Source organism: Chionomys nivalis, chromosome 16 (genome assembly GCF_950005125.1).
Source record: "Chionomys nivalis chromosome 16, mChiNiv1.1, whole genome shotgun sequence".
Lineage (NCBI taxonomy): Eukaryota > Metazoa > Chordata > Mammalia > Rodentia > Cricetidae > Chionomys > Chionomys nivalis.
The window spans coordinates 54,805,713-54,877,801 of record NC_080101.1 but is presented as its reverse complement, the minus strand read 5'-3'; the positions used below and the strand labels follow the sequence as shown (position 1 = coordinate 54,877,801).

Genomic DNA, 72,089 nt, shown 5'->3' with positions numbered 1-72,089 from the left:
TTAAATTCTAACCTTTTCCCTTTGCAGCTCTTAAAAATCTCTCTTTATGCTATATATTTCGTGTTTTGATTATGATATGGTGAGGGTGTTTTATTTTCTGGTCCAGTCTATTTGCTGTTCTGTCAGCTTCTTTAATCTTCATAGACATATTCTTCTTTAGGTTGTGAAATTTTTCTTCTGTGGTTTTGTTGAATATATTTTCTGTTCCTTTGATTTGGAGTTTTTCTTCTATCCCTGTTATTCTTAGGTTTAAACTTTTCATGATATTCCAGATTTCTTGGATTTGTTGGATTTAACATTTTCTTCGACTGATGAATCTATTTTTTATTGTATCTTCAACTCCTGAGAGTCTCTCTTCCATCTCTTATAATCTGTTGTTCTTGTTTACATCTGTAGTTCCTGTTCATTTACCCAGATTTTCTATTTCCAGAATTCCCTTGTTTTGTTTTCTTTATTGACCCTATATCAATTTTCAAGTCTTGAACTGTTTGAACTGTTTGCTTCATCTATTTAAATGGTTTTTTTCCCCTTGGTTATTTTTGCTTTCTTTAAGAGATTTGTTGATTTCTTAAAATTTTTGTCTTTCTTTTTGTCCATTTCTTAAAGGGAATTTTTATTTCATCTTTAAGGGTCTCTATCTTCTTCATAAAGTTATACTTAATGTCATTTTCTTCTGCTTCTTCTGGTTTTGGATGTTTATGTCTTCCTGTTGTGGTCATGGTGGTACCATATTGCTCTTTATGTTGTTATGTGTGTTCTTACACTGCTGTCTAACCATCTCTTCCTCCATACGTGCAAGTAGGTCCCATGCTTTAGGGGATCCCTCTTCCTCCAACTGATGAATGTGGGTCTTATGGCTTAGATGGTTAATCTTCCTCCAGGTACAGGCAGGTCTATTACTCTAGCGGACACTGATAAGATTTTGGGACTCCTTCAGGTGTAGGTGATGTCAAGGCTCTCTCCAGGTGCAGTCAGGGCTGATCTGGTGGTTACAGATGCTCTCTAGGGGCAGTCTCTTCAGAGGCAGTCTAGGTCAAGTCTTTGGTTGTCACAGATGTGTTGGGGGATGGCTATGAATGTGGGGAGGCTTCTATAGGGTCCCTGGCTTTGGTGAATATGGGTGGGGCATGGGATGTGCTTCCTAGGGCTAGGGCCCAGGGCCTAAAAAGTAGATCTCTCCCACTGTGAACCCAGATAGTCACCTCTCCAAGGGCAGTCAGGGCCAAGGCTCAGGTGGTCACAGATGTGGAAGGGGATTGTTTCATGTGTGTGGAGGTTGCTCTTGGGTCTCTGGGGTTTGGTAGTTAGGGATGGAACATGTGATGTGCCTCCTGGAGCTAGGGTCCAGGGTCCACAGAGCAGAACCCTCCAACTGGAAACCCAGGCACTCACCTCTCCAGTGGCTGTCAGGGCCAAGGCTGGTTGGTTACAGATGTAGTAGGGGATTGTTGCCACTGGTCCCCTTCCTAATCCCCTGCTCCACTGTACACTCCCTTTTCATTCCTGACCTTTTATCTCTTCCATCCTTCTCTTTCTTAGATAGTACTATCTGCCACTTCCTTCATTTCTAACATCTCCTGTTCTATAGAATGCAGCTTGCTTATATTCATTGACCTAAAAGTTAATATATAGACATGAGTAAATAAATATCATATTTGATTTTCTGGGTCTGGATTACCTCACTTGGAATGACTTTTTTGTAGTTGTATCCATTTGTCTATAAATTTCATGATGCCACTTTTTTAGCAGCTGAGTAATACTTCATTGTGTAAATATATCACATTTTTCCTTATTCATTATTCTACTAAGGTGCATCTGGATTGTTTACAATTTCTGTCTATTATTAGTAGCATAATAATTAACATGGATGAGCATGACCTTTGGGTATATGCCCAAGAATGGTATCACTAGATATTGAAGTGGATCAAATCCCATCTTCCTAAGAAACCACTACACTGATTACTGTAAAAATTTACAGTACAACCAGCAATGAATGAAAATTTCCCCTTATTCCACATCCATTTCAGCATGAGCTGACCCTTGTTTCATTGATGTTAACCATTCTGACTTGTGTAAGATGAAATTTCAAAGAAGTTTTGATTTTCATCTTTTCTATGGCCAAGAGAATTGAACATTTATTTGTGTTTTTCAGCCTTTTGAGTTTCCTTTTCTCAGAATTCTTTGTTGAGATCTGTCCTCCATTCTTAATTTGGTTGTTTGTTTTCTTGATATCTAGTTTATTTTAGCTCTTTTTATATTTTGGATAGTAGGCTCCTACTGGTGTATAGTTGGTAAAAGAAAATCTTTTCACAAGCTGTAGGCTGTCATTTTGTGCTCTTGGTTGTGTCATAAGATCAAAATTATCATTTGTTGTTCTGTGTTCTGCTCAGAAAACTTTTTCTGCATCAATTAGTTCAAAGTGATTCCTCACTCTTCTTCTATCAGGTTCAGTGGATCTGGCATTATGTTGTGATTCCTGAACAATTTAGTGTTATCTTGTTCAGGGTAATAAATATGACACCATTTTGATTCTTCTACATGCAGCCATCTTGTTTGAACAGTATCCTTTGTTGAAGTTGCTGTCTTTTTTCCACTGTGTTTCTGGCTTTCTTATAAAAATCAGGTACCAAAAGGTGTGCAGCTTTATATATGAGTCTCCAATTCTACTAGTCAATGTGTGGCTTTTTGTGACAATATCATGCTGTATTATTGTTAACTATGGTTGTGTAGTACAACTCTAAATAAAGGATAGTGATCCACCCCACAGTTCTTATATTATGCAGGAATGTTTTAGGTATCCTTTGGTGTGTGTGTGTGTTGTGTGTCCACATTTAATTGAAAATTATGTCTTCATGATCTATGGAAGCCTGGTGGTAGTAGCACATGCCTTTAATCCCAGCACTTGTTAGGCAGAGGCAGATGGATCTGAATGAGTTTGAAGTCAGCCTAATCTACAAAAATGAGTTCCAGTCCAGCCAGTTCTGTTACACAGAGAAACCTTTTCTCAAAAAACAAACAAAAAACAAACAGAAAAAGAACAGCAGCAACAACATCAACAAAAAAACAAGACCTATGGAGAATTGAGTTTGAATTTTGTCAGGGATTGTATTGAGTTTGTAGATTGCTATTGGTAGGATGGTTGTTTTAACTGTATTAATCCTATGTATTCATTACAATGTAAGATTGTTCCATCTTTTGATATCTTCTTCAATTTTTTCAGTTACATGCAATTTTATCACACAAGTCTTTCACTTGTTTGATTAGAATTACTCCAAGGTATCCTAAATTATCTTAACTTCAATGTCTGATATTCTTTTTTCCATTTCTTGTTATCTGTAAATGATGCATATGTGTCTATTTCTTCTTTGCTTGCCTAGATTCTTGTCTTCTAGAATTCCCTTTGTGTTTTCTTTGTTGCTTATTTTTTCCATTTTAAATCTTGAGCACTTTTATTTGTTTCCTTCAGCTGTTTCTTTTTTATGGTTTTCTTTATGGGATTCATTAATTTCCTCCAGTGTATGGTTTATCTTTTCCTCATTTTCTTTAAATGATTTATTCATTTCCTTTTAAGGACCTCAATTATCTTCATAAAGTTGGTTTTTAAAGTCTTTTTCTTGTGCATCAGCTGTGTTGGAATAGTCAAGTTTGGCTGTGGTAGGACAGCTGAGCTCTGGTGGTAACATATTACCCCGGTTGCTTGTGATTGTCTCCAGAAAGAATGGGTTCCAAAAAGCCAGAACCATGAGTAGGGATAAACCCTGGTCTCACTGCCAATGGCTTTATAGACTGTCCCAGCCATACAACTGTCACTCACATTCAGAGGGCCTAGTTGGTCCTATGCTGGTTCTTGATGTCTGGGCAGAGTTGGAAGGCTTCCTTTAGCTCAGGTAAGCTGTTTCAGTGGGTAACCCTTTCATGGTCTTAAAATCTTTGCTCATATTCTCACTCCTCCCTCTCTTTAACTAGACTTTGGGAGATCAATGCTCTACTGTGGTTCTCTACATCTGCTTTCATCAGCTGCTGGATGTTATGTTCTAGGAAGACATTTAAGATAGTCATCAATCTGATTACAGAGGAAGGCCAGTTCAGGCACCCTCTCCACTATTGCTTAGGGTCTCAGCTGGGGTCATCCTTATAGATTCCTGGGAATTTCTCTAGTGCTAGGTATCTTCTTAGCCCCATAATGACTCCCTATATCAAGATATCTCTTTCCTTGTTCTCTCTGTGTGTCCTTCCCCCATCTCAACCCCATTATTTCTCACCCTAATGCTTCCAGTTTTCTCAGATATTTTTCTATTTCCCTTTCCCAGGGGAATCAATGTATGTTTCTCTTAAGGTTCTCTTTATTACTTAGCTTCTCTGAGGACAGGGACTATAAGATCTTTATCCTTTATTTTACAACAAATATTCACCTATGAGTGGGTATATACCATGCTCGTCTTTCTGCATCTGGGTTGCCTCACTCAGAATGAATTTTTCTAGTTCCATACATTTGTATACAAACTTCAAGATAGCATTGTTTTATTTTACTGCTCAGTAGTACCCTGTTGTGTATATGTGCCACATTTTCTTTATCCATTATGCAGTTGAGGGGCATCTAGGTTGTTTCCAGGTTCTTGCTATTATGAATAATCCTGCTATGAACATAGTTGGACAAATGTAATTGTAGTATGATTGAGTATCCTTTGGGTATATGCCCAAGTTTGGTATTGCTGGGTCTTGAGGTAGGTTGATTCCCATTTTTCTTAGAAACCACCATACTGATTTCCAGAGGGGTTGTACAAGTTTGCATTCTCACCAGCAATGGAGGAGTGTTCCCCTTACTCCAAATCCTTTCTAGCATAAGCTATCATTGGTGTTTTTTATCTTAGCCATTCTTACAGGTGTAAGATGGTATCTCAGAGTCATTTTGATTTCCATTTCCTTGATGGCTAGGAATTTTGAACAATTCTTTAAGTGTCTTTCAGCCATTTGCAATTCTTCTGTTGAAAATTCTCTGTTAAGATCTGTTCCCCATTTCTAATTGAATTGTTTGATATTTTGATGTCTAATTTTTTTAGTTCTTTATATATTTGGATAACAGTCCTCTGTCTGATGTGGAGTTGGTGAAGATCTTTTCCTATTCAGTAAGCTGCCTTTCTGTCTTACTGATTATGTCCTTTGCTTTACAGAAGCTTTTCAGTTTCAGGAGGTGCCATTTATTTATTGTTGCTTTCAATGTCCGTGCTATTAATGTTATATAAAGGAAGTGCTCTCCTGTGCTTATGTATTGAAGGCTACTCCCCACTTTCTCTTCTATCGGGTTCATTGTGATCAGATTTATATTGAGTTCTTTAATCCATTTGGCTTGGAGTTTTGTGCATGGAGTTAAAGATGGATCTCTTTGCATTCTTCTACACGCTGACATTGAGTCGTGCCAGCACCATTTATTGAAGATGCTTTCTTTTTTCCATTGTATAATTTTAGTTTCTTTGTAAAAATTGGGTGTTCATAGGTGTTTGGATTAATGTCTGGGTTTTCGATTGGATTCTGTTGGTCAACTTCTCTGTTTTTATGCTATTAATAAACAGTTTTCATTAGTGTCGATCTATAATAAAGCTTTATGTCATGGATCACCATTTATTGAAGATGCTTTCTTTTTAACATTGTATAATTTTAGTTTCTTTGTAAAAATTGGGTGTTCATAGGTGTTTGGATTAATGTCTGGGTTTTCGATTGGATTCTGTTGGTCAACTTCTCTGTTTTTATGCTAATAATAAACAGTTTTCATTAGTGTCGATCTATAATAGAGCTTTATGCCAGTGATGTTTATACCTCCAGAAATTCCTTTTCTATACAGGATTGTTTTGGCTATCCTGGGCGTTTTGTTTTTCCATATGAAGTTGAGTGTGAATTTTTTTTCTTGTGGACTGTAAAGAATTGTGTTTGGATTTTGATGGGGATTGCATTGAATCTGGAGATTGCTTTTGGTAGGATTGACACTATTTATGATGTTGATCATACCTATCCAAGAACAAGGAATATCTCTCCATTTTCAAATAATTTCTTCAATTTCTTGCTTCAAAGACTTAAAGTTCTTGTCGAAGAGGTTTTTCACTTCTTTGGTTAGTGTTACCTTAAGATATTTTATGTTATTTGTGGCTATTGTGAATGATGATGTTTCTCTGATTTCTTTCTCAGCTTCTTTATCATTTGTATATAGGAGGGCTACTGATTTTTTTTTTTTGTATCCTGCCATATTACTAAAGGTGTTTATCAGCTGTAGGAGTTCCCTGATAGAATTCCTGGGGTCACATAGGTATACTATAATATGTTCTGTGAAGAGTGAAAGTTTAACTTTTTCCTTTCCAATTTGAATCCCCTTGATCTCTTTTTATTATACTATTGCTCTAGCTAGAACTTCAAGGACTATGTTAAATACATATGGAAAGATTTGAAGTCTTCTTGATTTTAGTGGAATTGTTTTGAGTTTCTTTCCATTTAATTTGATGTTGTCAGTGGGCTTGCTGTATATTGCTTTTATTATGATTACATGCTTTTCTTATATCCCTGATATCTCCAATAACTTCATCATGAAGGGGTATTGGATTTTGTCAAATGCTTTTTCAGCAGCAAATGAGATGATCATATGGTTTTTCATTTGTTTATTTATATAGTGGATTCCAATGATAGATTTTTATTTGCTGAACCATTCCTGCATCTCTGGAATGAAACCGGCTTGATCACAATCGATTTTTTTGGTGTGTTCTTGGATTCAGTTTGCCAGTATTTTGTCAAATGCTTTTTCAGCAGCTAATGAAATGATCATATGGTTTTTCATTTGTTTATTTATATAGTGGATTCCAATGAATCAGTTTGCCTCCATGTTAATGAGTAAAATTGGTCTGTAATTCTCTTTTTGGGTTGAGTCTTTGTGTGGTTTCAGTAACAAGATCCAGCAATACCACTCTTGGGCATGTACTCAAAAGATGTACAATCATACTACAAAAGTGTTTGTTCAACTATGTTCATAGAAGCATTATTTGTAATATCCAGAACTTGGAAAACACTTAGATGCCTCTCAGCAGAAGAATGGATAAAAAAAATGTTGCACATTTACACATTAGAATACTACTCAGCAGTAAAAAACAATGACATCTTGAATTTTGTATGCAAATGGATGGAATTAGAAAACACTATCCTGAGTGAGGTAAAACAGATCCAAAAAGATGAATATGGTATATACTCACCCATAAGTAGATACTAGCTATAAACAAAGGACATTGAGCCTATAGTTCATGATCATAGAGAAGCTAAGTATTAAGTTGAACATTATATATATATATATATATATATATTCACCTAGAAATTGGAAACAGACAAGATCACCTGAGAAAATTAGGAGTATAGGGGTAGGAGAAGAAGGGGGTGGAAGGAAAAGAGAAAGGGAGAAGGGGAGAGTTGAGGAAAACTTGAGGGAATGGAATTGTCAAGATGGAGGAAGGACAGAGATGAGAGCAAGGGAAGAGATGTCTTGATTGAGGTTGCCATATAGTGTTAGAAGCATGGCTCTTGAGAAATTCCCAAAAATCCATAAGGATGATCCCAGCTAAGATCCTAAGAAATAGAGGAGATGGGGCCAGATCTTCACTTGCCCTATATTCATACTGATGAATTTCTTAAATATCACGAATGAGCCTTCCTCCAGCAACTGGCAGAAACAGAGGCAGAGACCCACATCAGAGCACTGGACTGAGCTCCCAAAGTGCAGTTGAAGAGTTGGAGGAATGAGAATATGAGCAGAGAGGTCAAGACCATGATGGTAACACCCACTGAAACAGTCTACCTCAGCTAATGGGAGCTCACAAACTCCAGCTGAACTGGGAAGGAACAAGCATAAGACCAAACTAGTCCCACTGAATGTATTTGACAGATGCATGGCTGGGGCAGACTGAGGGGCCACTGGCAGTGGCACCAGGATTTATCCCTATTGCATATACTGGCTTTTTGGGATCCTATTCTCTTTGGATCTATACCTTGCTCGACCTAGATATTGTAGGGAGGGCCTTAGATCTTCACCAAAGCAATGTATCTTACCCTCTCTGAGGATTGGGTGGGGTGGGTTGGGAAGGTATGTGGAGGGAATAGGAGGAGAGGAGGGAGTGGGAACTTGGATTGGTATTTTTTATATCTAATAAATTTAGAAAAAGAAATAGAGAAAAGAAGTTTGGCAATGTTCCTCCTGTTTCTATTGTGTGGAACAGTCTGAGCAGTATATGTATTAGCTCTTCTTTAAAGTTCTGGTAGAATTCTGCACTAAAAATATTGGACCCTTTGTGTTTTTTGGTTGTAAGGCTTTTGATGAAAGCTTCTATTTCTTTGTAGGTTATAGGTCTATTTAAATTGTTCATGTGATCTCAATTTAATTTTAGTATGTGGTACCTATACAAAAAATTCCATTTCTTTTACATTTTTCAATTTTGTGGAGTACAGATATTATAGTATGTCCTACTGATTCTCTGGATTTCTCAGTATCTAATGTTGAACCTGTATGAATAATGAAGTCAATTCTGTATCATCTGGAACAAATTCAGTGGTTTCAATATGTGAAACAACTCTTTCTACAAATTGTGAATCAGTAACTATATTGAGAGGTTCTTTAAAATACCTTAGTACCATGAAAAGAGCATATACTTCTGCCTTTTGGACAGAATTATAAGGGCTTTGTTCCACCTTATTTTAGTCTTCTGATTTGTAGACTGCTTTTCCTGGGTTATTCACATTAGTTAGAATGTACAGGCTCTAGTTATTGGTGTGTAACCTACAATGCAGGAAAGAATCCAAGTATTCTTTTTATAAGGTTAATTCTATCACTTTTAGAATAATTGCTACTAATCTCTCCTAAAAAATTAACACAAGCTTTTTACCAGGGTTCATTGTCTTCCCATAATTAAATAATTTCATCAGTAGTAAAAGCCACTATAATTTTTGCTGAGTCTATTCCTGGTCGTTGACAAAGTCTCACATTTCCGTTTATAATTAATTCAGCAAACTTTTCCACATAAGTTTTTAATTTTTTACTCAGTTTATGTGCTATAAAGATCCATTCTAATATAATATTTTTCCTCTGAATTAAATTTTCTATAGGGGAAATTCTGGAAGGCAATATGACTAGAATACAAAAAAAAAAGATTTGGATCCACCTGATTCACATGTGCTTTTTGTAATTCCTCTTCATCCTAAGTTATTTCTTTCTTGGCTTCAGCTGTCAATTCCCTGGGGCTATTTAAGTCTTTGTCATCATCTAAGGTTTTGAATAAATGAACTATTAGATCAGGTGTTATTCCTTCATTGGGTCATAAAGCAAATGTCTCCTAGCAATCTTTGAAAGTCATTAAGAGTCCACAATCAGTCTCTACTAATTTGAGCTTTTTGTATTCTAAATTTCTGTAAACCAGCTTTGTAACCTAGGTAATTGGTCAAATCTCCTCTTTTTATTTTTTCAGGATCAATTTGTAAAGTCCATTTCTTTCAAACATCCTTTCTAAAGTATCTACCTTTGAATCAGATAGCAAAATATCCAAGTAATGGTAAATTATAGATGTAGGAAATTGTTTACATATTTTATCCAGTGATTGACTTACAAGATATGGCACAGGGTGAGGCTATTGAGCTTTCCCTGTGGGAATACAATCCATTGCTATCTTCTAATGGGCTGAGAAATATTATAATTAGGCACCGTGAAGGCAAATTTTTCTTTGTCCTTTTCTTGTAAAGGTATAGTGAAGAAACAACTTCTTAAATCAGTAACTATAAAAAGCCATCCTTTAGATAAAAGAAAAGAAAAAGAATTCAAGATTGTAGAGGACCCATAAATTAAATTACCTTGTTGTTTTCTTTGGCCTTGTTTGACCCTATTATATGATTCAGTTGTTTTTCCTATTCTTGAATCTTGTCCCAAGCATTTATAGCTGCTGTGTGTCATAGGGACAAGATGTGTTCATCATAAAGAGCTTGATCATGTGGCTCAGCATAAGTGCACTTGCCAGAATTTGATCTTGAGGTACCTCAAATCCTTTTGCTTTTCCCTGTTGTTCTAAATTTTTTGCCTCTTCTTAATAGTAGCATTTCCACTGCAGTTGCTGCCCATCTTCTAGGACCACTGAAACTGTCTGAAGCCAGTTGTGTGGGGTAGCCTTATTGCTGGAAGCCCATGTCCTTACCATCTCCCTAATTAATGGTGAATGCAAACCATAAGATACTACTGCTTCCTTCATTTCTTTTAGATCATTCATACCTATAGGTTCACATCTACATTATTTGGATCTTTTTGGGTATTTAGTACTTGATGGTTTGTCAGAGGTGTTTATGGTATAAGTACCTAAAATCTTGGTAAGTCATCTCTGACAAGTACTGGCATTTTAAAATCCTTTCCTTGTACCTTCTCAACCTGCTCATCAGTTCCAATAATTTCCTCAATCATTTCAAATCTTTTTACCACTGTCTTTTGTAAAGCCTAGATCTCTTAACCTATGAATATTTCTAATAATTTCATTGACTCACTTAACCTCTGGTCCTCATTCTACACATATGACTCCAAGGTATGAAATTTTTTCATTAAGGATAACTTTTCATCCTTGGACATTTTAAAGGTTACTGACTGAAGGAGTTCGTACAGCAGGTGGGTTTCTGGGCAGAATGGGCCTTGTAGCTTACAGTGTCCAACCTATGGTGGGTTGGAGCAGCCTACCTGCAGGAAGCTTGCCCACTCACTGGCTAGTAAAGCTGAGGCTGGTGGGGAAGGGGTTCCAGTATTTTGTTCAGGTACTGAGGGCCTAGACAGTAGGGTGCCAAGCTGGCTCTCTGCTCACTCACATTTTGGTTTACCTCATATTCTTTCTTAATTTCTTTCTTAATCTATTTTTTTCAGTAGTGAGTTGTTCAGTGTCCATGATTTTATAAGCTTTTTCTTGTATCTGTTTTTGTTGAAATATAACTTTATTTTATGTTGGTTAGATAGGATGCAGAAAGTTATTTCAATTTCTTGAATCTGTTAAGTCTTGTTTATGTCCAAGAATGTACTTAGTTTTTGAGACTGTCACATGAATTGCTGAGAAAAAGGTATATTCTTTTGTGTTTGGGTAAAATATCCTATAAATAACTGTTAGGTTCATTTGGTTTATAACTAAGCTGCAGCATTTCTCTGTTTAGCTTCTGTCTGGGCAACCTGTCTATTAGAAAGTGTAGGGTATTGAAGTCTTGCAATATCAGTGTTTGATGTCAATGGTATTTAAGCTGTAGTGGTACTTGTTTTATGAACTTGGGAACCCTTATGTCAGGTGCATCATATTTAAGAATTGTCACGTTCTTTTGGTGATGTTTTTTCTTTAATGGATATGTAAGGTCCTTCCCTATTTCTTGTAATTAATTTTTGTTTAAAGCCTATTTTGTCAGTTATTAAAATGGCTACACCATTTTTCTTAGTTCAATTTGGTTGGAAAATCTTTTTTCCATTTTTTTACCTTAAGGTGATGTCTATGCTTGGTGGTAAACTATTTTTCTAGGATATAGCAGAAAATGGATACTGTTTGTCATCCATTCTGTTAATCTGTGTCTTTTTGTTGGAGAATTGATACCATTGATATGGAGTTTCATCAATGAAGAGTGGTTGTTGATTTCCATAAGTTTTGTTGTATGGTGTGTGTGTGTGCTTCTATTCTTTTGATTTTCTTGTCTGGGATTATTTATTATTTGTGTTTTCTTGGGTGTGGTTAATCTCCTCAGGTTGAGGATTACCTTCTAGTGCCTTCTGTAGGACTGGGTTTGTAGCTAGATATTGCTTAACTTTGGTTTTAACATGGGATGTTTTATTTTCTTTACCTATTGTGATTGAAAGTTTTGTTGGTCATAGTAGTCTAAACTGGAATATGTAATCTCTTAAGAGTCTGTAGTACATCTTTCCAAGCCCTTCAGTTTTTAAGAGTCTCTATTGAGAAGTAATATGCAATTCTGATAGTTCTGACTTTTTCTGTTATGTGGTATTTTCCTCTTGCAGGTTTTAATATTCTTTCTTTTTGAATGAGCAAAAGTGAATATCTATAAAAAGAGAGATATTACCATGTGGAGGGTATATACATCTGTCCCAGGAAGGTATAGCAGGCTAGATTTAAGGGGCATTCTTATGGAGTAGACACCCTTCAAGTGGGAATATCGCTTGTTTAGAAAGCAGTTAAATTGAAGTAGACTCTAGTATTTGGAATCAAATTTGGTGGGAGGCAGAAGCCAGAGAAACAAATAATCTATCCATATTTAGGAGCATCAAATCAGCAATGTGGCTTGGAGCAACTGAGTTCCTTGGAAGGGAATTCATTTATGAGATTTGTATGGTTTTAGCATCAAGTAAATGAAAAAAAATGAGGACCTAACTGCCACTAGGTATGGGTGATGAGAAGGTTTATGGTAATACGAAGAATAGATGCTGCATCTGGAAGGGTCTAGACTGAACCAGGCCATGTGGTGAGGGACAGGAGAAGAGCAAGAAAAGAAAAGCAGACTGAAGTCTCACGATCCAAAGGAGGAGCAGAAGGAGAGTGAGCATGAGCAAGGAACTCAGGACTGCAAGGGGTGCACCCACACACTGAGGCAATGGGGATGTTCTATCGGGAACTCACCAAGGCCAGCTGGCCGGGGTCTGAAAAAGCATGGGACAAAACCGGTCTCGCTGAACATAATGGACAATGAGGACTACTGAGAACTGAAGAACAATGGCAATGGGTTCTTGATCCTATTGCACGTAATGGCTTTGTGGGAGCCCAGGTAGTTTGGATGCTCACCTTAATAGACCTGGATGGAGGTGGGTGGTCCTTGGACCTCCCACAGGGCAGAGAAACCTGCTTGCTCTTTGGGCTGAGGAGGAAGGAAGACTTGATTGGGGGAGGGGGAGGGAATGGGAGGTGGTGGCGGGGAAGAGGCAGAAATCTTTAATAATTAAATAAATTCATTAATAATAAATAAATAAATAAATAAATAAAAGAAAAGAAAAGCAGAGAAATGGAACAAAGAGAGTACTTGGGGATTCAGAGATCAAAAGGCCAAAGAGACTGAGTGACATAAATGGCTGGGTTATACAGGGTAGAGAAGCTTGGGGAAGGGAAGCCTCATGAGATGGAGTGTTTTGGGTAGGGGCAGGGTATGCTGACCATGACAATTCTGTAACATAGGCAGCGCTTTCACAGAGAACTCTCATTCTCAGTTCAAGTGTGTCCAGAGGATAACCTAACTTATGGAGTCTCTCTCAGGTGTGTCCAGAAGTTGACCTAATCCATGGAGTCTCTCTTAGATATGACCAGAGGTTGTCCTAACCCATGGAGTCTCTCTTGTGTGTCCAGAGGATGACTTAATCTATAGAGTCTCTCTCATGTGTGTCCAGAGGTTGACCTAATCCATGCTATCTCTCTCATGTGTGTCCAGAAGATGACCTAATCCACAGAGTCTCTCTCAGGTGTGACCAGAGGCTGACCTAATCCATGGAATCTCTCTCATGTGTGTCTAGAGGATGACCTAATCTATGGAGTCTCTCTCAGGTGTGACCAGAGGTCGATCTAATCCATGGTATCTCTCTCAGGTGTGCCCAGAGGATGACCTTATCCATGAAGTCTCTCAGGTATATCCAGAGATTTGCCTCTAGGTGATTCTAGGCATTGTGTATTTTACAATCAAAATTAACCGTCACATTGGTCATCAAAATTTATAAACTTCACACCCAAAATCTTTAAGGTGAAATGGTTTTAATTAGATGCCCATCCCCTCCCCCCATTGACTGGGGCTTTTGAATAACTGGTCCCTAGTTGGGGGGGACCATTTGGGTAGATTTTGGAAGGTGGCCTTGCTGGAGCAAGTATGTCTCTAGGTAGGATTTGGGTAGTCTTTAGTTTTGCTTATTCAGCTTCATGGTTGCAGTTCAAGATGCAGGTGTTCTACTACAGAGGTCATGCTTGCCACATGCCTGCTGCTTCCCTTACTGTCATGGTAATGGACTCTTATTGCTTTGGAACAAAAAGCACAAATGAACTATTTCTTCAATAAATTGCCGTGGTTTTTGTGATCCATCACAGAAACTGAAAAGACTAACACACTAGATTAGCAGTAGGGTATTTTGGTCATATTTGTCAATGACTGGTACCAAATTAGAAATCAAACCCAGGTATACAAATAGAGGTACATATACATATACAAATATATGTGTGTATGTATGTATATATGTGCTAAAAATCTATCTTTTCTGCCTAAAGACCACTCCATAGCAATATAACACACTGACAATACAAATGGCAATGTATTTCCAAAGTGATAAAAATAGTTTTAAATACTAATGAATCATCCCATTTTAGCTATATTTTCTCAGTTTTTATTTAGAAAGCTCAGTAAAATAGGTGTCACAGTTTAGAAATATTTTAATCTCACTGTAATTCAACATTTAAAAAGTTACTCATTTCTGATTTTCAACAATGAAATTTATAAAAATAATTTTGCATTTATAAAATGAATTGTTATCTCACAATAAATTATTTATATTTGTCACCTGAAAAAGTGTATTTTATAAAAGCAATGACTTTTCTTAACAATATCATGATAAGACATTGAAAACATCAGTTCTTCTTTGTCCACCATTTCTGGCAGCTTGATGTATAAAAATACTATATTACAAATTCCCTGACAATAGTTATCAAAACAAAGTTATTAGCAATAGTTTCTAAAACATAACTTTTTCATAAATTTTTATGAATACATTATTCACCAGAATATAAATTTTATATTCTGTGTTTTTAGATGATTTGCCATGGTCTGGATGCCCAAATTTCTCCTCACTTATGTTGCTACACAATCAAAAATATGATGCTATGCAGAGATGGGGATACTGGAAGGTGAAGAGGTCACGAGGGCTGAGCCTGCATGAGGAAGAATGGTATTCTTACAAAAGTGGTCCCTGAGAGTTGTTTCACAAATAACCGTCTATAGATCAGAGAGAGAATCTGACAATTCTTTGCTCATGGGCTTCCTAACATGGACAGCAATGAGAAATAAATTTCTGTCATTTACTTTTCCCAGTATATGGTATTTTCTTATAGTGGCCCAGGTAGACTAGTTTTTTATTTTAGGAGAATAACATTAAAGAAGGAAACAAAACCTACAAATGATATTTATACTCATGAGATTTAGTTACTTGCTTGTTTCATGGAACAAGAGTAAATTTTCAAAATATTAAGAATTAAGGAACCCCTCTTTCTCTTTGCCTTCCCCCTCACTCACTCAATGTTATATTTTAGTTTACAAGGGTGTTGCATTTGAAGAAATACAGTTGATTCTATGAAAGTGCTGATAGCTGTCAGACTACTTCACTTTTAGAGCCCAGTTAGTTCATATGAAAATGGTCTTTGTACCACTAGGTAGGTGGAAACAGTGACTCATAGTCTGAGAAGCTGGGAAGTTCCCTTGCAAAACCTTAACCCAAAATCTTACAACTTTGGATGCTTTTTAACTTTTGATATATATTCAATTTTATATACTTATATAATAATATTTATATTTATATATTCAACCATTTTCACTACTTCTGTAAATTCAAAAGGGAAAGAACAAGAAAGACTGGGAGAAGGAGAGCGAGTGCATACAGAGGTGGGGCTATTGTTGCTTCATAAGTGTCCTGTAGTTAATGCCTTGAAAATAAATTCAAGATGTAGGTAAACTCAACTAGTTGGGGCTACTTTTCAGTCAAGAATTAGATGTTCAGTATATTCCTTTGCTGCAAATTTCCCTAAGTCATCAGAACCAATCTTGTGTACTTTTATGTTCTTTAGTGTTATACGGAAAGATGTGAGGATTGCAAAAGGTACAAAACTTATCTCTTATCCACAGTGCAAATACTGTAAGCAGTTGTGTGCTTGTTACCTTCATTCATAAGCACTATGGCAAATAATATTCCATCGTCAGCCTGTGTATATTTTAAAAACGACACCCTTGCCCAATCTCATTAAAACCAACCAGATCTGGGTTTGCACAAATGTGTTCAAAGGCATGTTCTCCGGTGTCTTTTCTCCCAGAGCTGTATAACTTGAGCTGACACAGGTTTACATAGAAAGACTCTCCTGGTTTCCCAGAGAGCTGGTGTGGGGATGCGCCAAGGTCTAATGAATGAGTGACTTTCCGTATTTCCTAAGAGTGAGACATGAATTCCCTTTTATACTGAGCCATTGCTTGGCATTACTTTGTTTTACTTTGTCTTGTATCATCACTAAAAAAGCAACATGCCTTCCTTTAGCAGACCTCTTCAAATTTAGTCACATTGCAGAGAATATCCAGTCACTCTTAAAATGGCGTTAGTTCTCTGAAGTTAACACAGAAACATTTGCTGAAGGCAGCAGAAGGACCTAACTATTATCCTTTCGAGAAATGCTCTATTCGACAGCTACCGCTCACCTTCTCTAATCTTCAAGTTTACAATTTATTTTTTTAAAATAATTGGTTTATTTTTATATTACCTAGTGTTGCTGATCTTCTTTTAACCAATAGGAACATTTAATTCTGCACCACATTACAATAAAGCAATTATTTACAGATTTAAATTAATATTATGAAAAAAATGAAAGCCGTACATAAGATGCCAGTAGCTTGGGCACAGTGCAGGAATAGTTGGAAACAATACACTATAAAAACAAAAACCTTCAAATTCAAATATACAGAGGTTGCATGTGAAAGCTTTACTTTACAGCAACAATAAGCATAATGTGGTTACAAACAAGAAAATAGGATACCACCTTACAACAGCACCATGGAGAAGCAAGCCTTGACTAAAAGTTGGCAAAAGTACTATCCTGAGACATTTCAAGAGCAATGGGTTTCACATTTACACAGTACCATTCAGAAGCGAGCACCTTCTCACAACTGTTTTTGTTTAGAGAGGGACTGGTGTGAAATGACGGATGCTTGGTTTGCAGTGATTTTGTACTGTTCTTGACCAGAGCCCTGGGGTGGGGAAGGGAGTGGGGTTTCCGGGGTTGCTAAAAAGGAAACACAGAATAGTGTATGTTAGCCATCTCTCTGCCGCACTGCACAAGGTCCTACAGAATGTCACTAGGCATTAGTATATTTAGAGAAAAGGTCACATGTAAAGCATTGATGTTTAGAACGAATTATCAGGCCCCTGACACACTAATGGTGAGATGCTCATCCTCCCTTCCCACATAGAGTTAAACAATGAGAGACGATCATGCTAAGCAATCTGTTCTTACTTCAATATGATTCCTAGCTTTCATATGTTCTCCTACACACCCAGAAGAAAGAATTTACTAAAGACAATTATTAGAAGGTTGATTTATCCCAAATATTAGAAAGAGCAATCTTCATAACATCTCTAGTAAAGATATGTATAATATGAAAATATATGTGACTTGCATTCTATACATTTTAGATGATCTAAAAATTAAAGTTCAGTTGCTTTACAAGAGTTTTGAAATCTAAGCCGCAGCCCATAACCTCTGGAGCACGCTAGTTTGTTGCTATACAATTCTATTACAATTGAGCTGGCCTGTTCCTTCCCCTTCAATGCTAAGAGCAAACCTGCATAATCGAATAGAAAGTAATTGAATATAAAAAATTGAATTGAAAATTTTTTTGAAATGTAGTTTGAATACTTTATTGAGTAGCAATGTATTCCCTCCTATCATGGAATTTTAGTATATTGTAAAATAAAATCTATGATATCCTTTAACTGTAAAAAACAAAATATTTGATATAACTAGTATTAAATGTTTGCTCATATTACAAACGTCATAGATTTTTCAGTTTTTAAAGAATACATATAAAAACAAAAACAATCTCCTTATGGCTGCTATTCTTTAATACCTTATATTATTGCTAAGTATGGATTAGCAATTACTTCAAAAATCTTTCCCGAGACAGGTTTCTCTATAGCTTTGGAGCCTATCCTGAAACTAGCTCTTGTTGACCAGGCTGGCCTTGAACTCACAGAGATCCAACTGTCTCTGCCTCCCAAGTGCTAGGAATAAAGGCATGTGTCACCACCGCCCCGCAAAAAGCAGCACTTTTTTAAAATTTTTATTAAGCTCTACATTTTTCTCTGCTCCCCTCCCTCTCTCTCCCCTCCCCTTCAACCATCTCCTAAGGTCCTCATGCTCCCAATTTACTTTAGAGATCTTGTCTTTTTCTACTTCCCATGTAGATTAGATCTATGTATGTCTCTCTGTAATGTGGCTTGTTTGAATAGAAATACAGAAACTTTCTACTCAAATTATTTCTTGACAAATAAAGCAGTTTTAAATTTTAGGGATCTTCTATAAAGATCAAAAAACCACTGATTTCTTTTAGCTGATGTTTAACGTCTCGCTTTGCATAAAATACAAACAGTTCCAAGCAAGCACGAGCAAGCTCAAGCTTTCCTTTACAAGCCAGTCAAGTGGAACTCCAAAAATGTGAAATTACCATGGGCCATGTGGGTGCACCAAAATTATAAATAGTTATTAAAGACTATTTTATGTTCAGTTGGCAATGCAAATGTGCATAAAATTTTATCACTATAACAAAAGCCAGTGAAGTGCATTACCTGGTTTGATATCAAAAGAAAAGAGATGAAAAGTAAATTTTTGATTAATAGGTATAGATTCTTAAGCATTGTTTTATGTTTTAATATAAGGCATTTATCTCAGACCACATATGAATGGCTTAGCCTCAAATTGGTGGTGCCTTGGGAGTGGTGGAAACTTCAGCTGGATGTAGATCTTTGGGGAATGCCTCTGGAAAGTGGTTTGTGCATGCCCCATTCCTCTCTTTCATTCTCTGCTTCTTGGCTGCCTTGAAAGGAGAAGCTCCACTGCACTAAGCCCTGTCTAAAGTTGTCTGGTCATTCTCCCTGCAGTGGGGGGAATGTAGCAAGCACATCATGAAAGCACTGAAACCAGGTACCAAAACCAATATTTTCTGGTGAGCAGTCAGTCAGTCCCTCTTAGTTTCCGCCATAGTGATGAACATTGATTCACAGATGATTAACCAGTCAATCTAGATGCCATGTTAAATAGAATCTTTATCCCCAGAATAACGTTAAACCTATACCAATGTGTGGTTAACATGGCCACCAACAACTTATAACACTTAACAGTTTTTCGAATACTAAGTAATTTTTTAAGTAGCCTCATTTTGCACAATTATTATTTGCTGTAATTGTAGTTACCATAGCTTAGGTAAAATGCACTACTCTTTTAACAACATGGTTTAAAATCACTCACGAATACCTGCATAAACAAAACTTAGTCTCAATCATCCATCTAGAAACCACTTCCTAAATAACAGATGCGGTTGTGATCAGCCGCTGATCACAATGCATCTCTGTCTATGATGGGCCACTGACATCGTTTGTTTAGCTTAGGCAAGGCCAGAGCATATGGTTGTCTTCTTTCTTGTCATCACAATAATGATCTCTGGTAACCATTTATGAAACTGGATAATTGAAAGAACTGACCAACAGCTGATGGAGGTGGGTCTTGTATTAATCTGTTGCTTTCATTGGTTAATTAATAAAGAAACTGCCTACGCCCTTTTTATAGGCCAGCCCTTAGGTGGGTGGAGTAAACAGACAGAATGCTGGGAGAAAGAAGCCGAGTGAGGGAGTCGCCATGATTCTCCCACTCCAGACAGACGCAGGTTAAGATCTTTCCTGGTAAGTCAGCTCGTGGTACTACACAGAATATTAGAAATGGGTTAGATCAATATGTAAGAGCTAGCCAATAAGAGACTGGAACTAATGGGCCAGGCAGTGATTAAAAGAATACAGTTTCCGTGTAATTATTTCGGGGCATAAGCTAGCCATGCAGGCGGCCGGGTGCCGGGGACGCAGCGCTGCCGCTCCTATTACAACAAACAGCAATGATAAGCAACTAAGAAATAATAAACGATATGCTGGAAATTGAAATTCAAGTCTACACGGGATGATAGCAGAAACAGCTCTGCAGATATTACTGCTGTTCAAGGCTATAAACATGCATCCAGGAACTTAGGAAGGAATACTTGTCTATGTAAGGGAGAAAAACTTTGATTTTTTTTTTAAAAAAAAAAAGCAATGGAAGTGAAATCAGCAAAGAAAAAAAGTCCTAATGAACAAATTTGCACAGCTACATTGGGACATTGAACATGGAGAAGACAGGATGCGAAAAGTTGGTTCAAGCTTCTGAAAGGGTAAAACTGACCACCATCCACGCAAAATGTTTCCTTTCTATCAGGACACAGTCCAGGATGGAAGTCCTCTGAGGAGAACCCTGAGTGACTAAGAATACTCCAAGAAAACAATACAAGACTCTTGTGACTTCAGCTTCTTCAAAACAAGCAATTGTCTTTAGAATGTGTTTTGTGCTCGTCTGGGTGGAGAAGATGGGAATGAATTTATTTCGGGGTACTCACTATTGCTTGTTATTGTTATTCAATTCAATATTTAAACTTTTATTCTTTGTATGGGAAAATGTGTTTTTGCCACATGTGTCTTGTCCTTGTGATTGTATCAGTTTGAACTCAGGAGAACTTTACTTAGGTGACCTTTTTTAACCCTCACAGTATAAAATCTCCCAGACTTTGTGTAAAGTTGGCTATCACATATTTTAATTCACCTCACTTACAGGCTCCATTCTCCCCAGTCCCACAAACCCTAGAAAGGTGAGTCCTTCTAACGTGTTAAGGCAGCAAGGAACACTCAAACTAGTCTGTTATGTTTTTAACAACAAAATTATATGGTGTTACCTCTCACTGTTTCTGATCCCTTATATCATGTTTATTTTTTCAATTTCTTAATACATTTTCTATCTGTAGTTAAGAGCTTTTGGAATTTTATCAGTTTTACAGATCATGAGCAACCATATTGTTTATTACAATTTTTTGGTTTAGTTTCCATTTAATAGCTATTTGTATGGCTCTACACTAACACCAAGGCAGACACTATCTGTATATTTTATGTTGCCCAGACTTATAGAATAGAAAAAAATTAAGTTTTTACATTTTCAGTTTGGGATTCGAACTCATACCTCGAGAGAGTAAGTAATGACCTGAGTATTTAAGTCTCATAAATCTAACTACAGTGGAGGAAATCCCATCTAAGATCTGTAGTTCCTGGGAACTGAGAGTTTCTTATCCTAAGTTATAATTTCCCCAAATAACTAAAGTTAAGAGATTACAGCTGGAGATTTCTTCAGATACTTACAGATTTGGTCTGTATGAACCAATGTGGACATGGGGCCTAAAAGTATCGTTTGCCCAGTTAGTGGATCCTGAGACAAATGGGGGTGCATTGGGTGATGGAGATGGCTTCCATCATTGGCAGCACCTACGAAAGACATAAAAGGGCTTGTATTAGTGACATTTACTGTGGCTTCACCTTGATGCACGTTTCCAATGATAGTTTAAATGCTACTATTTGCAAAGTACGTTTGGAAAAATTCAGAAACAAATGCAGAGCGCTACCCCCATGTTAAAAACAATGTCCGCTTTCATGGTGCATTGGAGAAATAAATGCTATATCATAATATTGAGTATTAATAATGGACCTCGTGTGCTGTTTCCTGGAATCATTAGGATTCCTGCCTGTTGCTAAAGCAATTCCAAGAATCACTTACCTCGAGTTTATAGTATTTGGATTCACCCTAATGGCATGAACAACTTTTATTTCAGAAAGATAACATTAAGAACACATTAAGTAGCAGAAAACTAAAAATAGATATAGTGACTTTCCAAGGAAATTTAATCTAAATCAGAACATAAAATATTGATTCCTTAACTTATTCCTGACATTCATTGCAATCCTGAAGTAGCATTTTCTTCTTCTAGGAGTTTATGTCAGTTAATTCCTTCAGGGGCAAAGTGTTCATTTTTCAGTCATTTGATTCGTATATGGGTTAAGCAGCAATTTCTTTGTTTTTAGACTTTTAAGGAAGTGAAAGACAAAAAAAAATCCATACTTCTCAAAGCCCTCAAAGTGGGGAATGCATTCTAGCTAGCACACATGGAAGAGTCTGAGAATTGAAGTCAAAGAGGCGGGGCCCACAAGTGATGCCAAGGGCTGGGGAGAACAGGCATCGTAATCTATTCAAGATCCTTTGTCTACCTCACATAGTGTAAACTTTCTAAGTGTAGCAAACTAGATTTTTGTTTGCCCTGTTAGAAGACCAATGTAGGGAGGAATAGGAACCTCGAACTAATGAAGTAACTCTAGGCCAAAGGAAATAAAGAGGCACTCTGCTCTTGCGCATGGGCAGTAAAGCCAAGCGATAAGAGCATGGCGGACAATGAAGGCTGATGAGAAGCCAAGGTCAATGGCACTAGGTTTCGATCCTAATACATGAACTGGCTTTGTGGGAGCTTAGCCTGTTTAGACGCTCACCTTCCTGGACATAGATAGAAGACCTTCGTCTTCCCGCAGGGCAGAGAATTTGGACTACTCTTCAGTGTCGAGAAGGAGGGGGAATGGGGTGGGGGGAGGAGAAGAGGAGTGGGGATAGGGAGAGGGGAGTGGGGGGAGGGGGCAATATTTGGGAGGAGGGGAGGGAAATGGGAAACGGGGAGCAGGTGGAAATTTTAATTAAAAAAGAATAAAAAAAATGTTAAAAAAAAAAAAAGAAAGAAAGTGCGACAGTGCACTCACCGCCCAGCAACATCTCCTGGAGGAGGTTGTCAATTTTGACCATGCCAAACAGTTTGACGAACTGAATTTGCTCGATCATCTGCCAGGTGATGCTCTGCAGGGTGGGCAACAGCAAGAGCAGCTCCCCGAACCTGCCCCGGGAGTCATACTGCCTGTCGTTGATGTAATCCTCCAGGCTGATCTGGACCTGGAACCGCATGTTCTTAATCTTCACGGGGTCGCTCAGGCCCTTTGCATCTGGTGAGGGAACAGACACAGGCATGCTTAGGAGGCCGGCAGAACGAAGACTCTATAAGGTGGGGAAGGATCCTTTATGTATCATGCTACTAATTTGCAAAGTTTTGAAAACACACCTGGGTCAAAGAACACAATGGCCTTCAAGCACGCATACTCATTGTCATCTATCTGGATCTCTTGGAATGGTCTAACGAGCTCATCGAGGACCCGGTTAGCCACACGGCTGACTTCGACTTCACAGCTGTTACGGTGAATGACGTAGTTGTTTCCTGGAAGAAAATGAAGAATTAACCACCTTCTCTACTGGACTGTTGGACGCTGTTCGCCTTTTTAAGTATTGTTGTTCGAAATGGTGCCCTGCGGCATGGACTGTGTTAGGTGTTGCACCTTCCCGGGGCACTGACTTCGTCAGGCGAGAACATCAGAACGCTCAGAGAGAATCGATAACGATAATGTGCCCGTGTGCGTTTTAACAGCCTCCTTCACTGGTGATAACAAAAAGTACAGACTCATAACCAGCTAATAATTGACAGGGGCGAATCGACTGGTAATGATTAGCCTTCCTCTGTGTCAGGCCTCTATTAGTGCCTCGCTCCTTAACGAGCTGAACACAAATCCTAAAGAATCCTCCTTGCTAACAGTGGATTAAAGCCAGCATGCTTTGGTGCTCTTAGAGTAAGAACGGATCAGATGCAGTTTAAACAAGCTTAAGTGTGGGAGAAGAATTAGCACGGGTGTTGTCATGAGTTGCCTCACAGACAGTATACTCCGTTTTTTTGGGTTTGTTCTTCTTTTATTTGTGTGGGAGGGCAGCCAATGCATAGAAGTCATAGGACACCCTCACTTTCCACCTTGTTTAATCCAGTATATCTTTGTTGCTCCATGTTGTATGCCCGGCTAGTGGGCCCGTGAGCATTCCGGGAACCTACCTCGTTTGCCTGCCCTCTCCCAATAGAAGTCCTGGGCCTACAGATGCACGTCATAGCACCTGATGTTACATAGGTCTTGGGGATTTGTACTCAGTTCTTCACCATTATGTGGGAAGAACTTGACCCCCCTCAGCTATCACCCCAGGCTCTTCTTCCTTATTGTGCCACCTGATTTTAATTTCACTTTGACTCAGGCTAGAGTTAACTGAACAGAAGGAACCTCAATTGAAAAACTCCTCCATACGATCTGGCTGTAGGCAAACCCGTTGGGTATTTTAGTGACTGAAATGGGAGGGCCCAGCCCACTGTGGGTGGTGCCATTTCTGAACTGGTGGTCTTGGGTTCTGTAACAGAGCAGACTGAGCAAGCCATGGGAAGCGCGTCAATCGGCAGCATCCCTTATGGCCTCTGACTCTGCTCCTGCATCTAGGCCCCTGCTCTGCTTGAGCTCCTGCCCTGACGTCCTTCAATGACGAAGGAAGTCATGTGGAAGTGAAGGCAAAGTACACGCTTCCCTCCTCAAATAGGTTCTGGTCCGTGTTATCACAGTAATAGAAATCCTATCTAAGACACTTAGTTTCTTTACATAGAGGTGACTTGGCCAATTGATTGAACTGAGTTCAAGGGAGTTGGGAAATGTGATAGAGCAGAACAGCTAACCCCTCCAAATCTTTCTATATTAGACATTCTCTGGCTATAATATGGTACATATTTATCACAGTTTTTAAAATAAACATATCCTGGTACTATATAAAAAGATATATTTTTAATTATCCCACTGTAGGTAAAGGTGACCATTATTATTTGGATCTTGGATAGCTCCCAAAGGCTTATGCAATGAATTTTTGAACTGCAACTTACAGCATCTCTGGGAAATAGTGAAGCCTTTAAAACTGAGGCCCTCATGGAAGGGAAGGGCTTAGTTCACTGAAGATATGCCCTTTTATAATTTAATTTTTTCCCCCTGCACAGGTATTTGGCGTCCATGTCTCTCTGTGCAACACATATGTGCTGGGTACCCACAGAAGCTGGAAAGGGATGTCAGGTCACCTTGAACAGATGGTTGTGAACTACCTTGTGGGTACCAGGAATCAAACTCTGGTCCTCTGGAAGAACAGTTAATGCTCAACCCCTGAGCCATCTCTCCAGTCCTCAAAGTGTCCTTTTGAAGGGAGTATATGTACACTATATTTCTCTCTCTTTTTAATATGAACAGTGTCCTCTGCAGAATATGCCTTCCACAGTGTTCTGTGCTGTCCCCGGTCTAGAGCAACAAGGCCAAACACCTATAAACAGAAACCTCTGGAACTGGGAGCCACATAAACATTTCACCTTTGTTTGTTTGGACGGTTGGGTTTTCAAGACAGGGTTTCTTTGGGTAGTGTGACCATCCTGGAACTTGTTCTGGAGACCATGCTGGCCTTGAACTCAAAGTTGTGCCTGCCTCTAGCTCCTGAGTGCTGGGGTTAAAGATGTGAGCCACCAATACCTGGCTTCACCATTCCTTCTTTGAAGTTGATTGTTTCAGGTATTTTTCCAACGTTCTGTATGTCACAAAGTATCCAAACACTGAAGTGCTAACCTTTCTCCCAGATCCAATGTCAGCTTCTTGATGTATGAGGGACTAAAATATCGTATATATTTAAAGTGTGCAATTGTAATGCTCGTATATACACATACACGGAAAGAGAGATGATTACCACAGCCACACAAACTGAACATACCTATCATTGTATATAGTTATCTTTGTGAATATCTTATTCTGTCATGTGAAAACAGTTGATCTAGTTATTAATGAAAAAACAATGAAAAATGAGGTATAACAGGCTTGTTTTCCAGGTTATATTATAAAAAGATTTACAGAAAGAACAGAATTCACAGTGTTTGGTAGAAATGCAACCAACATGTTTAGCTGAGGTCTACGGCACATTCTATTGTCCCCATCATGGTTTAGAATTCTAGGTCTTGGCTGCCTGACGTTCCATCATGATCAAAACATTCCCTTCCTCTATTCCTTCCTTGCAGAATGAGCATGATAGCAGAGTTTTACTTCAGTGAATAAGTGAGAGAGTGTATGTTAGCACAATGCACTTAAAGCAGAACATTTAATAAGTGTATATGTTCAATAAATACTTAGCACTCTTACATCGCGTCCCATTCATTTACATTTGGGACCAAAATGTCACTCAGAAGCTAATCTTTTCAGTTAGCAGGACAGGACTGAGACAGTCTCCAGGGAGAACGCCGAGTCTTCTTGTGTCTTTTCACCCTTTGCACTCTCTTCTACGTTTTTTTTTTTTTTTCCAGTTTTTTTTTTTTTTTTTTTTGAGACAGTGTTTCTCTGGTGTAACAGCCCTGGCTGCCCTGGAATTAGCTCTGTAGACCAGTCTGACCTCAAACTCACAGAGACCCACCTACCTCTGACTCCCTAGTGCTGGGATTAAAGGCATGCGCCACCACCGCCCAACCTCTGTTCTACTTTGCTTACAATTCTTACAATTCTACATACCAGTAGTTTTCAGACATTGCCCGCCCTTTTTAATACAATTACATTATAGTGTATTGTGAACGACAAGATCATAGGAAGAAATATGTTCCTTAAAAGAGTATAAACTAGCCTACTAAGCAGTCTCTGATAGAGCATGAAAAGACGTGGGGATTCAATAATTGGACATCTAAATAGTTATTTCTTAAACAAGTCAGCATCAAGATTATGGAGCAAAATCTCTATCACATTTTAAAATTTCAATTTCTCCCCATCATTTCACAGTATTCTGAACTTACATTCAATCAAAACAAAGAGAAGTAGGGCCAGCAAGACTGCCCAGTGAGTAAAGATGGTTTCATCCAAGCAGGAGGACCTGATTCCATTTCTGGGATACACAAAATTGTTCTCTGATGGCCCAAGGCACCACACACACACACAAACACAAGCACGAGCACACACACATATGCACACATACCACACCCTACAATAGAGCTGAGGGAGGACAGAAGAAACAGCACACACTTCTAAAACAGAGCACCAGTGTGTGCTTTGTACATGCAGAAGAGAGCCCACAAATCATATCTAGAAAATAGGCATAATTTCTTCTTTAAAAAAATCTTACCCAAAAGCAAAACATCTTTATACATCATGGATCTCTTTGTAGCTCCAAGCAGTAAGTGTTCTCCTGCGTGAGCTCTCAACAGGGCCACCTTAAGGAAAGTTTTGAAGTTTAACAATTAATTATAAAATACAATGATTAAAAGACAGTACAAGGTGAGTCTGATTAACTCACAGTGTTCCTTATGCCTGCCTCCTTTTCTGCCTTTTTTTTCCCTAGCATACAATATTCATACATACTTAAAATGATGAGGTTTTCTAGGTTTTGCTCTTAGCACCTCAGAAACAGTTACTCTGGGGTAGCAGAGAAAAACGGATCTTCTGTTTTTAAGGCAAGCAGAATGGAGCAGACTTTTCTTCACAGCCCAGCTTGATGGCCTGCACCTTGTATTCCTGTTTAACCCAACATACATTTACTAATAGGTTTGGATTTCCTTTGTTTTCATATATAAATATATTACCAAATGTAGCCCTGAGAATTATGTACAAATATGTACAAACATGATTTCCTGCAAAAAAAAATAAATTATATAAACGAAAGCAAACCATAGGCTTGCAAAGACAAAGGGAAGCTGATTGGCTCCTGCCTGTTTCTAGGATTTGCAGCGGTGAGCATCGGACAGAGCTTCATTCTTACACTCAGCTGTGTGCTGAGCCACCAAAGGAAACAAGATTAGTGTAGCTCATCCCAAGCAACTGCTTCTCCTCTGTCCCCTGTGCAGTAATAAATGGTGCCGTTATCCAGATGGGATTGTTTGCATCTGAACAGAAGGCCATTTGGAGTGTTCTCCATTCAAATTATTCAATGATGCTGATTAAAGTGTAAACCCATTCCATCCACTGCTTTTCTTCTCTGTGATTTCCACCCTGGTCCAGGCTGTCACTTGTTTCCTGGACCACGCCAGCAAACTCAGTGGTTGTTTTTAGCTTCTCTATTACTTCCCCAGCTGACTCATCTTCTCATATGTGTATATGAGAAGCTCAATCAATACAACACCTCGGCAGTAAACTTTCCAGTGGCTTCATATTGTTCTGGAAAGCAAATCCAGATCTCTCAGTTGTGGCCTCAGAGGTGACACGAGGTGAGCAGACATTCCCTCCTCTGCCTCCTGCCCTGGCCCTACCTTATCACCCAGCACTCACTGTTCACGCTGCTCCACCTGCCTGAGAACCTTTGAGCGCAGTGTGCATGCACTCAGGATTCTTCTCCTCGACCTTGGTCCCTGCCATTCTGTTCTTGGGGGATGTCTTCTCGGATTCCCACCTCTAAGTCCTTCCATCCCAGCCCTGCTCATCCTTCAATGCATCCTGCTCCATTTTATGGAATTTCATAGAACTTATCCCCACCTAGAGTCAACTTACTCATAACTTGTGCATATTTTTTTTTTATTGTCAATCTCTCCTGAATAGACCACAAGGTTTATGAGACCAGTGAAGCAATCTGCACTTTTACTGCAGGATCCCCTCAGCACCTAACTGAAACCAGTAGTTTCCTAATAAATAGTCATCTCGTGGATTTATGGATGGGATAAACTGATCTGAGGTCCAGTTTCAGGAACTGTAAAATGGAGATAACACCTACCCCACAGAGCTCCTAAAGGAATTAAATGGAACAGCATAATTGATCATACATTTGAGAGTTCATTTCCCAGTGCCTCACAGATAACATTCACTAACCATAACCACTAACATTATGTTGTTAATATTAATGAGCTGTAAACAAAGACTTTTAAACTAGTTACTGGTCTCCAATTTCCCAATATTTCAACCATTGTCTTTATATATAAGTCAGCAGGATTTTTTAAAACGAAAGATAATAAAAATATAAAGCTGATAAATAACACAGCTCTACTTATATTGCTTGGGGTGAGACTGGCAGGTTTTAGCAATTTAGCATCATTCACTCTGGCATAATCTCATGAGCCAAGCTATCTTTACGACATGTCCATAACTGTGACTCACTCCAGGAAGGGAGTTACAAAACACTGCAAGAGTGATTTCAGTTTTCATGGAACTTTTTCCTGTCACCAAGTAAAATGCCTTCTTAGAACTTTAACTGCTGCCTTCCTCTGACGGTCCTGCTCCGTCCTGGTGTGTGACTATTTGCCTCTTTCTTGATTTTTACACAATCACTTTTGGTTTTTCTTACATTTGTTACAGTTTTCTGTGTCAGTGACTGCATTGATCAGAGGATGTATACACACACACTGGCTTAAACTCTTGGTTTGGTTAACTCTTTCAGTGTGAAAGAAATAGAGATTTTAAGACCATTTTCATCTATGAAAAGGTATACACTCTTTAGAAAGAAAAGTTCAAAGTGACTCGAATCCAAACAAATCCTTAAATGTTAATTAGGAAATCCAAGTTTCTAATTATTAATTAAATTTCTTAATATAAATATACCAAGTTTAAAAATGCATATGTTAGGAAAGAAGATTATATCTTATTTTGCTTTTCTTTGTAGAATTCAGCTCTGTGGGTGCCGTGCCACACCTCTATTTCAATACAATAAGTGCCAGAGCAAAACTGATAAAATGAGAGAAAAACCTGACATGCTAATTATATACATGATCCACAAAGACCCCGATATATCCTGTTTGGTTTCTGCCAAGGAGTTCCCAGGCATTTCTGAAGACTCTAATGATGGACCTTCAGGAAACTAAAGACAGTACAGCACACCACATCCTTCCTCTAACTTACAAACATTTACTTCTCCAACAGCCAGAAAACCGCACGAATGTGGTTATTTGTTATTTATCCTTCTTTCTCATGTAATATTTAAACCCCAAGACTGCAGACAATTACTTGATCAACTCTTAACCAATCAATGTTGTTATCAGAGCCTGACAATAGACACCAGACAATCCCTGTCTCTTGATGGAATGGGGAGGTGAAAAGATGAGGGAAAGACCCATGTTTGACTCAAAAAACAGTTCACCCACTGTTTAATATACTAAACTAGAAATATAAATCAAAGACAAAAGCTTAGCAACTATCCAAAGCACTTTCTAAGGGAGCCATGGTTTCTTCTAAGTCATACCTGGTCATCCAAGGGCAGCTCGCAGAAGGCAGGGATATACTTGGCCCATTCCACCAAGACCAGGAGCTGCTGCTTCATAGACTCACAGACATCACTGATGCTTGCAATTCTCTTCAGGTTTATGTCAGCACTTGCACTGGGGCTTGGGGCTGAGATCTAAGGTTAACAGAACACTGCATTCAGTCATCATTGAAACTACTGGATAGCCAGTTAACCTTCTCCTATATTTATAAAGTAAAAAGCATGGACAAAAAATTATCATTATCATAGTACTTTTATATATATTAAACATCTTTAATTTGAAAAATAAAATCCTTCTTGGCTTAAAGTTAAATTGAAAATATGTGTATATAAATCCACACTCTGAGAGCATAATTTTATTTTAAATACTAAATCTATAAACCAGGTTAGGCTTTTTCAGGAATTTGGTAGCTCAGCCTGGTTATCTAAGGAAATTGATAGTGACCACAAGAAAAAATACTGTGATTTTATTTTTAATTAAAACTCACATTCTCATTAAGTAAGTCCTTCTTTAATTTGTCGATTTTTATGAAAATAGCTAGTGAATAAAATTTATAAAATGTGGGAAATATTTAGGGAAGAAACTAGAAATATTTATGACACTACATTAAACATAAGGCCATAAAAATAAAATTAAGAAACAACCTTTTGACTAGGCAATGGTGAAATGCTTGACACATAATGATAATCATTTTTAATTGCACATGACTTTCAACTGTATGAAAATACAAATACTTTAAAATGCTGTCTCAAGAGAAGGCAACCTACCTAATCAAAGTTTTGTAAAATTAATATTAACCATAAGTTTACACGCGTACGTGTGTGTACATATGCGTGTTTTTGTCATGTGAACTGAGATGTTTCCTCACCGTTCCCCTTCAAGTCAGTTTCTAAATGCTTTATTGGATCATCAAGTAATCTGCAAGTAATAGTGATGATAATGGGATGTCAGCCTCATCATATTACCCCGGTGTTATCAAGAATGAAAGTAGACTCACTGCCTCCTTACAGGACCTGATTAACTACTTAGCTATTTCATAATTTGCTTTGTCATGGACAAACACCCTGAACATTTCCAATAAAGGCAATGATAAAATATACTCTCTTCAAAAGATTATATGACAGACCCCTAAATGGTTGGTTTTTATATGTAAAATGGGTGACTTACCACTTTAACTTTACACCTGATATTCTTATTCTAAAATTTGAAAATAATGATTTACTTTCTTCCCCATTTTGAGAATTCTACCTTTAAATCTCATAAAAACACCTCTTCCTTAAGGAGGTAGTGAGTTGACTTTTTGAATTCAGACATAAATTAAAAAAAAAAAGTTCTGTCGGCAAAGTCCTTCAAAATTAGAGCAGTTGATTTCACACATTCAACTAGACTAAAATATTGTCATTAGAGCATTGTGTTTTATTTTTACTCAGCCTCATAAATAAAGAATCAAACAATTTAAAGATAGGGTCTTGCTCAACAAAATTCAAAGCTAAGTCAACAATTCTACTATATTCAAAGTGATGTGTCTGAGTCTGTCTAGGTTAACTTTAGCACTGAGCCCAAAACAGTGAGCTCAGATTACAGCACTTTGCATCAGCAGACATTGGATTCTATTGAACAGAGCCAATGCTGAGGTGTGGTGGGTACCTGGCGAGACCGAACTTCAGCTTGTGCCAGAGTGTTTATGGAAGGAATGTTGCTGCCATCAAATGTACTTCTTCTGGTACTTATTCTGTCGCGTTCATTTTGCACAGCTAAGGAAAAAAAATTACAAATACTATTAGTTGGATCTCTAATATGGGCTAGGATATACAGCTAGGAATAAGGAAAATTACAGAAGTTCAGACATGGTCTTTCAAAAGGCAAAATGTAAAAAGTAAGACTGCCTTTTTTTTTCTCTTCTTGAACTACTTTCAAAAGTAGGAACAGGCAAGTTTGTCACCAGGACCCATAAAAGAGAGTCGCTTGGATTTCGTGATGGCTTGTATGCTGCGAACTTTTGGGTCACTCACTTTTGAAATTCTGTGTTTTTAATAAGATGGCTTCTTATTCTCTCCCAGTTAAAGCTGTAAGGTAGCTAGAGAAGGAACATCGCCTGCCAGGTTGGCCAGGTCAAAGATAAGTCACTATCAGAAGTGAGTGAGTCATAGTTTCTGAAATTCCAATTTCTTTTAACCATAAAACACCTAACATAATGGAGAGTAAATTTATTTTAGTTAAGATGGCTTAAGCAAATCGGTGACCTTTTATAAAGCAATGTTTACAGATATTCGCTTCAGAAATCAATGCACAATTTGAGGTATCCCTCTAGAAGAAAGAGACCTGAATACCCGCTTCTCAAAAATATTAAATCATTCCTTACATCATATAAAATGGTCTGAGAGAGGTAGACCTGTTTCCATGATTCATAGAGAAAAGAATAAATATGCACATGTCCAAAACTATAATTGAAAACTGAATTTTTAAGCATAAGGGGAAAAAAGGAAGCATGACCCCATAAATTTGCATAAATACTCAAATAAAAATGTCAGATATCAAAGTTAAATTTCAAAAATAAGGACATAAAATGAACTTCCATTAACCAAAGACAAAAGAAAAAAAACCTATAGTCCCTCAGTTATTTAGGTCAATCAATTCTCTAATTAATTCTGTTAGAAATATGTTGATATTGGCTGGGCAGTAGTGGTGCACATCTTTAATCCCAATACTCGGGAGGCAGAGGCAGGTGGATCTCTGTGAGTTAAAGTCCAGCCTGGCCTACAGAGCAAGTTCCAGGACAAACTCCAAAGACACACAGAGAAATCTTGTCTTGAAAAACCAAAACCAAAAAACAGAAAAGAAGGAAGGAAGGAAGGAAGGAAGGAAGGAAGGAAGGAAGGAAGGAAGGAAGGAAGGAAGGAAGGAAGGAAGGAAGGAAGAAGATGATATCAAACCACCAAAGTTTTTTCCAACAGAGAAATTCAACAATTTCTACATCAATGTCACAGAGACCTAAAAGTAGCAGCTAATGACCCTGTTAAGTTAGCAGACAAAATTAGTGGACGTTTGTCTAAAAGAGACATCATTATGTTCGATCAAAAATTTAACATTTTATATAAAAAATCATACTAATAGCTCATTTTTTAAAATTATTTTTTATTTATGTGGAAATACACATAAGACATGAAAACTAAGACATCTCTCTGCTTTTCTAAATTTCATTCATATAATCAAACTTTAAAAATGCTTAAATATATCATAAACATTAACAAAATATTTACTGCTCTCAAGTTTTACATGAATCCACATTTCTGTTTCCACTTAATTAATTTGATATGTTTTTTCTGTTTATTGAAGAGTGAGAGGCATCAGTTTTGAAACTCAAAAGTTACTTCTCAATCTATTTATTAAAATCAAAACACATCATTTTATGAACATTAAAAGATGTAATTTCACGATTTTCAAAGGTAATTTTATTTCATAAATTGTAAGACTCAAAAGGGAAATGTAGGCTTGATATTGTTTATAATTTATAAGGTAAAGATTGGTAGGAGGTAATAAGTCAAAAGGATATTTGATAAATTGTGCAATTATTTCTTTGAACTACCTAATGTAGCTCTTAGGACATTAGCTATGTCACTTGTTAAAGGAGAAATTACCTCTTTAATTTAGTGAACTTTACTTTTGTAATATTCTTTTAAGTTTAGCAACATAATAACAGCTAACAAAATTTCCATTATTTTAAATTATTGAGTTAAGAGAAAAAGAGCTATGTCTGAGATGGATTCCTTATGTTTCTTACTTCTACAGCATCATGATTAGATTTAACTTTATTTTTAAGTTTGTAATACACTTGTGGAAAATAGCTCTTTGCATGTGACAGACAGAGGCACTCAATAAACTATAGGCAAAAACTCTTACAGCTGCTAAGTCTACCAGATGTTGGGGATGTGTAACACTCTCATCTCTAAACATATCAGAATTGGAAAGATAGAATGAGATGACTTATCCTGATGAAAATAAATCAACACATATTTAAACAATATCTGCACTGCTTCTGCTATTGAATAGAATATAAAATTTTCAAGATGGAGGATTATTTTGTCTATCAAGTTCAAAATTCAAATCTCAGTACCTGGAACAGTATTTGGGAAACAACAATCTCCACGGATATTTTTAAATGGAGGAATGTATAAAAATATGTAGGTGATGTTCATGAGATAAGTAAATATACCCAGTTGTTACTAAGAATGAAAACTGTGTATGCAATACATTCATAGCTTTAGTCTTCAGATTTTAAGATCCATAGATTTTTGGCTATGTAGTGAGTGGGGTCAGAAACAGAGCAGACAAACACTAGTTCTACCACTTACTCACTGCACTACTGGCTAAATTCTTTACCTCGAGGAACTCTGACAGATTTCCCATTAATATATTGAGGGAAATCAGAGCTTATAAGTAGGTGATGTGATTATTGAGAATTCTTGCACATTGTTATCAATTTTCATCAATGATGTTAATCATCATCATTATTGTTACTATTACCTTCTTTCTTCATTCCTGCTCTAAAACACTTTCGTAATCGACAGTATCTGCATTGATTCCTTTTATCCTTGTCAACAACACATTGGCGACTGAACCTGTAGCAGGAAGCACACATTAGCTCACAGAAAACCACCATTTATCAAAGAAATCACATCTGCAAACAATGAGACTTTAAGTAAGTACAGGCAAATCAGGCTCACTATAAAGCATATAGAAAAGTAATTCTCTAAGGAACTGAATGTCTCATGGTCAGCACATACATGATAACACACAACTCACCTCTTAAACAGTCTTCATACTAACATAAAACTGAATGACTACATCATTTTGGGTTGGTGTACATAATTATGAGTCACAAAAGTCAAACCCAGCTTTAAAATCTTTGTCGTATAAATTTTTGGTGTTTATTGCTAAACAATTTCAGAACAGTGGACAATGTATAGTGATTCAGAGCTTTTACAATTATGTGGTTTTTCTCTTTAAATGCTTTTTTCTATGAGTTTTAAATGACTTCAAGTAAGAACTGCACTGAGAATGTAACTTCTTAATGATATCAGTTTATTCTCTATCAAAAAACCAAGGATGGAGGTGGTACATTAGTAGATGAAGATGTAAAAAAAAATATTGAAAGCTTAGACACTGTGGGATAGAATATTAAATGTTTCTGCTGTTTTGGAAGAATGCTTAGTGGTCTTTCAAAAAGATAAATAAAGGACTACACATAAGACACAGCAATTCCGGGCTATTGTACATACCCCCCCCCCAAAAAAAAATGGAAAAAAAATCTATGTCTACCGTAGCTTTTTTTGTGTGTTTTTTCAAGACAGGATGTCTCTATGTAGCTTTGGAGCCTGTACTGGAACTTGCTCTGTAGACCAGGCTGGCCTCGAACTCACAGAGATCTGCCTGCCTCTGCCTCCTGAGTGCTGGGATTAAAGGCATGTGCCACCATACCCAGAAAGTAACACTTTTAGTGAGGAAAATGTTAGAGTTCTGAACAGATAAAAATCCTAGACAATCGAACAGTAGTATCTGTTAGTAAGTAAGAATGAAGCACCAACAGACGTGCTATACTGTTGATGAACCTTGAAAACACGTCCAATAAATGTGATACCAAAGGCCCATAGTGCATGGTTCATTAACGTGGTATCCAAAGAGGACAAATCTATAGAAACAGAAAGCAGAGTAACAGTTTCCTCACATTGCCATAGAGTTGATGAACCTGGAGGATACCCTAATAGGGACTTCTTAACAGCATACTTAAATGCTGCTCTTGACTGATGACAGCAGCAGTCACACAATTCTGTCTATGCTAAATTCTAAATTCCTGGTTACATGTGATGCTGTTGCCTCATTTCTTACAGATGATTAGTAAATGGTGAGGAAAGCATAATGTGTTTTGTGACCTATTAAAAGACGTGGGCAGCAAAAAACAAAAATTCGTGGGCAAAAATTTAATGTTGGGTAAGAATAAGGCTACATGTAAGCTGTGCTATCAGAGTAATAAAAGATGAGGCACACACACACATAAACACACACACACACACATATATTGGGATGAAGAGTCTCAAAGGAGGAAGTCAAATGACCAAAAATCATAAGGAGAATACATTTAGTTAACATCAATTAAACAACAACAACAAAAGAAACATATGTTACTAAGCTCCGAACACATTCAAGATCTTGATGTAGGTACAGAATATATGAATGCTGCCTACATTTTCCATCAAAAGAAATTGCAGTGTAACAGGGACACAGAAATGTTAACAAATGCTATAGAAAACATTCTATGTACCGTATTGAAGTAGAAGATTTAAGTACTTTAGAAGGAAAAGGCCAGCTTCAGCATCACAGGACTGTTAAAGCCAATTAAAATTTATCAGTCTAAGAAATGGGATGCATTTGAGGCAAGCAAACTTTACTAAAGAGACATTATAGTGTCTTAATTTGCATCTATATAATAACGATTAAAAAAGAGATCACAGAGCTTGCTTGATAACAAAATCTGTGAAGGCGCTTAGCCGGCTGACAGCACACATGGTGAGAAGGATCAAAAGTCCCACCTACCCTACTCCTGGGGCACTAGCAAACCTCAGAAACTTTCCTGGGAGCTATTCTTCCCTACTTGCCCCATACAGGAAATATGCAAGTCATCAGATTCTACTGTCAGAACCATCACTTTTCATAGAGATGTGTTTTACTTTTAAAGGTGCACATGACTCCAAACCATGGAACCTCTACGCTGCTTTATTCCTTAGATGCTAACATGAAGAACTCTATGTGTGTCAGGTAACCATAGTGAAGATGTGTTTGGTGGAGGAGATGATTCATGTTTAGCTATGAAATGCCCATGTGTACAAACACAATACCATCTAAATGTTCTTTTCTTGGTCAGATTTCAAAAGTGGATGATTTATGTTTTTATAAACTTACATCAAACTCCCCTGCAAATATTACACGACAACACCAGGTGAATATTAGTGGAGTTATGTATTAACTTTTATTACACCTTGAAAAGTCAAATGTTACCAGACTGGTAATTCTCAAACGCCCAACTTATTTTTAGAACCGCATCGCAGAACTGGAAATGTAGACAACTTGGCTAGCATGTGGAGGGACCCAAATTTAATCTCCATTCCAACCAAACAGTAGCAATGACAATAAGTGATAATGTCTATTACTGAGAGAACAAAAACATACTTATTTATTTTTTTCTACTTAACATAGTTTTTCTTATGTTAAAATCAGTGAGTTGTGTCAAAAGCTCAAGCTCAAACTAAACAATATATATTCAAGAATTATTGTAGAAATCATTCAGGATAAATACTTAAACTGGTCTATGATATTGACTGGGTAATATCAAAAAGACTAGTAGGAATGTATGGACATATCAAGTAATTAAATAAGATTTAGGCAAAACACTGTCAATTATGAAAAATTTAACATGAGAAGTAGTTTGAAGTGAAAATCAAATTTCACCCTTTGAGTTGTAAATTACAAGATCATCTGTAATTTTATAATTTTGTTCTTAAAGATCAAGGATGTATTGAACCTGAAAGAAAAATTAAAAAATCAATCTACACACCTTAAGAATCTTCTTAAACAGGTTTAAAAACTGTTTAGTGGCATATGAACATGTGATAAAACAATAAAGAGACACAAGGAAAAGATTAGCACTAAATTCTTGATGGTAGTTGCCCCTGTAACACTGAAGAGAATGACAAAATGGCCAGGGAGGTGTCCACTGGAAGCTTCAACTATATTGCTCTAAACTGGGTGGTAGGTATATGAATATCTTTATACACATTTACAGGTTTCAAATTGTTCATAGCATGGAACTACTGGTGTGGACGTGAACTGCACATACAGTCACACACTCTTGAAGCTTGGCAGTTTTGTTCAGAGTTACGGAGACATGGAAGAGCTCAATTTACTTTCCTGACATCCTCATGGCATCTTTAGACACTAATGAAGAAAACTTTGCAAAAAACAAGCGCTCCGATACCTGCAGGAATAAACGTGACTTTTCCGAATGCTGCGCCTGAAAAATCCCTTGCAGCCATCACAGCTGGATGCTCCGTAATGCTTTCCTGTTGCTCTGTCCCCACAGATGGCACATAGACAGTTGACACCACTGTCGTTGGTATTCATACTTGTGGTCTCTGGGGCAGAACTGTCTGTTGAAGTAAGATGAGAAGAGTTAGTGCAGTTGGCAATAGCACAGTGCCCTACTGCTTACCTGGAAGTCAGGCTTTGCCTGACGGGGTACCTTTCTGGTGCTTTCCTTAAAGTGCTGCAAGCCTCCTTCTCAGGCTTCTGTCTCACACTTCTGCTCATTCAATTTTGGCTTACCATTAGGCTCAATCCCCTAACTACCACCTTTCTCAAAGGAAGCTCATGCAATCTCATGATATCCAATATCAACTGTATGAAAGAAAAATCCTCAGATTTGATTTATGCCCTGTTATATCATAGATAGCACCACAGAAGACAGCATTAAAGACTTAAGAACCTATGCCAAAGTTTCCTTTTGAAACCTAGCAAGCATAATAGTTGAAAAGAGAACTTGGATTTCCAATCCCCTACTAAATGAGTCTCTGCCTAATTCAGTCCCCTTCATAAATGCCCACAGTTTTACCACACAGATAGGCACAGATAGGTGCCTTTGGGAATTCTGATCACCACTTACTTACTGGGATCCCATATTTAAGATAATTATTTATTCCATTTTTCTCCTTCAACGTAGTCTCATTTTATCCAGTACTATCATCCTTTCCAAGGGTTATTAGAATAGATTTCTAAGTATTTTACTTACTAACATCTGTAAGGAAGATATCCTCCTTATTTTGCAACAGTCACTTCATGTAACCTTTGTTCATCCAATACCGCTATGACTTCTCATTACAAAGCAGAAAGCCAAATATTGCACAATGACCCCAAATGACCTGCACACTGAAGTCCCCTACTCCGGCCCTGTTTGACTTCTTCCCACCATCTTTCATAGCTTCCATTCTGTGCCCTGCTCTACATCCCTGCTACTTTTTGTGTTCTTTGAATCCTGATTTCGTCAACTGTACTGTTAATAGTTTCCTGGACTTTTCCAAGCCTGGATGTAAGCTAAGTTTAAGGGGTCTGATCACTTCCCCCATTTAGTATGAATCTTCCTTACTAATTCAAAGTCAGCTCCCACCTGTCTTTCAAGAAGAGCCTAGAGTTCCACAAACTACTATTATTTTAAGTTACATTATCATTGGATTGGCTCATGTCCATTGTTACACAGAACACCAACATCATGATGTCAGAGAACTCATCCGGTTTGCTCATCCTACTCTTCCCACCTCCTAGAACTGTGCCTAGCTAGAGTGGAACATTGAACAGTTTGAAAAGAAAAGACAGTATATATATAGTGTGTTGTGTGTGTATCATATATAAATACTCTTTAATGAATTCGTCTTGTTGAAAATACTTAATGAACTCCAATGAACTCAAAGACATTGAAATATACAAGGTACTACAGTACCTAGTAATCTAGTAATCATAAAACCATAGATTCAACTTTAAAATATTATTAAAAATAAACTGGATACATAATACAGGTATAATAATAAGCAATTACTCTATCACTAAATTTAAAAGTTGGCAAATACTAATTACATACATTATGTAATACTATTCGTATTCTACTTAAGAATACACAATGCTTTTGAATAGATAAATGTTGTGATAGGCAATTTCATAAAGGTAAAAGAAAATTTTATAAAAATATACTGAAAATTAATCATGTGACATCACAAAATGTAGAATATAAATATTAGAAAATTTTTATAACATTAATAAGATATTAGCAATACTTTATTGTCTGAAATCACAGTGAGATATTATACTGGAAGTGAGAGGCCTTGGGCTATTATTCATCCCTGAATGGAATGTGTCCATCAAATCCCTTCTCTCAGAGCTCAGGGAATCTCTCAGTAGTGAAGGTGGAAAGAGAGTAAGAGCCAGAGAGAATGCAAGACGTCAGGAAAACAGATTCCTCTGAATCAAGTAAGCAAGGCTCATATGAACTCACAGAGACTGAGTCAGCACGCACAGGGCCTTCACAGATCTACACCTCGTCCATAAATAGTATGCCTTCCACTTTAATGTTTTATGGCATTCCTGAGTGTGCAAATAAGTGTATCTCTGATTCATGTGCCTTAGGCTCCTTTCCTTTTGTTGGTTTGCCTTATCCAACTTCAATATGATCGTTTTGTTTTATCTTATTATGTTTTATTTTGTTATTTTTTAAAAAAAGAATAAATGAGAACTTGTCACTAGTGTAAAGGTTAACAACTGAGCTGGGAGAAGGTGAATCAGGTTTCTCCACTAGAGAGGAGGTCTATCAGGTATGTCAAACACTCGAAGGAAGGCTTCATGTTCAAGAGCAGCTGACCTATATGAGGGACTCTCTTGGCTTTTTTGTGCTTTCATTTGGTTAGAGTTTGCTGGGTTTGTCGTTGTCATATTGTATTGTTTTTTTCTGGGTGCTGTTTTTTTGTTTGTTTCTTTCTTTCTTGGTTTTGAGGATTTTATTGTTATATTGGGTTTTTGCTCTTTGAGAAAGAATTTAAAGTTAGGCGGGTAGGGAGGAGAGTAGGGTTGGACAGATTTGAGAGAGAGGAAGAATATCATCAAAACATAGTTAAACTTAAATATTGCTTTAAATAATAAAAAATATTTTAAAAAGAAGTATCTGAAATCATCTGTACTCTTGGATCACATTGAAATATTAAAAACAAATTTAACTCTGGCTTCAAATTACCACAATATTTACATGCAGTTGGCAATGTTGCTACAAACAAATTAGATACTATTGTAGAAGTAGCTATGAATATGAATTATTTTAGTATAAGCTGATCAATACTATATATATATATATATATATATATATATATATATATATATATATATATCTACACTGTGTATATACATACATAGAGAGAGAGAGAGAGTACATCTATACCTAACATGAAAATCTGTGGTCTGTTATTTAAAACTCTGATTCTACTGTAATAGATAGTTAACTGACTGACTTTTATCAAAACTGTACCTTTCTAAGAATTATACTACAGCTTCACTATGTATTTGTGTTAAATTAGAGAACTGAGTTTTTCAGTTTTTAAACATCTCCCCACTATAAAGTTCTTGCTTATTGAAAATGTAAGTGAAGTTGACAGTTCAGTAGACTATTAAGATGATCATAAGATGATTCCTAAGCCCTGAGCTATACAAGCATACACAGAGACACACAGACACAAACACAAGTGCACACATCTTCTATAGCATACAGAATTGTAACTTCTAGCAGTTCCAACCTATTTGGGTAAGTGTTCTCCTTAGAAAAAGCAATACATGCAGAGTAACTAGTAAACGGTATTACATAAAGACCCAACCCCAAACAATCCATGTCGCATTTAAAGTTAAAATGTTACAGTAGATAAATGCTAAGAGCTCTGCGAAGCTAAATATTAGCCTGCCACCTGGGGTTATAATATAAACCTTTATTTCTTTTCTATCTGTGGCCAGAGAAGCGACTGCACAGTCATTTTAAGTGTAGTTTCTCATCACCATCCGTGGAGTCCAGAAATGATGAGAGGAACAGGGACCCAGGAAACTCCCCGGCATCCTATGTAAAGATGCCCATAAGCCACTTTAAACACTGCATAGAAAATGTACTTCCAAGACCAATCTGTCAAATTACTTATTACTATGACGTACAACAAATATAATAGCCCTCGAAACTGTGCTTCTTACCCCAGCTGTCCTACACAGAGTTCTGAGGTAACTCTATAACACAGATACAAGCTGTTCTACCTCTCATCGTACACAGCTACGACAACATGATCTGAAATTGTGTGATGCTGCACAAAGCCTCAGGTTTGTAGCCTTAAAACCATCTCTTGAATTCCCCAGCAATGAAGCTAAGCCAGCCCCTCAAGGAGCGCCACTTCCTTCTCCTCTGAGGCTGGTTTCTCTTCCATATGAGTGCATGAACTCACCATTGGAATTATAGAGAATCTGCATAGTGTCAAACTCCAAAGTTGTGTAAGTTGGATCCAAAACTTCGCTGTAGTTTCCCATGTCCATGTCCAGCATCGGCTCTGACACCCTCATCATCGGCTGAGAGACGCACATACGAATGGTTCCACACGCCCAGAGTGTGGCGACTGGTAGGCTTTCGGGCCGGGAGTGCAAACCGGAGCTGTCAATGGGTGACTTCAGTACTTCTGTGGGAGGGGCTGTCAAACTGTAACTCCTCCAGCAGGCCATATTCTGCTCATTTTTCTTTTATGGCATTCAAGAGCAATTCCTTGTGATAATCTTGGAATGCTTCGTGGAATTGCCTCATTGAAGTGCTTAGTAGACTAACATGATTTTCTAAATGGACTTCCAGGACCCAGTAAATGACATCACTTAAAGAGGGGTTAAACACAGACAGGAATCCCTGTCAGGTTTTAGTCGCTGTCAGGTTTTTGTCAAGGATGATAGCCTACATGAGGAGCTTCAACGCACAGACCACACATTTTGAGAAGTCAAACTCACCTTCCCTTTACAATTAGGTAAGTGAATACTGAAACCTGTCACTTAACACACTGAGCACTTAGCAGGGTCAGGTTTCCTTTATGTGCACAATAAAACCGACTTTGTTTATTTTGGAGTAGAACAGATTCACAGTTTGTACGATCAGGATTTATGATGTGTTCTAGCAGCGTAAAGACAATGTCTCTATGTGAGCTAACTGTGAAGTATCCTCCCAAACTATCAGTTTACCGTCTATGTCACGCCACAGTTGGGAATTTCTGGTGGGCAGACCCAAGAAAGTGGCCAGGATGCTGCAATCAAGTGATGATAATAAGGAGACATTTATTTTGACTTTATCTAATTACATCTGAAGCATTAACCAAATAGAGCTATCCCTAGTGTATGGTTTATACATTCTGATTAACCTCGACATTCATGACACAACACGTGTTTTTTTATATGTTATTGTAGCAAGAAGAGTTCAGGAAATACTTAGTCAATATTTTACTTCTGAAAATATGTTTACTGATCTTATTTTTTAAAAAAGAATGCTATACCTACTTTTTCATGATTCTTTTAATTTTTAATATTTATATTCTATATTTTTAAAGATTATAGTAAATTAATCTTCGAAATCAACTTCCTGCTTTTATGGATATCCTTAGATATTATTATATTTTGCCAAGAGAAATATAGTATATTAAGACAAACTCAACACATACGAAGGACTGTGAAGAAAATATGTCACATTAGCTAAACACACCAAATTGTACTGATCGTTTGGAATAGTCTCTTTGCCCACATAAAAATGTATTTCCAATTGCCAACTAATAATAACTTTAAAGTGGAGAACGTTTCAATGAAGGTTAAACACAGTTATTACATTTTTGGAGGAGTGGCAGCGAGTGCATACTGGGCTTTTTATTTATAGGAGGCAGTTCCTCTTTATGGTAATAAGGCTATGCTCCCATGAAGACCAAAAGACTGTGTGCACAGCCCTCATCCTTTCTTATCTACATGGTAACTAAACAGCATGAGGAATGTCAGTACGATCTTTGTTTATTACACTTCCAATACTAAAACCAACACAAACACAGCTCAGTAGTAGCTCATAGTTTTCTGATTATTCTGCCCTGTCCTGTTTCCATGTGACGATCAGACCAGGGTACTCCTCTTTAAGATGGAAGTGTTTGAACACAGGTCTTTAAGGAGTTGCTTGAATTATTTGGAGCTGGATTCTGATAGAAAATGTGTTTCCCACACACGTAATTGTAAATTATTCTTTGCCTTTCCCAGAGGAAGATTGTAAGGCTACAAGCAGATCCAAAATGCCAGACACATCCCTTCAAGTGCAGTTTGCTTTTATAATGGAAGTCAGACATAGGGACACTCGCAGCATCCAATCAGCCTCAATTCACAAAAGGAAGGATTCTCCAGCATTTTTCTCAGATTACAAGCTTATACCAAAAAATCCTTCTTTTCATATTCATGCACTGATAATTTTCTAAACTAATTAAGCAGAAAACCAGATAGAGAATCAGAAGAATGAGCATGTCTGATCCTTTTGACTTTTGTGGTAGACATGCTAATGTTTGGCTGTATAATGAAAACACACTAAACGTTTTACATTCCTAAGGACCCTCCCCCCTTTTTAACATAAATCCCATGTACTGTCCTCAGTCACCAATGTCTTTATAAACAGAGATCAAGACAAAGCTACCCATGGAGTAATTTGAATGCAGAAGCCTTACAGTTTTCCAGCTCTTAAAAAGATTTACTCTACTTACTTGAACCTACTTTTACTCATCCCATAGCATTTATTTTAATTTATTAAAGGAAAAAGATAAAAGTCTTCTTTTATAGGTTCTATAGGTTATAGAAAATTTACTGAGTTACTAAACAAAAAATTGCCATAATATATTATGAAATGAAATAGCAAGAAGAAATGAGAGGAACATGCTGGACATCAACTACAACCAGCGCTCCAGAGGTGTGTGAAGCAATGGGAGGCAGCCATCCTGCATAAAAATTATTGTATTCCCTAACAGAGACTAAAGGTCTGAGTTCATCACAGGAGTTAGCTAAACCAAAGCATTGATTATACATTGGCTTTAAATTGAGATTACTGGTACATATAATTGACATACAGTCATTTTCACAAACTGAGAATAAGATTCTTTGTTTCTAAGCCCTTATTCTAGATTCTCTATTTCTATTTTAAGTCTATTTAGAATATTTTATTTCTTCAAGATATCAGAACATGAAGGATGACAGGAAGACTAAGGGGCATGTATGAAGAGGGAAGGAGAAATTGAAGTGAATAAAAGACAGAAAAAGTTCACTTTGAGCTGATGATTATGAATCATAAAGAAAATAAATATCACACTCTGGTTTTCCTTGTATTCCCCATGTAGTCCTGAGTTACAGGAGGGAAGCCTAGAAGGAGGGAAGGAAAGGTGAAACAGAAAGAAAGGTTTCAAGTTGTTTGTTTGAGCTGTTTATTGTGCATCATAATCAAAAGAAGTATTATAGTCTGGTTTTACTTTTATTTTCCACTCAAAAGTGAGTGTAGAGTTCACATAATTCAGAAAAAAATTCCAGCTTACAGTTTCTCACAGTAAAGGTCATTAGATTTTAAGAAGAGTAGGAAGAAGTCGTAAGGCTACATTAGATTACTCTTTTTTCAAGGCTTAACTAAAAGCATTATCTTCGAGGAGATGGAACTGATGTTCTTGAACTCTCCATCCAGCTGAGTGCATGAGCACAGCTGCCTACCCCTGAAAGCCTGAAACTCACAAGCTCACAAGCTCACACTGATGATGATACATACATCCTCTCTGTCTCTGTCTCTGTCTCTCTCACTCTCTCTCTCTCTCTGTCTTTGGTTTTTGGTTTTTTGAGACAGGGTTTCTCTGTGTAGCAGTTTTAGCTGTCTTCGAACTAGAACTTGTAAATCAGGCTGGTTTTGAACTCACAGAGATCTGCCTGCCTCTGCCTCCCAAGAGCTGGATTTAAAGGCATACGCCACCACCACTTGGATCTCTCACCATCTTTGAGGATGGGTCGCACTGTGGCCCTGGCTGGTTTGGAGCTCACCAAGTCCACTAAGTTGACCTCAAACTCACAGAGATCCTTTGGACTCCTCTTTTGAATGCTGGTTTCAAAGGAGTCCTCTTTTCAGTATCTGTAGTAAGCCTGAGAAATAAACTCCAGCTCCTTATGGAGAATCTAGAGTTCTGACAGATCAAATGTGTGTTCTCCGAGCTCTGGTCAGTCAGTTGCTCCGAAGGGAATGCTGACAGTAGCTGAAGTGTCAACTGAATTGGAATGATCAAGGATTTTTAAAACTGCTTTTCTTAAAGAGGAGAGTCTATGAATTGCCTTAAAAATTACATAAACTTTCTTTAGAGAAACAGAAGGAGGTAAAAACAATGAATGTAGTGCTTACAAAAGAAAACTCAGTTTAGCATTGACTCTTAATAGCAGAAACATTTCTATCTTATCTGTAAGACTATTAAGTCTGTTAAATTGTTCTATACTTTATATTTGATTTAATCATTCCTTCATAGTGTGATTTAAAAAAGAAAACAGGCTAATAAAAATCAAGGTTATTTTCATTAGAACATTTTCATGGAAGCAATTTTGATGCTAATACCCACATAAAAACATTTTATTTTCAAGTATAGTTAGTAAAATTTGTTCTTTAAATTTAATCCCCAAGGTATATCTGTAATTTTCATAATTTCCATATTCTACTTTACCAACATGAAAACCACAGAAATACATTCACTGAAAGCTACATGAAGGAGGTAACAATCCACACCCAGACAGTAATTTTCACTATAAACAGAAAGCCATCAGTTGATAGCATCTATTCAACAAAATGACATATTAATTAAAAATAAAACAACCTTCAACTTTTCACTTCTTATAAAAACTCAATAAGATCATTTCACTTTCTTGTTATTATTGAACTGACTAAATTATCATCCCTCTTTGAAATGAAAAGCTTGCCTCTCTTTTTAAGTTTGAGGGAAAGAGAAACTGAGAACTAAAAAGAAGTCAAGGCAGACAATTATTTAAGTGTTTGTCTTCAAAGAATATTTTGCTGTCACTTACACAACCAAGTTTTCCGTTAGCTATAATGATGGGCTTAACCCTCAGAAAGATTAATATTTTTTCAAAAGTCCAAATACATATAATTTTTTAGAGAAACAAAACCATCTTTTCTTCTTATTTTCTTGTTCTTTGTTCTATTAGACCCATGTAGTGGTCATCAGAATCACATCAACTCATTAGGACACATATACCAAGTCTTTCCTGACATTACAAAAGTGTATTAGTGTTATTATTATTATTATTATTAATAGTAGTAGTAGTAGTGTATTATATACTGACAATTTATTCCTTAGCACTGATGAATTTTTTAAGCTCTAAATGCAACTCTCATAACTGTGTTTAAATGTATTTTGAATTCCTCTCTTAAAATAATGATTATTTCATAGGGCATTTCTCAACTAACGTCTTGCAGATCACACGCAACTCAGAAATGAATGTAAACCTCTCGGTATTAAGACTTACTACATGACTTTTTATTTGTACAAAGTGATTAAGTCACACAAGTATAGAGAATGTCATTTGATAATCGTGTTTTGAGAAATGGACCGTGGACACAGGTACTTTGGGACCAACAGAACTGAATGAGAGAGATGACATTCTATGTTGTAGTTGTGACGTGACTCAGTGGTTTTATTTCACTAGGTATAACTTGTTTGCTTGTGGCTGTGCCTCCCTTTATAACACAAGTTATTGTTGAGTTCTTTATCCCCCTACCTTATCCTCCTAAATTTTTAAAATATTTGTTCTACTTACCTATGAAATCATAAGATTATTGTTTGTAACAAAACATACAAATACATTTAAACTTCAAGACGCAGAAACATGTGAGACTGACTCCTGAGGATCGTACACTGAGACCCAGGCAGAAGCAAGAAATCCACTGAAGGAAATCTTTGGAAGACGTACAAAATCTGCATATATTCAGCTTGCCTTCAAGGTCAGTTGCCTTATGATTCAAAACAGACTCTCCTTTTCTGAAGATAAGAGGATGATTAACACTCAATTATTAACCGGAATCCAGATTATGCTGGCAACGAAAATAAAGTAAGTGTGGTATAAGGCACAGGCTCCATGGGCAGGCCCTGCTTTTGAACATTTTTTTTCGTTTTACAATGCGTATTATCACTGCTGCTGCTGCAACCTCAGCAAAGCTGGTTAGAATAATAAAGATTATGATGGCACGCCAATACCAAACTTGCTGTATTATACAGAAGAAAGGGAAAGAAGCGATCAGTTTTCTGTTGTACTTGTTTCTTACGTATTTCAAAGGATACAGGGCTTAAGAAAAATTAATGGCAGTTTTATGATCCTGAGTATATGCTCCAGCCTGAATATCTTGAATAAATGTGCTATAACAACCATGAACTTTTACATCTGGAAACCAAATAAGTAAACAACTAGGAGTTATATCTTTTGTTTTAAAATGAAGTCCTAGATTGTGTAGATTGTCACATAGTGAAGAGCTGCTACTCGGTATTCCTCAGTGAAGTTTTCTTATGTACCACAGTAGAACAATACTTTATTATTCCATTTGATTTGGATAAAACTAAATAGTCAATTAAATTAATTGCATTGGCATTTAATAAAGATAGGTATACGCTCACAACAAAAATGTTAATATTTCACCCCTCATTTACTAAATGCTTAAATGTTTAGTTGCTACTTTGAGTAATATACAACACATAATTATAATTAAGAGCAAGCATGTTAATCTAATATGGACTAATTATCTTAGCTGAGGTGGTGACTTCTGCACAAGGTATCATTCTTTAACTATGTGGAAACTTAATACATAACTCACATGTCAGTCTGGTAGATTCTGACGCGTGTTAGAATCAAGAGACTCTTAAAGGCCACAAAAAGGTCCAAGATGCATCAGATACAATTAAAACAGTGGAGCTAGAGCAATGACTTGGCAGTTGAGTATATAACTACTCTTGCAGAGGATCACAGTTCCCAACACCCACAGTGAGGTGGCTCAGGGCACTCTATATGTTCAGGCTCAAAGAGTCTTCTGGACTCCACAGGCACCTGCACATATCCCCTACACACACACACACACACACACACGTACAAGCACACACCCGCAGATACATATAAACAATTACAAAGAAAGCAAATATTTTCAAAATGTATCTGCTGAGAGGAGGTCTTACTAGTGTCTTTGAAGAACTTTATGTGATTCAAAAAGGATCTTTGAAGTGACTGCTTCTGAGTTTGATGAACGAATACACTTTCAATTTTCTACTTATTATTGTGGTTCTGGGGATTGTAACACTATACTTGATAAGCACTCCATACATACTAAAGCTGTAAATTAAAGACCTACACAAGTAATTAATTTGACATACCATAAACATAGTTTATGGGTTGAGTACTTTCCAATCACTATAAATTTCTACAGAAAATACTCAAAATATTTTTGTTCATAGATCTGTCAGTCAGGTACTCATCACCATAATGGTCATCATCATCCTCATCACCAATATCTCTATAAGAGAAGGCAGACAGATGACAGATAAAGATAGATGATAGATGATAGATAGATAGATAGATAGATAGATAGATAGATAGATAGATGATAAATAGATAGATGATAGATAGATGGATGGATAGATAGATAGATAGATAGATAGATAGATAGATAGATAGATAGATAGATAGACAGACAGATCATTAACCTTCCAAAGCATCCAAGGAAATATATAACTAATCCCCACACATGTACTCCTCTGAAGCAGAGCTGATTTACTGGTATAGAGATACATAGGAGTGATAGTCCTCCTGCTGACTCCTGAATACTGTCTTGAGTAATATTGTTATTAATTCTTACACGATTCAGTGGGAAGTAGAAAATAATGTTTGTAACATTATAACTCTAATTCTAGTTTAAATTCGAACCAAAAACTGTCCTGAATTTTAATACTTCAACTAACATTTTAGTGTATATCAGGATACCAGTGGTAAAACTTCCCAACACACACACACATGATTCTTCTAGTTGCCTTACTTACTTATACTGTTGGAAGTATGATCATAAGTAACATTTTGAAAACATATTTCATGTAGTTTAGGAAACAAGCACTAGAATAGAAAATGCTCATATAATATTATAAGGAAAGTTTGCTGAGGGTTAGCAAGGTGCCTCAGCAAATCATAGTGTCTACAGCCAAGTCGACAGCCTTTTGGCCCAGGTTCCACATGGTGGAATGTGTGAACTAACTTCCACAAACTGTTCTTTGACCTTCGAATATGCCAGTCCATACACAAACACCCGAGTATACACTCTCACACAAAATTAAAGTGTATCAGAAAGCTTTTCTTTTTAAAGAAAGTTCAGAAAAATTCACAAGTAAAAGTCAATAAGGCTGCTTCCCTAAACCTACGGATATTATAAGAGCTTACAAGGTCATTAATACTAGTCAACATTTTTCTTTATAGTCTAGCATTTGCAATAGGTAAAGAAATTAAATACTTACTATAAATTTGAGGAGATGATGTGAAAATTATTTTTAGAAAATAGTGACAAGTAAACTCAATCTCAAATATCAAATTTATAAAAAATTAGTTTTATATGTCTTTTAAAAATAAGGTATGCATTCTGATTATAAAGCCAGGTATATGTTGATTGGGTTTTATTTACTTCTGATGAGGAGGAGAAATTTTAGATGACATATCATCAAACATGTATTAAAGAATAAAAGCTTGCAAAGAGCTAAATATAGTAAATAAAAGAAAACCAGAAATAATCCACTCGAAGCATGAATATAAAGCCATCTATGATGGTTAGCTTTAACTGACAACTTAAAGTAATCTAGAATAAAATGGTAATATGATCCCAGTGAAGGATTGTCAGCATTGGTTTGACTTGTGGACATGTCTGTGGAGGATTGATTATCTTAAATAAGAAGTCTAATTGTTGTGAGAAAACCCGTCCTAGTGTGGGTAGCACCATTCCCTAGGCAGTGGTAACCTTGAACTCTGCAAGTGTTGCATGCATGCATTCATTTCTCTCTGCCCTTGACTTTGGGTGCAATGAACTACCTGTTTGAAGTGTATATATTGATTTTCCTACAGATTATTATCTGTAATCTTGAACTACCAGCTGAATAAGTTCCTTTTCCCACCAAGTTGCTTTCTGTTGAGGTAATTTTATCATAACTATAGAAATGCAACTATGATACAATCATAATTTTAAAACATATGGCAGCTCTTCCGGTCTCTTTGGCCTCGGCGGCAGAAGCAAGATGACGAAAGGAACGTCATCCTTCGGAAAGCGTCGCAACAAGACGCACACGTTGTGCCGCCGCTGTGGCTCTAAGGCCTACCACCTTCAGAAGTCTACCTGTGGCAAATGCGGCTACCCGGCCAAGCGCAAGAGAAAGCATAACTGGAGTGCCAAGGCTAAGAGACAAAACACTACCGGGACTGGGCGGATGAGGCACCTAAAAATTGTCTACCGAAGATTCAGACATGGATTCCGTGAAGGGACAACCCCTAAACCCAAGAGGGCAGCTGTTGCAGCATCCAGTTCATCGTGAGGATTTCAATCTGTCATAAAATAAATGTTCTGGTTTCCAAAAAAAAACAAAACAAAACAAAAAAAAAAACAAAACCATATGGCAACATTAAGCTATAAACAAACCAGAAGATTCAAATGAGAACTTAAAACCATTTATTATGGATCCAAATAATTGCTTTATTATCTTTAATCTCCTGTGATGTGGGAATACTCTCTGTGTGCTGTGAATATGTTTTATTACCATTGGTTAATAAAGAATCTGCTTTGGCCTATGGAAGGGCAGAATATAGCAAGGGGGGAAATTCAAGCAGAGATAGAGGAAGAAGATGGAGTCAGAGAGACACCATGTAGCCACCCAAGAAACAAGAAGTAACAAACTATGAGCCTTGTGGTAAAATATAAAATCATAGAAATGGATTAATTTAAGATGTAAGGGTTAGTTAATAGAAAGTCTGAGCTAATAGGACAAAGAGTATGTAATTAGTATTAAACCTCAGAGTGGTTATTTCGTAAACGGCTACAGAAGCGGGTGGAGAGAAACCAGCCCAGGGGAATCAGTAGGACGGAGAATATTTGTAGCTACAATCCTGAGTTAAAAAAGTTGGTCTCATTTGTCACCTAACATCTAAAAATAAATTTTATATACATTTAAACAGCAGCAACAAACAATTTTGTTTGTAGCCTAGACTTGTAGTATCAACATTTAAGAGACAAAGTAGGTGGCTTACTGCTGTTTGAAGGCTGGCCTTAGTTACAGAGTGTTAGCCTGTCTCTAAGAACAACAACCAAAAAATGGTTGACAAGCAATTACAGAAACTGGGTAGAAAATGTCTTGCTTTTATTGTGATAAGTAAAGTATACCTTAGATAAAGAGAAGGTAGCATATCTAAACTATTTCCTATGAATTGGATGTGTTAGCATCAGATGAAATTCCTGTGATTTGGATGAACTTATTGCCACTCTGGGTTTATATAGAATGTAGGCAGCCAACGTGAGGTACATATTTATCTTTTACATATTTAAATATCGCATACATAACACTTTTAGCTTCTTTTCTAAATGTATCTTCCTAAATGTATGTGTGTGTGTGTGCACCATGTGCATGTCTGGTGCACAAAAAGGCAAGAAGAGGGTGTCAGATCCTCTAGAACTGAAGTTACAGAAGTTGTAAGCCTCCATGTGCATGCAAGGAAGGAATCTGTAATCTGCAAGAGCAGCAAGTGCTCTTAACAGCTGAGCCATCTCTCCAGCATCAAATTCTCTTTTAAAAACAATAAATACAATACAGTTTTTACCAGTCTTAATCTCATTTACTTAAACGTAAATTTTAAGTGTTGATAGAATTCAGAAATTTTGCTAATTACTTAGGAATATACCAGTTACATTTATTTCTTCTTTGTGGAACATGCTAATTCATCATCAAGAGAGAAAGATGTTGTCTATAAAGACATCTTTATGCCCTTTGTTTCCCTTCTAAATCCTGTGTTATAATCTGTGATTTCTCTAACATTTCTGCCTTTAAGGATAAATGAAAGAGAAGCTGAAGCCCGTGGGAAAACATCAGGCATATCTTCATGACTTCCCTGTTCCCAGGCTGGTTCTTACTCAGAAACTGACTCTGTAAAGTATCTTCTTTTCCATAGTCTTCTTCTTCATAGAGACCTCACTCTCAGTGAAATCCTCTTTCAACTTTAGGCTCAAAATCATGCACAATGATTTACAATGACATGTTTCTTATTAATTATAATTCTAATGATTATCAGCCAGTTGGAGAAAGTCCTTGCCAAATGCTTGTTTCCGTCCTGACCTGCCTCTGTTTCTATTTTCTCACCTCTGGAAACTATTAGGTGAGCCTGGTCCTATTACTCATGGTTCTACTCAATCTGAAGTCTCAGAGCTACCCAAGGATCTTGGGAATAAGGAAACTCAGCTTTACTGTCACAGACCTACCGTTTCCTTAAGAGGCTCAGAAGATCTGAGTAGTTCAGATGACAAGCCATTTAGGGTGGCACACCCTATCCTTGAAAGCAGTGGTCCAGATATCTTGGTCAGCACTCTGATTGCTGCCCCAGCACTGTCTGGCACAGATTCACCAGACTCATATCTAGATCAGGGACACGATGGCCTCTGCATACTCTCTCTGCTACGATTTCGTTCACACTCTGCTGACCCTGCTGCCAGCTACTCGCAGCAATTTCCTCAGAAGAAAGGCAAATGGAAACTGGATTGAAGGAGGGTTCGGTACAGTTAAGGATGGAGCTGCCAAAACTGAGTAAATCTTGCCTGATGATATTTGGGCTGGTTAGATTTTATGATAAATTTATGAATTAGAAAATATATACTGCTTACAAGCAAATTGTTATGTTTCACTCAGATGCCAACATATTGTTTGAAATGGAAACAAACAGACAAGGTTAAGTAAGGATTAGCTAATCAGCCAAAAGTATGATCTGAAGGAAATAGATAATGTGGTGAAAATTAAAGGCAATGGACTCAGATGTTAAAAAGAAAAAGTTAAAAGCTAAAATCTACAGGAAATTAAAGACAACATACACAAAAACCGTGATGGATGCCAAAACTTCATTGTCACCAGGTGTTGAGACTCACACCTCTAAGCCCTGGGTACAAGAGACTGGGTGGGAAAATTACAGATATGAGGCTAGCTTCAACTACAGAGTAAGCTCTCACCCTCCCAACCTTACCCACAAAAAAATGACTCACTGGAAGGAGCAGAGGACAAAGAAGAAGAAAAAGATCCTGTACTTGATTGGACGAGTGGTTTAGAAGAGAGCAGCGGAAGCCTTTCCAACATAATTCAGAATGAAGTTTTTGTTGTTTGTTTTGTTTTGTTTTTTAAGTAAGGGGAATGGAGAGATGGCTCTGTTCTTGGAGAGGAACCAATTTCAGTTTTAACCACTACTGTCCAGCAACTGACAATTACTTATAACTTCAGCTCCATGGTATTCAACAGCTATGACCTCTGCAAACATAGGCACTCATACATATAACACACACACACTCAGAGACAGAGACAGAGAGAGACACACACACAGAGAGAGACAGAGACAGAAAGAGACACACATAGAGAGACACACACACACTCAAAGACAGACAGAGAGAGACACACATAGAGAGAGACACACACAGAGACAGAGACACAGAGAGACACACACACAGACACACACACACAGAGAATTAAAAATAAATCAAACAAATTAATAAAGAAAATAAATGCTACAAAGAGAGAAATTCCAAAGTCAGAGATGCTGATGAAAAGCCATTCCCATGCAATCTAAAGTGGATCTCCCTATAGTTTTCTCACAAACCACGTTCTGTGGAATTTTCCCTGATCTAACTAATTTTGCTTGTGTGATAATGGTCTATTTTGCACAATCAACAATCAAACTAATGTGACACGTAAGAACCCCATGTCCACTGCAGTGACCCCCAACCTCCACCTTCCAGCTGTGGAACTTAAAACGTTTTTAGTAGGGTGACCTTTTATAGTTAAATCCCCAGAAGGAAACAATTTCTGCATGCAAGATCACTGGCCCTTCTGCTTTTGAGTGCAGCTGAAAATCCATGAGGAAAACTAGGGAGTTGTTTAAGCTTTTCCCTCCCAGCATGGCTCCACAGGAAGCTTGCAGAACAGATTCAGGGCCTGAGGCTCATGCTGATACTGCATGCAGATCCTTCTATGGGGGCCTATGTTTCTCAGTTGGGACAATCCTCTTTAATTCTCTCTTTTTTTTAATTGAGATTTCGTATGCTTATTGTATTTACATCATTTCTCCATCTGCATTTTTCACACAACTGCTTCTGTGACCCACCCACCCCTCTTTCTCATGTCTATGGCCTCCCCCTTTTTTTAAACTATTATTGCTACATATTTATAAATACAACGTGTAGCTTTTCTAGGGGTGGAGCCTTGTGAGATTTTTCCCTACCCATTTTGGCATGCCAACTGGTGTTGTCATTTCGTAGGTCTTTTTCAGTCAACTCTGTTGTTTAGATTTCATAGGTGTAGCTTCCCTTTCCTGTAGAGGAGATGTAGTCTGTCGGCAGACATCTTTCTTCTGCTGCTTATACAATCTGTCAGCCCTCAGACCTCTTCTGCTGTGTTCAGTGCTTTAGAAATGGGAGTTGTGTTATAGATCTATCAATTTTGGCTGAAGGCACGATTCTTTTGACCAGTGTGGCTTTCTGTAATAGGTCTCTCCTGTAACAAGATGCTTCTTGGATGAGAGTTGAAAGAGTGACTTACACCTTTTTGTGGATATAAGGATAAGTATTTAGAATGTGTTCAGAAATTACCCTGATTTCAGGAAGTGCCGCAAATAGAGTCTACTCTATAGTCCTTGGCCTCATCAGACATAAGTTGTATCCTTTTCAGGCACTTTAACGTGATGTGTATGAATTAGTTGCGAATTAAAGAATCTTTTTTCCACAAGCCTGGTTTCAGGATTGAAAGAACTCCACTTTTTAAATACAGAAACAGTGAAATGCATTGCCAAAGAAAATAGACACTATTAAAAGTCCCTTCTGTTTATAGTCAGTTATGTGAGTTTTATCAGGTATTCCTATCCTCTGTGTGTGTGTGTGTGTGTCTGTGTCTGTGTGTGTGCAGAAAGAGAGAAAGGTACACACACGCACACACACACACACACACACACACACACACTGTAATGGACTTGATGGCTCATGTCTTTAATCTCAGTACTTCAGAGGCAGAGGCAGGAGGGCAGGAGGATTCAAAGCTCAAAGCCAACATGAGCCACACAGTGACTGAGTGAGACCTGGTCTAAAAAAAGAAAGGGAAAAAAAAAAGGCACAGGGCAATCAGTACTGTAATTGCCATACTGGGTTGTGACAGTGTGACAGGACCTGGAGTGTTTGTTCAGTCACTTAGTTACACCCACATTCATTGGGGCAATTGAATTCTCAGTGATAAATACACATGTGATAGCAGATACCACGTTCTAACTGTTCTCCTTTCAGTTATGGGAAAGGCAGCGAAGCTCGGTGTGAGGAAGGAAAGAGGGAAGCGAGCAAGGACACCAGGAGGAATGGGAGGAGGGAGAAAAAGGGCAGTCCGGAAGGAAGAGGAAAGGAGGGGTAAGAAATGGAGAGAAAGAATGGAAGGAGAGAGGAGAAACAAGAAAAAATGAACATTTATATCTTGGGTCATAAATACTGACCTTTGAAACAGTTTAAGCCCCAAATACACAGACTGTATATAAATTCAATAAGATGTGTGTCAAAATGTTAGGGGCTAAACGGTTTCTCTGAAATGTCCAGAAGAAATAGCACTGAGCACTGACAAAGACTGCATCCTCGAGTTATCCCAGCACCTTCCCTCTCCAAAGGAGAACAGAGCCCAACACAAAGATCATTTTTATGACGCTGCTTTATTTTAAAATAGGAATGAATAAAAATAAGAAGTATAAAACAGAAGTGCTTTCAGGTGTTCCTGTAATTTCCTGGGATTGGAACCTTGCACAGTTTGGAGTGGCCTCTTACAGAGGTCTGAGCGTGGGAAATGCATTATCATATCGGGACTTACAGGAATCCAAGGAGAAGATGGCCTGAAACGTCCACACTATCACCCTCCCTGGGAATCGCCCTCTGCTTTAGTTCTCCAGTGACCTCTGCATAAGATCATTTTGTCTCCATTTTCCTTCTACGATGCCTTTCCCATTTTCCTCATCCCCATGAGTCTGCAACCCCGAAGCCTCACTCTTAAGGTTCCTGTTGATCTCTTCCCTTGAAACCTCAGATGTTTAAAGTTGTCGTTATCATTTGGAAAATGAGTCCAAATATTTATCCTAGAGATTGCTCTACTGCAAAACTTAACTGTGCACCTCAGCTGTTGAGTGCATAATCCCCCCACCCCAGAAGACTTTTCTTCACACACTCTTCTGTAGAAATACAAGTGCAAACAAAAGGTTAAAAAAAATCCCTTTTTACCAGGTGGTGGTGGCGCGAGCCTTTAATCACACCACGTGGGACACAGAGGCAGGCGGAACTCTGTGAGTTCGAGACCAGCCTGCTCTACAGATGAGTTACAGGACAAGCTCTTAAGCTATAGAAAAACCCTGTCTAAAAACACACGAACAAACAAAAAACACCAAAAAACAAACAAAAAGGATAAGGAAGTCCCTTCTTCTCAGTTTAGCGATACGGCACAGGGTAGCAGGGAAAAGTAGTTGGATTAGAGGCTGGTGTTGAGTGGTACAACCCATGTCTTCCAGCGATGTTTTGGAAATAATATCAATTGTTCATTAAGGGTGAAATGAATAAGACAGAAATGGGTGTTGAATCCTTTGAAAGTAGAGTTATAGATGCTTGTGAACTTCCATGTGGTTGATGGAATCAAATCTGGTTCCACTGGAAGAGCCATGTTCCTAACCAGTGATCCACCTCTCTAGCCCCTAAAATACTTATTTTATAATGATAACATTTACTTTTTAAAAATGGTTTGTGTTGCAAATGGGGTCTTTTTTTCCTTTTTTTTATTTTATTGATTTTTTATTGAGCTCTACATTTTTCTCTGCTCTCCTCCCCTTCAACCCTTTCCCAAGGTCCCCATGCTCTCAATTTACTCAAGAGATCTTGTTTTTTTCTACTTCCCATGTAGATTAGATCTATGTATGTTCCTCTTAGGGTCCTCATTGTTGTCTAGGTTCTCTGGGATTGTGATTTGTGGGTTGGCTTTCTTTGTGTTATGTTTAAAAACCACTTATGAGTGAGTATATATGATAATCGTCTTTCTGGGTCTGGGTTACCTCACTCAAAATGATGTTTTCTAGTTCCATCCATTTGCCTGCAAAATTCAAGATGCCGTTTTTTTTTCTGCTGTGTAATACTCCATTGTGTAAATGTAACACAGTTCCCTTATCCATTCTTTGGTCGAGGGGCATTTAGGTTGCTACCAGGTTCGGGCTATGACAAACTACTACAAAACTACAGTACTGAAAACAGTCTGGTATTGGCATAAGAACAGACAGGAGGACCAATGGAACTGAATCGAAGACCTGGATATTAATCCACACACCTTCCAACAACCTGATCTTTGATAAAGAAGCAAAAAATATCAAATGGAAAAAAGAAAGCATATTTAACAAATGGTGCTGGAATAACTGGATATCAACACGTAAAAGAATGAAAATAGACCCATATCTATCACCACGCACAAAACTTAAGTCCAAATGGATCAAAGACCTCAACATAAAGTCAGCCACACTGAACCTTATAGAAAAGAAAGTGGGAAGTACACTTGAACGCATTGGCACAGGAGATCACTTCCTAATTATAACCCCAGTAGCACAGACACTGAGAAAAATAATTACTAAATGGGACCTCCTGAAACTGAAAAGCTTCTGTAAAGCAAAGGATATGGTCAACGAGACAAAACAACAACCTACAGAATGGGAAAAGATCTTCACTAACCCCACATCAGAAAGAGTTCTGATCTCCAAAATATACAAAGAACCCAAGAAATTGGTCATCAAAAGAACACATAATCCAATAAAAAAAAAATGAGTACAGACCTAAACAGAGAATTCTCAACAGAGTAATCTAAAATGGCTGAAATACACTTAAGTAAATGCTCAACATCCTTAGTCCTCAGAGAAATGCAAATCAAAACAATTCTGAGATTCCATCTTACACCTGTAAGAATGGCCAAGATCAAAAACACTGATGACAACTTATGCTGGAGAGGTTGTGGGGAAAAGGGAACACGTCTGCATTGCTGGTGAGAATGCAAACTGGCACATTTGTATGTCAATGTGGCGATTTCTCAGAAAATTAGGAAACAATCTTCCTCAAGACCAATAATACCACTTTTGGGTATATATTCAAAGGATACTCAGTTGTGCCACAAGAACATGTGATAGCATTTACTTTATAATGACATAATTTTGATTAAAAAATCAAGCAACTGTAACATAAAACTCATGCATTTTACGTATATACAAGGTATATCTCAAACAGATGCACAAGAGAGCCTTTAAAAGATACACTATTTCTCATGAATGTTATGTTAGTCAGACTAAGCTAGCAATCTTTCTCTGCTTCCTATGGAGAAAGACATTACTTGACATACAATAATTTCTTAATTTTTTACTAAATCTCACCAACAATTACTCCCAAATGCATGCTAATGAAGGTCATTAAAGGACATTCTTATCTCTATATTTAAATCGTAATCTTCAGATTCATGGGTGTGTAGAGTTGTGAAATTTTATTAAGCTTTATGCTTATAGCTTCTCTGTATCTATATTATGCTCAATAAAGAGTTTGAAATATTAATCTATTGTGAGGCTGTATCTTAAGGAAATGTATCTATCAACTGGTGGCAGCCCATGTAAGACATCTTCTGTTAATATTTCCCATTGTGTTGTCTGTGTCATTATGGGGAGATTCCACAGAAATACCTCCTAACTATCTATTGCTCACTACCGAACTCCAAAATATTAGAATAGTTAGTTTAGTATATATCTAAAAATATTTTCTGTGTATGGCTGGAAAAAATTTAAATAATCAAAATATTTTCAGAAGAATTCTATGGACCACATTACTTGTATTTCTTGATTCTATCAGATTGAGCTTTATGCATTGTGGACAAACAGGAGAAGAAATGAAATCACAGTGACTTGAGGATGTGACTGTCCCTTTGGAGCATCACACAGAGCTGTAACTCAGAAGACTGTCTGATGGCAAAGGCTCTCTTCTTTAACAATGCCAAAGTCATCAAATTCCAGAGGTAGTGTTATATACACTTGCTATAATTTTCCTTTACACTAACATCTGAATCATCAATCAACCAAAATTTACATGATATATTAGGAAAACCATCAAGTCACATCCCTGGCTGTAATAAAGGAATGATTTTGACCCTCAACTTCTACGAAGGGGGAATTGGATAATAAGGAAATCTTTTGACAACTGGTGGAGTACCACACTGCATGTGAGGATGAGGATATGTATGTGTGTGTCCTTCTGGATGCTTGAGGATGCTGATATCTGGTATTTTCATCCTCGCTCCACTATATTTTTTGAGGCAGGATTCTCACTGAATATGCAGCATGCTGATTAGACTAGGCTGGCAGACCGGTGAGACCATGGGATCTTCCTGTTTCATGTTACCGTGCCTTCTATGTTGAACTGGGGATCTGAACTCAGGTCTTTAATCTTCGAATGCTGCACTGTACTGACAGAGCCATCTCTCAGTCCATACAGTGGATCTTAGTACCGAAGTTTTCATCTAATATTTATTTCTTATGTTTTCATGTGTTCACAGATCTCTGAAATCACTGTAGTTTACCAAGTGGTCCACAATAAGATTCAAATGAAAATTGTTGAGTAAAACATGGTATCAAATTAATGTTACAGATGAAGAGTATAAATTTATCTTTGGTCAGAGCTTTCAAATGACCCAGACTTCTGGGACCAGCAAGGTCTTTTAGAGCATTCAATATAAGTAAACTGTTCTCTAAATCACTATTGGTCTCACCAGTCACTATTATTATTACACCTAGAGTATGTAATCATTAAAGTTAAATTCTGATGGTACTTTTGAAGATCTTTTTAAATTCGTCTTTCTATGCATATGTGTGTTCGTGAGCTTGAGTTTATGTGCACTGTTGTGTAGGGACCCAAAGCTGGCACAAAGAGAACAATGGATTTCCTGGAGCTGGGAGTACAGGCGGCAGTGAGTTGCTGTGTGGGTTCTGGGAATGACACCCAGGTCTTCTTCAAGAGCAGTACCCCCTTTAAACTGCCAAGTTCTTTCTCTAGACTATTTTAAATGCATTTTGTTTGTACTACATTCTAAAATATCTACTTCCTTCCGTAACAATTTTTAAATTAATATTGTCACACTAGTCACAATTTTGTTGTTTGTTTTTGCTTTTACATCCTGACCAACTTTTCCCCTTCCTCCTCTCCTTCCAGTCCCCCCTCACTTCCCTTCTTACCCCTCCCACCCACTCCTCTACCTCTGTTTCTCTTCAGAAAAGAGCAGGCCTCCCATGGACTTCAGCAGCCATGATATATCACGTTAGAGTTAGACTAAGCACCTCCTCTTCTACTAAGGCTGAACAAGGGGGCCCCCCAAGGAGACAGCAGAGTCAAAGACCATGTTACACAACTGTAATAAATAAGCAGAAGACCTAGGCCAGTCCCACGCCGGCTCTGTGAGCCCTTCTGAGGCCAGGTTAGTAGATTCTCCGGGTTTTCTCGTGGTGCCCTTGAACCACTGTCTCTTACTATCCTTCTCCTCCTCCTGTGCAGGATCCCTCAAGCTCCTCCTAATGTTTGGCTGTGGGTTTGCATCTGTTTCCCTGTTGCTGGGTGAAGCCTCTCTAATGCCTTCTCCACTAGGCACCAATCATTGTCTTTCTGGGTCTGGGTTCCCTCACTCAGGATGATCTTTTCTAGTTCCATCCATTTTCAACAAATTTTGTGAGGTCATTGTTTTTAACAGCTGAATAATACTCCATAGTGTAAAGGAACAACATTTTATTCCTCTGTCCTTTGGTTGAGGGACACCTAGGTTAGTTCCAGTTTCTATTACAAATAAAGTTGCTATGAACATAGGTGAGTAACTGTCCTTGTAGTATGATGGAGCATTGCTTGGGTTTATACCCAGTAGTGATATAGCTGGGTCTTAAGGTAGATGGATTCCCATATTCTCTTTTTTCTTCCTTGTTATGCTGGGGACAAAACTTAGGGCCTCAGGCACTCAAGGCAAGGTCTCTACCACTTGGCTACAGACCAGACCCACTGGTATTCAGTTATTGATTAACTAGAGACACTAAGCTGAAAATAGCTGTGTGTGTGTGTGTGTGTGTGTGAGAGAGAGAGAGAGAGAGAGAGAGAGAGAGAGAGAGAGAGAGAGAGAGAGTATATATAATCTAAGAAAGCTTAAATATTTCTTCAATGGACTTATTTTGCTCTGTTAGTCTCCAAATATGTTTTAGGCAATAGTTTTACTTTCTATTAATATGTTAATCTTCATTTAAGACTATCTACAGATAAGGTTGAGTCTGATGTTGCAAGTTTGTAATCTAAGCACTCAGAAAGCTGAGATATGAGGGTCATGAGTTCCAGGCTAGCCTGCGTTTCATAGGAAGATCTCATCTCAAACTATAAAAATAAAAGCAAAGCAAAAACGTTATAACACTAATTTTTTAAATTAAATTTTAAAGCAAAGAATATAGCTTAGTGGAAGAGTACCTGCTTAGAACACATGAAATTCAGAATTTGACCCCCAGTACTGAAAACAGACGTTTTTCCCCCTTTCCTTTCTGTGATAAAACCACAGAAATAGAGAATATAACAAAAGTAGGTAAGAATATGTAGGTAGATTTGTAAATAGAAGTAGTAATTTATCCACGATTCCTAATATATGAATATTATATATCTTACACTGTCACATAAATATATACACATATATGCAATATCTGTGTAGACATACCATTTTCGTATAGATCAATCCACAAGTTGTCAGTTCAGATAAAATTGTAGTGCTTACCCTCAGAGCCAGATGTCACCTACGTTATCACGGAAAGATGCATTATACATCTTAGGTACTGCGTAAAGAACAACAACCCTCTTATTTCCCTTATTGTCCACCTAAGTTACAGGGCTCTATCCTTGAATTCTCTCACAGAATCTACCAGAAGATGGCAAACAATTCCTACAGGTGTCTTCTTTGTAGAGTAAGAGCAAAGGCAAAGCAGAATAGAGAGAAATCAGTCCACGGTCACACATTCAGAAATGATTTCAAAGTCATAATGAAGTGTCCACCGTGACAGTTCAAACACCAGCTTTATTAGGCTGTGACTTCGAAAGGAGGTCAAAGGGAATGATATTGTAGCAATCAAGACACATGCTTCCTTGTAGGAATTAGAAGGAATGAGAATGAGGTTTGTTAATTATTTTCTCTGATTAGGTTACCTATTTCACCGCATGTGCATTTAAATATTAATCAGAGATTCACTCTAGTGCAGAATTATTCAAAAGGATGAAAGGAGAGAAAAGTTCAAGCCTGAGATAAACAACTCCTCACAATGGAGGAGTAAGTAGGTTTCCTGCTCCTGAGATCTACTGACAAAGCCCCTAGAGCAGGGAGGCTACTTTGCTTTGATTATCTTGAAAGGTGAATTTATATTTTTATCAAATTTGTATGTTAGCCGAACATTCAAAGCCAGAGTTTTAAACATTTAGTTCATTATGTTTTAAGAATTTCTTATATGAGAACTGTATTTCCAATTTCTACCCCACGGTCTTCCCACTCCAAGCCCTCCTAAGTATCCTTCTCCTCCTTCTCAGCTCCATAATCTGCTCCTCTTAATCATCATACAAACCTAGATTCTTTCTTTTTTAACTTTTTTAATTTTACATTTCAAACTTAGTTTCCTCTCCCTTTCTTCCTCCTGCTTCCCCCACCTTCCACCCACCCCACTCCCCCAGCCCCTATCCGCTCCTCAGAGAGGGTAAGGCTTCCCATGGGGAGTCAACAATGTCTGTCACATCACACTGAGGCAGTACCAAACCTGCTCCCACCAATCTAGGCTGAACAAGGTAGATCTCCATAAATGGGCCCCAAAAAGCCAGTTCATTCTCTAGAAATAAATCCTGGTCCCACTGCCAGTGGCCCCACAGTCTGTTCCAGCCACACAACTCTCACCCACATTCAGGGGGCCTAGTTCGGTCCTATGCAGGTTCCCCAGCTGTCAGTCCAGAGTCAGTGAGCTCCCACTAGCTCAGGTCAGCTGTTTCCCCATCATGGTCTTGACCCCTTTGCTCATATTATTGCTCCTCCCTCTCTACGAATATGTCTGGATTCCAGAAGTTGGCCTAGTGCTTGCCTGTGGATCTCTGCATCCACAGCTCTCCACTACCATCAGTTACTGGATGAAGGTTCTGTGATGACAATTGAGGTAATCAACAATCAGATTACAGGGGAAGGCCAGTTCAGGCACCCTCTCTACTATTGCTTAGATTCTCAGCTGGGGTCATCCTCGTGGATTCCTGAGATTTTCCCTAATGCCAGGTTATTTTGCTAACTCCGTAATGACTCCCTCTATCAAGATATCTCTTTCCTTGCTTTCCCTCTCCAACATTACCCCAACTTAATCTTCCTGATCCCTCATGTTTTCCTCCCTCTTCCCTTCTCCCCTCCTCACTTCCCTTCCACCCTTCCCACCCCACCCCCACACTCTCAATTTACTCAGGAGATCTTGTCTGTTTCCCCTTCCCAGGGGAATAATGTACATCTCTCATGGGGTCTTCCTTGTTTCCCGGCTTCTCTGGGGTCATGGACTATGGGCTGGTTATCCCCTTATGAGTGAGTACACACCATGTTTGTCTTTCTGGGTCTGGGTTACCTCACTCGGGGTGTTTTTTTTTTCTAGTTCCAAAAAAGAATTTCAGGCATTGAAGATATGATAGAGGAAAGAGATCCATCGATCAAAGAAAGTATTAAATCCAACAAATTTTTAACACAAATATCCAAACCCAGATTCTTAAATGTCACCACACCTTCAAGGTTTGGGGGCTGCCATATTTATTCTGGGCTATACTTTATGCTATACTAGAAGATTAGTAAAAAGAATCTATAATTCTCTCCATATATACAATTACATACATTGAAATATTTATATAATCCTCTTAAACTTACATACAGAATTGTTTAAATGCAAAACATGTATTTTCATCAAGAGAAAAAATAATCATTAAACTTACCAATTTTAAGACTTTAGTTTTGTCTCCAAGAACATTCTTGGGGACAGCATTTCCTAATAAAAATTTAATTAGAATGTACTTCGTTATTTATTACAAACAGACAGCCAAGGGTCATTCCACTTCAGTCACTGAGTGGTAAGCAAAGTTAATTATTCAGAGCTTGTGTTTCTACAAAGCACTTAAACTCTTACTAGTTAGTTAAAAGAATCAATCACATTCTTCTTCAACAGCAACAGCAACAAAACCTCCAACTTTATTTAAAATGTGGGAAGAACTACTATCTACCAAACACTTGTGTCCCAGTCTCAGGTAGCATTTTGCAGCTCTCATGAGATCTGCAATGTGACTGTCTCTATCCCTTCCTAAGGTGAGAGCAGTTAAACGAAGGCTTTCAAAACAGAAAGGTAAAGCAAAGGTTGTTCAACATTTTGCTATGGGTCTGCTTTCATTTTGTTGTAGTGAATGGACGAAACTTTAAAAAGTCCTGGTTTTGAGATCTCCACATTTTTATCCTTTATAACTTCTTTTGTTGGAAAATGGTGAACTTGAGGTAGGGAGATGCTACCCCCTGGGAGAGAGCAGACACACTCTGGCTCCTTTGCATATTCTAAAGGTGTATTGGCATGCAAATCAGAAAGGCCACACAGTTAGGAGCTTTGAGATATCTTAAAGCAAAGTTGCAGCTTGTGGCTGGGGAAGCGCCGAGTGAAATGTCTTGTCAAAAGTCCACTCCATGTTTGCAACAGCATTGAGCTTACAAGTCAGTAACTGCCTCAGATATTTCCTGCTAAAGCCAGCGCCTGGCTTCAAAACCCAAAACATGTTTACAGAATGCCGACAAAGGAGAGGGAAAGCCTCTCCAAACCCAAAGAAACTAACCATAAAACCTTTCAAAAAGGAAATTTCTCAGTGGCAGTAAAAAGAAAATAGTATTGAGAGTGGAACACAATCCAGATTTTAGTAGAAGTTTCATAATCATCTACACTACTGGATAGAACTAAAAAATCCCCATCTTCCATTTTTATAATTAATATAGTCATTATAAACCATAGAATCACACAGAGAAGAGGCTCAAGTTCATTTTCATACTCTCAAGACCTGAGGGCTGCTTATTCGTAAGAAATAATTTAATTGGTAATAAAAACATCAAGGCCATAAAAAAAAACAAATCAGCATAACAATTAATTTAGGTCGTCAAGGTAATTTAATGTTTTGTGTGTGTGTGTGAATAGAAATGATCACACATCTGAGAACTAAAGGTGTCAAATTTCTAAGCTTACCTAAAAGTTATATAAAAGCTAAAATTGAAATTCTTTGTTCCTTTCGGTGCTGATATCATGGGCATTTAACAACTGGACAGAAGTCAAAGTTATATAATATAAAAGGACAAGAGAGGTATTATTCTTTTCTTGACCCCTACCTTCATGCACAAGTTAGGTCCCAGGGGACAGTGAAATGCCTCTAAAAGAGTCTTTCAACTCTGGTAAGTCACCCATTGTTTGACCAAAAATCATGCCAAGACTTCAGGCACTGGACACTACTTAGTGAAGAGTCTGTAAGAGAAGCCTCAATAAGGAAGAAGATGTCCTCAGGGTTGCCAAGGAGTGTTACATGATCGAGAAATCCTTGACCCATCCCAGTAGATGCCAGGAACGGCAGAGAAAAAAACTGAAGAAGCCAGGGAGCTTATTCGACACCCTTAAAAGTAATCCCTAAAGACCTTTGATCAACCTTAGTAGGAAAAAGCTCATTTTTAACCTGCAAACACATGATCTTCAACACCCAATAGGAAAATTCCACAGAAGAGTGGAAGATCTGATGATAATGAGAGAAAGAACCAGACTGGACTTGAAAAGGAACCGAGCACTTGGCCAACTAACACAGGCTCCTCCAAAAACATCTGTGGACAGACCGTGTAGACATACTGACTCATTACAAAGGCTCTAAAACACTGTGGCATGGTGACTAAGACACAAAACACTCTCAATCCAGTCCCATATGCTTTTCAAAATCATCTTTCATCCCTTCAAAAGTCTTATTAAGTACACAAACTCCTGTCAAACTCCAGGACATTCTTAGCTAAATAAACCTGTCCAGATTAAAAGCACCTTTCCTAAAGTGTTCCAGGTAAGAGTTGAGAGAACTCTACCAGGATCTGGAATTAACTCACACCCTGAGTAGCTTCTCCACTCCCCCTCAAAAACATGACCCCAAAGATAAGGACATATAAGGACATCTATGGGACCATGATTCAAAGCTACCACACTTAGACATATACTCCTGATGGGCTCCTGACACTGGCTAGGCTTACCCTTTAAAGCAGTCTGCTTCTCTGTCAAGATGGATCTATAGCCTGTAAATGGGAACCCAGTTATATTTATCATCACTACTATGATTGCTGGCCAAGAAAATATCCCCAATAGGGTTTGATATGTTCTATTTATCCTCAAGACCAACCTACAATGCCTCTGCTTTTTGCTCTTGCTTTCAGCATGTACCACTTAATTCCTCCTATGAGTCTCAGTTCCCAGGGGATCTCCATGGCTTTGTGGAACAACTGGAGCACACTAATTTGCAGTGTTCAAATCTATCTTCTATGACTTTCTCACGATATGACTACCTCCCAACTTTGACTGTTTCTTACGGTAGGAAAACCAAGGTAATAAATCGCACCATTACCCCTATCTCCCCACTCCCTCATGACCCTTGGACCTTGGAAGTCTATTATAATCTTTCAATCCAATAATTTTTCAGCAATTGGTAATTGCATCCTGGACAGATTTTGTACTGCAACTGGCAATTACTGGATCTATCTGCTCAGTTGATCTTATTTAGGGGAAAAATGCCTTTATTGGACATGATTCCAGGACCTAACTATACACAAGGATTTCCTCAAGTTTAGGAAACTCCCTTGGCACCCTCATGTCATGCTCCTGGTTTATCTCTTTTTTCCCCCATGGTTTAATACCTACTTTTCTGAGTTTTCTAAGAAAGTGTTAGCTCTCAGTTCTATGGGATGGACATAGGTCTACTTTTCTATCAAACCTATTTCCACGTAACTTAATCTGGCTTCACATTTATCGTCATTCTGAGGAGCCCATCCCTTGTGACACATGACTCTGCTTGAAGTTTCTTAGCCGGTCACTCCTGTCATAAGAGAAGGAATGCATTAATTTTGGCTGGAATCCACAGCCTCTTGGAATACGATTCACCCATCATGAAGTCATCTCATGAAACCCCACAAAAAATATGAACTCTTCTGTTTCCTTTACTACTGGGGTCATATGAGGCAAAAACACCTCCCCTGAATTACCAACCTGTAGCATCTTAGAAAATTAGTTAGCTTTACATTGCCTTTAAGCAGAGCTAATTGAAGTCTTTGTTCTTATTAATAAAACATTTTAGAATGGGCTTGGTAGCACACACCTATAATTCCAGCACTCAGGAAACAGAACCAAGAGGTTTTATGTGAGTTTGAGACTAGTTTGCTCTAGATAGTGAATTCTAGTTAGCTAAGGCTACAGAGCTAATCTTGTCTCAAAGGGAAAAATAAAATTTCTTTTTATACAAATGTGAACCAATTCTGAGCGATAGGGACTGACTTTCATATTTCTAATCCAGGGCACACCTCTAGAAACATAGCCAAGGACACGATTCCCATTGAAGCATGTCTGCTAGAGTTTTGACTTTAATTTTATTTGCCGTTTTCTGGACTTCAGCCTCTCTGCTCACTATATTCTAAGTATTACTTCTAGGATTTGACTTCTCAACATAATAGTAAAGGTCATTCCTTCCAGAATCCAAATATTCCACTTCCAGATGATGATCCAACAAGAAATTACAGACAATTTCACCAGAAGAACATTTCATCTGCCAGGACCTTTGAGTCCAGCAGGAACTGTGTAACCTTAGCAAGGCACTGACTTATTCTCCTTAGTTAGCAAGGAATGTGCCTGTGCATAGGCACTATAATCCTACCAAACAGGAAGTAGATCCAGAAGAATGAGATCTGTTTTTCCTAATAAGATTAAAGGGTCCATATTCCTTGAAGGGTAGGATCCAAAGGTGAGGTTTGATAGGAGATACCAGGCAGAGAGAAAGGAAATGAAAGGCCATTTGTAGCTATTGAACCCAAAGCTCCTTGTGAAATTTGAATATCAATGTCAGCATCCTTTGTCACAAAGGCATGGGCAGTGGTAAATGACACTCTTTCTAAGGTCCACAATGGGAGACTTTAATGTGAGAGATCCTCTTTGGGACATATGAATACCAGTATGTTGACAAGCACTGTTGCCTTTTAGAAGTGACTTTATCAGTGGGAGACCCTTTTGGTATAGACAGCATTCCTAGTCTAGAAAATGCAGGGAAGTGCCTTAAAGGGGAAACTCAGTTTTGTAATCTAATGTCTTAGATTGTAATCACAATCCTAAAGGTAAAGAGAAATCATACACAATAGGATATGACGAGAAAATGTGCGGGATAACTAACTATCCCCTTATAGATGTGCATCTAGATATACTAAAGCCATTTTTCCAGGTAGTGGCTCTCCAACCTGCATGAAGGAGTCATCAGTCCAAGTTCTAAGTTTTAGAACTTATCTATCTTCCTCCTCTTTTCTCTTCCCCTTTCCAGCACCTGCCAAGATCTCCAACTTTCTGCTGTGTTATCCAAACACACAATCCTCCATTGCCTTTCTGGGTTTAGTAGTTTCAATGTAATTGACACCATAATATCAGGGAGTGGCACTATTAGGAGGCGTGGCTTTGTTGGGGTGGGTATGGCTTTATTGGAGGAAGTGTGTCACTGTGGGGGCGGGCTTTGAGTTTCCTGTGCTCAGGATACCACCCAGTGTTTCAGCTGGCTTCCTGATGCTTGTAAAATGTAGCACTCTCGGGGCTGGAGGGATGGCTCAGAGGTTAAGAGCTACCTGCTCTTCCAAGGGTCCTGAGTTCAATTTCCAGCAACCACATGGTGGCTCACAACAATCTGTAATGGGGTCTGGTGCCCTCTTGTGGCCTCTGGGCATACACACAGACAGAATATTGTATACATGATATATATATATATATATATATATATATATCTTAAAAAAATGTAGCACTCTCAGCTCATGCACCACATCTGCCTGCACATAACCATAAGGGCTGCCATGATCATGCTGTCTCTTCACAGCTATAGAAACCCAAACTACGACACTGAGTCTGTTCTCAGAAGATTTCACTGATGAGATCAGGAACATAGAAGAAACCTATGATGACTGATATGTTCAAAAGAGCTTTTGTGATTCCATAAATCACACTGCAAATTCCCCACGTTGCTTATAAGTGAAAAGCATTATTTTAATTGGTAAAAGAAGCAACTAAATCTCAGTAAACTAATTAACACCATCAAAAGATCATAAATGCACATCTCAGGCAGAAAATTATAAATAAAAACCCAACATTGGAAAATGTTCAGTTTGTAATAATTGTATTAATCTCAAAATATAATTTAATGCCTTGAATGTTCACTAATTTTTAAATGACATCTGTGAGGATATCATAGTTTGTAGGTAATTAAAATAATTTATATAGTGATGATGGCAATATAATTTGCCTTTCTCAAAAATGTGTTGTATGCACACATGCAATGAATTGTTAAAACAGTCTCACATTTAGCACAGTAATCCCAGTTCTAAGAATGTATCTTCCTTGAGTGTAATATCCATAACTATTCTTGATACTTTAAAGACAGAAATACTGCTTATAATACAAAGGTTAAGATTGTATTTTTTACTTTCTTTCCTGATCATACCCGGAATTTTATTGACTTTTAGGATTATGGACACAATTTATTTGCATGTATTCTGAAAACAGTCTATAGCGATTCCGAGGCCCTTAGATGACCTGGAATTTCCTGTTTACTGACTTTAAACCATTTCTCACCCTTAGCAAAGGATTATAGTTGTTACCATGTCATTTGTCATAGATGACCAACCGACACCCACTGGCACACCCAAACTTCTCCTAAACGCTCAACACTATTACTGTGAGTGACTTGAATCTTCTCTCCCGCTCAGAAAACAAAACAAAAATTTCATAATTCAAAAAAGGAAGAGAGTGTTATAGGAGAGGAACTAATTCAGCTCAATCACCAAGCTTTGGTAAAGACTTAGAGAGTAACAAAGTACTCAATACATAATCGCAACAATGATTATGATAGACTTGTTTTCCAGAACCAGGGACAGGACTTGTTCACTGGGACTGGCAGTCACTACTAGAATATCTTGACAGTTTCTTTCATAGAAATCTAACTTCATATGTTATGATACACAAGATCTAAGATGTAAAAATAATAAATGCTATTGATTTAATGACCTCCCATGTCAAGCCTTATGCTACCTGACAACTTTTTTGAATTTTTAGCATTAACATATCTGAAAGTCACCCCTACCTTTTATCTTTATTTTACAAAAGTGAAACTAAGACCTAGAAAGTTAGTAGGTTGCCCAAAGTGTAGTATACAACAAAACCAAAGTCAAATACAGATATCTAATGCCAAATTCTCTTGGCTAACATTTTCCTTTAATATAGAAACTCTCTTGAAATACTTATAAACCGTGTGTCTAAGACTCTGTACTGTCCTTCTTAGTGACATCGTTTTGAAAAGCCTCATTGTTTTCTAGTTATGCATCTGTCTAGAGAATGTCTATGTGTTTTATACTCTGTATGTATATATGTGCTTTGTGTTTCTAAAGTATGAATAAACTGTTTCAATCTGCATATATATTCAACAAGTATTCATATATTATTGAACAGTGAACATTTTTAATAGCTTTCTAATAGACAGCTGAATTCCTGCCAGAATTTCAATGTTGCATATGAAGTCATGGATAGGTCATAGACATCTTTCCTGACAATGTGTGAGAATGAGAAACAGAAACCTGAAGTTACAAGGTGCAGGCTTTATGTTTTCTTTTCCATGTAACACTGCTTTAGGGTGATTCACAAATACACATACACATTAATGAGCAATAAGATGTGCTAACAGTTTATTCATAATCACACCAAGAAGGGCAGAATAATGAGATTTAGGATTTGCAAATGGCATCTCCATGTTTGTG

General features: G+C 37.7%; 2 protein-coding genes across 2 annotated transcripts; one reads left to right on the top strand and one right to left on the bottom strand.

Moving 5' to 3' along the window:
• Window positions 1-16,914: 16,914 nt before the first annotated feature.
• Window positions 16,915-42,204, bottom strand: Hnf4g (hepatocyte nuclear factor 4 gamma). The gene is made up of 10 exons (XM_057790761.1): window positions 42,069-42,204; window positions 38,036-38,207; window positions 34,531-34,625; window positions 31,654-31,760; window positions 29,985-30,140; window positions 26,949-27,036; window positions 23,026-23,178; window positions 22,673-22,909; window positions 21,236-21,358; window positions 16,915-17,036 (listed from the first exon to the last, which is right to left on the bottom strand). Exons 1-10 carry the CDS (start codon window positions 42,202-42,204, stop codon window positions 16,915-16,917), a joined length of 1,389 nt encoding a protein of 462 aa, XP_057646744.1.
• An 8,727-nt stretch (window positions 42,205-50,931) lies between these two features.
• On the top strand, window positions 50,932-51,290 carry LOC130888138 (60S ribosomal protein L37-like). The gene has a single exon (XM_057791013.1). The coding sequence runs from the start codon at window positions 50,958-50,960 to the stop codon at window positions 51,249-51,251; it is 294 nt and encodes a 97-aa protein (XP_057646996.1). The 5' UTR covers window positions 50,932-50,957; the 3' UTR covers window positions 51,252-51,290.
• The last annotated feature ends 20,799 nt before the right edge of the window (window positions 51,291-72,089 follow it).

Excerpts from the sequence above, each read along its gene's own strand:
- LOC130888138 (XM_057791013.1), top strand. The coding sequence starts at position 50,958 with ATGACGAAAGGAACGTCATCCTTCGGAAAGCGTCGCAACAAGACGCAC.
- Hnf4g (XM_057790761.1), bottom strand. The coding sequence starts at position 42,204 with ATGTGCGTCTCTCAGCCGATGATGAGGGTGTCAGAGCCGATGCTGGAC. Across the intron at positions 34,626-38,035 it reads AGTCACGTTTATTCCTGCAG|GTTCAGTCGCCAATGTGTTG; the intron begins GTATCGGAGCGC and ends TTCCTGCTACAG. Across the intron at positions 27,037-29,984 it reads AGCTGCCCTTGGATGACCAG|GTGGCCCTGTTGAGAGCTCA; the intron begins GTATGACTTAGA and ends ACTTTCCTTAAG.